The 72,089-nt window shown below is 32.4% G+C and overlaps 5 protein-coding genes and 1 pseudogene across 5 annotated transcripts in view; 3 read left to right on the top strand and 3 right to left on the bottom strand.

The window, feature by feature from the left end:
• Window positions 1–682, top strand: part of LOC133305677 (uncharacterized) — a 1,602-nt gene extending 920 nt beyond the window's left edge. Inside the window, exons 1-3 of the mRNA XM_061505914.1 lie at window positions 1–10; window positions 131–274; window positions 443–682. The exon at window positions 1–10 is cut by the window's left edge and continues 920 nt beyond it. Of these exons, the coding sequence (XP_061361898.1) occupies window positions 1–10; window positions 131–274; window positions 443–682 (394 nt within the window). The remainder of the gene's footprint in view (window positions 11–130; window positions 275–442) is intronic.
• Window positions 683–8,816: 8,134 nt separating this feature from the next.
• LOC133305676 (2-methylene-furan-3-one reductase-like) lies at window positions 8,817–12,688 on the bottom strand (annotated as a pseudogene).
• A 1,146-nt stretch (window positions 12,689–13,834) lies between these two features.
• Window positions 13,835–18,607, bottom strand: LOC133305675 (uncharacterized). The gene is made up of 8 exons (XM_061505912.1): window positions 18,539–18,607; window positions 16,088–16,624; window positions 15,761–15,986; window positions 15,232–15,655; window positions 14,866–14,924; window positions 14,555–14,769; window positions 14,201–14,451; window positions 13,835–14,159 (listed from the first exon to the last, which is right to left on the bottom strand). The coding sequence occupies exons 1-8, from the start codon at window positions 18,605–18,607 to the stop codon at window positions 13,835–13,837; spliced, it is 2,106 nt and encodes a 701-aa protein (XP_061361896.1).
• Window positions 18,608–20,397: 1,790 nt separating this feature from the next.
• LOC133305692 (FCS-Like Zinc finger 17-like) lies at window positions 20,398–21,217 on the top strand. Its single transcript, XM_061505931.1, has 2 exons — window positions 20,398–20,732; window positions 20,925–21,217. The coding sequence occupies exons 1-2, from the start codon at window positions 20,452–20,454 to the stop codon at window positions 21,103–21,105; spliced, it is 462 nt and encodes a 153-aa protein (XP_061361915.1). The 5' UTR covers window positions 20,398–20,451; the 3' UTR covers window positions 21,106–21,217.
• Window positions 21,218–32,461: 11,244 nt separating this feature from the next.
• LOC133305674 (subtilisin-like protease SBT1.5) lies at window positions 32,462–34,987 on the top strand. The gene has a single exon (XM_061505911.1). It carries the CDS (start codon window positions 32,462–32,464, stop codon window positions 34,808–34,810), a length of 2,349 nt encoding a protein of 782 aa, XP_061361895.1. The 3' UTR covers window positions 34,811–34,987.
• Window positions 34,988–55,367: 20,380 nt separating this feature from the next.
• LOC133305673 (uncharacterized) lies at window positions 55,368–60,340 on the bottom strand. Its single transcript, XM_061505910.1, has 7 exons — window positions 60,138–60,340; window positions 59,751–60,036; window positions 59,105–59,459; window positions 58,435–58,969; window positions 57,675–58,255; window positions 56,156–57,424; window positions 55,368–55,375 (listed from the first exon to the last, which is right to left on the bottom strand). Exons 1-7 carry the CDS (start codon window positions 60,338–60,340, stop codon window positions 55,368–55,370), a joined length of 3,237 nt encoding a protein of 1,078 aa, XP_061361894.1.
• Window positions 60,341–72,089: the final 11,749 nt, after the last annotated feature.

The raw sequence follows: 72,089 nt of genomic DNA, 5'->3' as shown, positions 1-72,089 counted from the left end.
TGAGTGCAAGGTAAATAACTTATGAATATACACTTAATTTTTAACTACACTTTTCAATGTGAATTGAATTCCAAAATATATTAATTTGTTGGCATTGTGTGAGTATAAAATATTTGTCAATTTGTTACAGGTTGAATATATGATTCCGAAAAATGGTGATAGCAACTCCCCTCATGTCCAAAAAGCAAACATTCCAATGGAAAAAGGCGGTTATCTCATCTACGGCACTGCTCACATGCATACGGGTGTTGTTGATGCAACTTTATATGGACAGGTGAAGTTCAATATTTGCCATCATTCTCGTGATGATAGATTTTTTTTAAATTTTTGTGCTTGATTTGTGTTAAAGTCATAAATTTTCTTAATAATCCATACAATTGTACGAAGACATATATTGAATTGTGTCTTCACTTCTAAAATTTATGTTTTTTGATTAATTTAGGATGGAAGGATTTTGTGTACTTCAACACCAAAATATGGAACGGGAAATGAAGCAGGAAACGAGGAAGGTTACGCTGTTGGAATGTCTGTTTGTTATCCACAACCAGGTACTGTCAAGATTAATGATGGTGAAACTTTGACCTTAGAATCAAGATACAAAAGTGATTTTACCATCGGAGCTATGGGGCAATTCTACATCTATTTGGCAGAACAACTACCACAAGATACATTTACATCATAATTCCTTTTATCTACATCTTGAATAATGCAGAGCTTTTTTTTTTTGCATATGCAATCTACTGATCAATCATATTATTCCAACCTTGAATTTTGTATTATAAAATAAACATTCTTTTTATGTAAGTGTTGTTATCGCGATCACGGCAAGTGCACCGGTTGTACAAGTAATAAAGTGTAATGAATAAGAGTATCCTTCCCATGAGGATTAAATTTCAATCACTAATTCACTATTTACGCTTAAGTTGGACAATCAATCAAGAGAGTAGAATCAAATTTAAATTAAAAAATAAAGGGAAAAGACAATGAGCAAGTAACTAGACAATCAAGAAAAACATTTGATTTCCCTCAATCTCTCCTTTATGTTATGGATTTAAACCCTTGATTGAACATCCTTTTTCATATTACCAATCGATTCTCCTAAGTTAATTATTAATCGATCCCTTGACATCCTAATTATTTACTCTCTTTAAAGAATCCTAATTCCCCGGTTGTTCTTCAAAGAAAATAAGCATTAAATCCAAGAATCATAAAGATTACATTTTTTTTATGTTTATCCCTTGAATCATAAGAGTTAACGATGAACTTACCACGCACGATTCATGTACCAACATCTCTATTGTCATACTCTCACCCTAGATCAATCTACAAGAATGCTCAGATTGATTCGTTCCCCAGTGTTCTTCAGGCCATGGACCATCACATGAATGCTCAGATTGATTTGTTCCCCAGGTTCTCAACCGTCACAGAAACTAAGATCAATCACCTTGCCAGAGATCCCTTCAAGTATGCAACCTGCACAAAGTATCAATCCACATATATTCAACAAAGCATATACATATAACATGCATTATACCATACTTCATACAATTACATACACCATATATAAACCAATGCCCCTTCGAAGCTTGGTGGAACAAACAGAGGATTAACTCCAAGGACCAAAAGCTTACCTTTTACAATAATGTCCTCTAATGCACAATCAATATGCAAGAGACCATAATCACAGACCTTCACAATATTTCAACATATTTCAAAGGCATAATGACAATTAGAACATATGATGGTCCACTACATTGATGTCAACATTGTTTTTTGCACGTCATGACACTTTCCAAAGCCATTCGTGTACTTATTCAATTTATGCTTTAAACTCATTTCGCAAAGGTCCATATTGATTTCTTAAGGTTCCATAACATTAACATACCACTTACTAGCACCATAGAGTCTATAAGTCATTTCCTTAAAATACAATCCGAAGGAACTGACTTTATTGGCGTAATCAACATTAAACTGTGCTTACCATTTGAAAGTGTAAAAATCATGTCATAAATTAGTAACTTAAACATAAACAGTACTGAAACCGACAAGCTTTACAAAAATATTTAAATTAGTTCATTATATATAAAAATGAAAGGTCATACATACATAATAGTTATACGAAATATTCGATAACCCTATTAAAATTATTTTGTATCCATATCCTTTGCCTGCCCTCTTGAAGAATCAAATAATAATAATATTAATAATTATACCACCATGAGATATATATGTGAGGAGTTGATGTATGTGTCGCACCCTATAGGACTAACAGTATGGGCTATAAAAAATATTATTTGCAGGAAGTTACCTAGCTAGTTTATTCATTGAATGACTATGTTGACTTTATACTAATTAGTTATCAAGGGAAAAATCCACGTAAACAATAACTTCTGATATTTATATTTTTTTTCAAAGCGAGTGTTTCCACTTCTATTTAATCAAGTTGTTTCTCATTTTCTCAATATTTGTATTTATTACAATGAAATTTTGAACATAAAAATACTTTACAACTATGCACTAGTTTCTTTTTTATTTATTTAAGAAACCTTAGTCTAGAAAATAAAATAAATATCCTGTATGTCTCCCCAAAAAAGTGCTTAGAGTTACAAAGGTCACGAAGATAAAATCAATCTTTAAAAACCTATTATTACTAGTAAAACTTCAACTTTATAAGAACTTTAAAAAAAAGAATAATATTTCTCAAAAATAGATTTAATTTCCTACATACATATAATGTGTGTAAGATTCATATATTCTTTTTCTTCTCCTCATATAGTCACTTACATTTCTTATGTGTACATAGAAGATAAAATTATCTTCTACAACCTGAGAAACATTAATTCCTTAAAAAAATCATAATAAAAAACAAAAATTCTGGTCGTGCACGCCTCATCTTGTTCAAGTGACGAATAAGCGGATTAGTGTCTTCGAGTACTACGTCACACACTTTTCTTCCCTTGTCTCTCTAAGTAATAAAATTATAACTTGTAACTAAGAAACACCTATGTTAACCAACACACAAAATATAAATTAATTGTGAGAACTTATTAATTTCTTCTTACAATTTCCTCTTACTCACCATTAGTTAACCACTAATCCATTAATAATACTTATAAAATAATTCTTTAATATTTAATCAAAATAAGAATTGAAAATTCCCAAAATGTATAATTCAAGATCAATCAATCAAAGATACGCCATTATTATTGAGTGTGAATTACAAAGTTATTTTTTAATTAGTATTCATTTTACCTTACACTATATATACAAGATTGCGAATTAGATAGCCAACGCGGTTTACTCAACAGAAACGGATGCTCAAAATCTAACAATGAAAAATTTAGTTTACCTAATAGCTTCTTGAACCTGTCCAACACTGAACACATACGGTGTTAGTGCGGAATTAATCCCGCACATACTATGCACATGAATCAGTGTTGTTAAACCCGAACCGGGCATCAATCCGGTCGGGGTACTGGATCACTGGGTCACTAGTCGGATCGGTGGCTCACTGGTCGGACCGGTTGACCCGGATATATATAAATATGAAGAAGGTTATATTTATAACCTTTTTTTTACAACATCTTACAACCATATATCATAACCGTTGATTTTCGCCAATCAACGGTTGTCATTTATTATGAATTAATAATTAATTAATGAGTTTAATTTGCGAAAATCATAACCGTTGATTGGCGGAAATCAAGGGTTATGATATATGGTTGTAAGAGGTTGTAAAAAAAGTTGTAACTATAACCTCTTCCTATAAATATATGTATATAAATATGAAGAATCAGCATCTGGGTGCAACTTGAGAAACTTTAACCCAAGCTATAAATATATGTATATAAATATATGTATATAAATATTTATAAATATATGTATATAAATATATGTAAAGATTTCAGAAAAAATCTCAAATCTTGAAAATTGAACACAATAGCTCTTCTTCCTGATCAGTGTATGCATATGTAAAGATTTTTTTGTTTAGATGGTGTAGCAACATATAACCCAAGCTAATACCATCAATATCAGCAGAAAGTAGATCAAGACAAATACCTACATGTCAAGGGACTAATCTGGTTTTATCATCAGAAAGTTCCTATAAAACTCAACAGAAAATTATCTGGACAACTAAAGAAACAAGGGTGTTGTAATGTTGGGTAATGAAGTGCCAACAAGAGCAAAATAATAAGTCTACTGTAGATGAGATAAGAATGCTGAAGCTATAAGCGGATATGTTAAAAAATATTATATTACGAATAATTTATCCGTTAGAAAGTTGGAGTAGCACCTATGAGGAGAGATGATGGAAACTTATCTAAGGTGGTCTGGTCAAGTGAGATGCAGAACATTAAAGGTTCCAGTGAGAAAAAATTAGATCAAATGGAAGATAGTCCAATAAGAAAGGGTAGGTGAACACGTAAAAAAACATGAGGAGAAGCTATTGAAAAAGAAGATAGTCCAAACATCAGCGGTGAAGAAGACAACCCTGGGTCCTGGAGCGACGCGACGGTGACGAAGAAGACCACCTAGAGCAACGCGGCGGCGACGAAAAAGATTAGGGATTTCGCACGGTTTAGCCGTTTAGGCTTTAGGGATTTGTAAACTTTAACGACTGATTTCGTAAACAATTTTATTTTTTTCACTTATTGTGTGATTTTTCATTTTTGTAAACTTTTTTTCTTTTACTCCGACCCGGATCGGTTCACAAAACCCGGAGGGTCAACGGGACCCGATAAAAATCCGACGGGTCGATGGGGGTTGATTACTTGTCCGGTCCAAAAGCTGACCCAAACCGATCACCCAACCGAATTAACGGAACTCGGGTCGACCCGGCCATATCGGGCTGAGTTTAACAACACTGACATGAATAGTCTAGTACACAGTAGGACGTCCCGAACTGAACAATGATAAAAATTGACCGTACACAATTTTTTTTTTGGTGAAAGACCGTACACATTTTTTATATATGATAAAAAGCTTTGACCAATGATAAAAAAAACCCAAGAAGATTAAAAGGGTTATTAAATTGACCATATCTTATCTAATAATTAAAAAAGATTTTATATTACAGTAAACAACAAAAATCTTTTGTTGACATGTTTATAATGATTTTATTGTGATTGGAGATAACTATAATGATAAGGAAAAATGTTTTTTTTTCCTTACAAAAAAAAATGCTTTGGAGGATGATGAATCCACTTGAAATCCAAAGACAAAAAAAAAAAAAAAAAAAAGGAAGGTTCGAGAATACGATGAGAAAAAGTTTCCAGACAAATATTGTCCGAAGATGTGAATATCCCTTTTATTACCACATGTTCAAACTACTAATTTTTTTCCTTTTTTTTCTGTTCGCAATTATATCTGTTTGATTCTTTTAGGGCGCTTTTGAAGTGCTTTTAAAAAAATTGACTTTTTATGATAGTTAAAAATTATTTTATATTTGGATTAATATATAAAAAAGTACTTTTAAATAAAAAATGGTTCAGAGGTTAAAGTTAGTAAACAATTTTTATATATATAGTTACTAAAAGTGATGTGTGACGTTAGCGGTGGTAGCAGTGAGATGGAAGTAGTTGGAGTGAGATTGGATAAAATTGAATTTTTAAAAAAATATTTGACCTTTAACTTATTCTTTGTAGACATGATTTTAAAAAAAAAAAGTGTTATTTTATTTTTTTTTAATTCTTTTTTTTAAGTAGTTATTCAAATGTACAAAGGGACATTTTTTATAAAAAAAAACAAAAAAAAAAACTCATCCAAACACATCTATATCTAGTAAAAAGAATACTTTTATGACATGATGAGCATGTATTTAATGCATTCTATTTCTATAGGTGCTTTCTAATTTAAATATTTTTTAAATAAATATGCATAATTCATGAAGTATAATTAAAATTTTAAAATATATATATATATATATATAATTCAACGCGTGCTCTAAAACAAGTAAAAATATAGTAGAAATTGACATAAATAGACAAACCCTCGGCCCAAAAAAAAGATTACAGGTTGATGATAATTGATTTTTTTTCATGGAAAAGTGATATTTATGATAATTGCTTTCTCTTTTATTTTTCTAGAAAAAGAGCAATTATCATAAATATTGAATATTCGTATCGACTAGGATTTGAATGTCGTCGATAACCATCGGTTCCTCCTTGATGGCATCAACAAACACCATCTGATATTTCTCCACCAACCATCTATAAAACGCTGGAAGTCCCATCTTCAAGCAATCGATATAGTTATACTGTCTTTCCATGGATTTGGACGGAGAGATCAAGATCCAGGGGAAAGGGAATTGAAAATGATAGGGTTAATTGACACAATGATAAAGGCAGAAGATGACGATAAATAAAAAAGCAAGAGAAAAAAAAGAGCTAAAGATATGAAGAGGGAGGGAGAGAGAGAGAAAAAAAAAAGAATAGGAATTCTTGGAGTGTTACTCTAAGATATACAATCGAGGGGAAAAAAAAGTGTGTGATTAGGGAAAATATACAAAGGAAACAAATGATTTTGCCACATTCAATTCAATTAATGTGTAATAGATTTGAGAATATTTCAAAATTTTGCAATGATATCTTTAAGTGAGGCTAAACGAATGTGCCTAAATGGTATTTCTCTTGTAGTGATAGAAGTAATTAAAGGAAAAATTTATCCACAATTCTAATCAATTATTGTGATTGTAACTACGCTTAATACTATATGTGATGATAACAATCCGGGTCGACATGAGATCTTACACATCAATATGACTTGTAACAGTAGGGCAATTAACAATACAGTATCATCATACCTCTACACCAGTGAAAGAAAACAGCAATTAACAAGATAGAAAGTAGCAATTTTACATACTCTGCCTTTCTTCACTGATCATAATGAGTGTAACCTACAGCCTTATCAACAAAAACTACATATATAATAACAAAAGAGTATCTTAAAACTTCAAGATACATACTCTTCTGGAAACGTTATCCAGCTTAAGTCCACCAAGTATTGGGCCCAATAATTAAAGGGGGAAAACCTAATTCCTTTAAATATTCTTCCGCCACCATATATAAGAAGGATTTTCACTCTCACTAAAAAAAATAAAACACACAATTAGGTAAATATTCTACTCTCTTTTTTTTTGTATTAGGTCAATATTCTACTTAATTTGGACACTATGATTACGGCATATATTGATTTGAGCGTAAAACTGTCTTACAGATGCACATCACCCTTTTTTCACCGAAGCACACGGAGGAGTAAGCTGCTGACACCACCAAGACTACATATATGCTCAAGTGCATCACATATTATGATCAGGTACACCAATATGTTCACGTACGGCCATGGACAGTGTGGGACCGAAGAGCTTTGCTATAGCTTCAAAGGTGAATAATTCCCCACGTTGCCAAAATCATTGAACTTGAACCAACATGCCCCTTTTCCGACCAAAGATTTTAAATGCCCTTTAACATAAAGGACTCTGTGTTACACGCCCCCATGAAATTATAATACATGAGTTGTTTTTTTCAAATAATATGTTTTACATTATAATACACGATTTTTTTTTCAAATCATATGTTTTACATTATATCATAAACTAATAAGTGCAATTAATTTGTACTAAAAAAAATAAGTGCAATTAATAACTATATGTATTATAAGTGTGTAATCCTCAATCCTCAATGCTGCAAAAGCACTTAAAAATTTCTCATTTTCCGGATTGCAGAGAGTTTCAACATGCTTTGCTCAGCTAAGGTGATTAGGGAGTGTTTGGTTGAGGAAAATTTTTTATGAATCGTAGGGAAATGTGATTAGTGGGGAAATGGTTGGGAAATGAGTTTGGTAGGAAAATGTAAAAAGAGTTGTTTGGTAGGGAAAAATTTTATCGGAAAAATTAGATAACTTTTGTAAAATCTATGTTTGGCTTTTGGTAAAATATAGATGGGGAAAAATGTGATATTACAAAAATATCCTTGTTTTTAAAAAATGTTGATAAGCCTTGCTGCCCTTTACCCATAAAAAAAAGTCTTTTCCTTATTACACAGTATACCCAAATGCATAGCTAACTAAGAAAACCACATCAGAAAAGGGTTTCTTTGGCCTGCTTTCTTGCTTCAAAATGCTAGATAAGGTGGTTTGCTAGCAAAGGAATTTAGGTACCTAAATTAGGAACCTCTCTCAACCAAACATGGACATCCAATTTCCCCACTTCACATTTGTCTATCAATCTCCTCAAAAACCTCCAACCAAATACACCCTAAGGTAGTGTTTGGTTGGGGAGAAATTTTTTAATACTAGGGAAATGTAAATACTAGGGATCTGTAGGAAAAGTGAGTTAGATGGGAAACTTTTAAAAAAGTTGTTTGGTTGGGCAAAATTTTACCAGGAAAATTGAATTAAATTTCTGAATGTGTGTTTGGTTGAAGATAAAATATTGATGGGAAAACATAATGAAATTACAAAACTATCCTTGTAAAAACACGGTTTTATTACAACCTTCGAACCACAATAAATAATGTGTCTCTGTCTTCCATTTTCGCTGTCGTCTTTGACTCTTCCATCGTTGTCTCCGACTGTCCCCCAAGTTCAGTTGAACCATATGCAAAGGTAGGGGTAGCGTCCGGTGTTCTGCATTGAAGGTAGAAGGGAAGTTTGAGAGGAACAAGTTAACAGATTTTGCGGGTGTTCTGCATTATACCAATTTCGTTCCAATTAGGGTTTGACTTCCCAGCAACGACCGTAAGCAAGTCTTTCTCACAAACCCTTCTCGCCAAATTGTTTGATAATCTTGTATGGAAGACTGGAAAACAAGGCTGATACTAGGAGAATAGAATTTTACCAATGGAATCATAAACTACATCGAATTTTTCTGGCAAGTCTTCAAAGTTCTCCTTTGTGTAGCCAATAGCGAAATCAGCTCCCAATCTTTTCAACAGCTCCAAATTTCTAATGCTTGAAGTTGCAGCAACTCTTGAAGCTCCAAAAACTTGCTTAGCTAGCTGTTAGTCATTGAAGGTATGCATAACATAACTTGTCAAGTGTACGAATTTTCTTTATAGCATTTTAAAGTTGTAGTACTTTCCCTCATGCTAGAAATTTGAAACCAGAAACTTAATTAGAGTACTCTAAAAAAATTGGAATTAGGAGTCATGTTACTCTTACATTCATAGACTTACAAAAACCACTACAAAAAAACAGGCATTTAGCGGCGGTTCATTTTTGGTATACGCGACGGTTACAACCGCCCCTAATTGCAAAAATGCATTTAGCGACGGTTGTAACCGTCGCGTATACCAAAATGAACCGCCGCAAAATGTCTGTTTTTTTGTAGTGAACTTACAATCTCTGCATCTCTGTCTTTGAACTGTAAATAAACCTTTTTAAATCGACAGCAGAGTTGTAAGTTTTGTAAGTGTGTGGTTTTAAGGGTAGACACACGGGATAAAAGGTTTGATAAGCCAAGTTTTCAAACAAACAAAAAACTTCCATCAAATACCAACTGAATAGAAGCTTGATTTTGCAGGGGCATGCCTATACAGTGTATAAGTACAATTAGAAGTCAAAATTTTCTAAATTGTCAGAAAGCACTACCGTTCACCAATAAATACACTCTTAAACTTCATATTTAATGAGCACTAATGAATGGTAGTAAAATCAGCAATACTAGTTGATGCCTTCACCAAGTAAGTGAATGGATTTAGTCACTGATTCTTTGTCTAAGAGGCAAAGACTCTTAACTTATAACTGTGCTGCAAATTGATGTGACATTTGATATGTATAAATTATTTTGTATATATAATGCTAAAGAGGAGAAACATGAAAACCTGCTATTGATGTATTTATTTTAAGTATGAAGGAACATATTTGGAGAATTAATACCTGAATCACTAGGCTTCCAACTCCACCAGAGCCATTTAGAACAAGAATAGATTTGCCAGAAGAAAGTCCAGTCCTCTCTAAACCCTCATAAGCAGTCTCAATTGGTAGAGGAAGAGAAGCAGCTTGAGCAAAGTCCAAATTCTTAGGGTTTTGGTGCCAACAATTTCTCCTCAACAGCCGTGTACTCAGCCAGAGACCCAAATTGCTTAGGCCCTTCTAGTGCTTTCTGATTTACATCCCCATATACTTCATCACCCACTTTGAAGTCCTTTACTTGACTACCAACCTTCACCACCACACCAGCAACATCATAGCCCGGAACAGTCTATGGACAAAACAAGAGAAATTTGATTTCATTACATAATTACTCCTACAAAATGAAGAAATCACTTGTAGCTTTTCCTTCCTTTTTAACCTAAATTCTCTTGCAAGACTACTAATTAGACATGGCCAATCAACCAGTGTGAGTATACTTAGCAATTAGTGATGAGTTTCATTCATAACAAGGAAGCATAGTGATGAGTTCCTTTCCTGACAGCATGTGTGATACATAGTCAAACTTGATGCTGGCCAAATAGTTGTAATACAGCAGTAGAGGTAATACTTGAAGTACCTTGTAAACAGAAATATGACATTTAAACAATTCAGGCAACTATTTACCACCAATGCCATTGTAAAAACTGATCATTTTTTGTGATATATATGTATAAATTTAATTTTCTTGTTTATGAGTGCCATGCGCGTATGTCATTAGCATTGGGATACTGTCTATATGACTTCTGTTTTGTAACTGAAGTATTAAAATATAAATAGTTGCTATTTAATTGTCTTTTTTTCTGTTTCAGTCACCCACACGTCAGTGCATAAGTGGTCGAGTCTTTTTGGATACCGTAGACACTTGTTGGAATGAAGTATGGGTGGAAGTGGGTTTGGAACAGCTGCAAGTGATAGCATGAGCTCGATGCATTCTTCTTCCTTATCCTCATCGAGGGTGAAGATGTGCGACTGTGGAGTGTCGGCTGCATTGCGTACGTCCTACACGCAGAGGAATCCAGGAAGACAGTTTTTTGGATGTCGTAACTTTCGAACCACGGAGGATTGCCATTTCTTTGAATGGTTCGAGGAACCGTGTTGCCAAAATTGTTTGAAGCACGAGAAGTTTGAAAAGTTATTAGCTGTTTCGCACATGATAACTATTATAACATTTGGTATTATCATGACAACATTTATAATATATAGTTGATTTGTGTAGTGGTCAGGCACATGTTTTGTGTATGCGTGCGTATATGTAACTTATTAGGTTTCTGTACTTGTAAACTTGTTTAGGCTTTGGTCTGTAAGCCTTTGATGTAAACCGGGCTGCGTTTTGTGAACTTAATGGATGTGTGTATTCAATGTGATTGTACTGTCTATTTTGTCACTTCAGTACAATGATCCCCAGCAACCAGACAGTTAAGCATTAGGGAAGGCAGTTATGACACAGCAACCAGGCAATTCCATGAAAGTTAGGATAGTTTGTTTAGGGTCCTACTACTGTGCCAGACTTGTTATTTTTATAGAAGCAAGTATTGAATACAATATCCACCGTATCAAATTCTTTATCCTATTATGAGCATGTTTAATTTTTCCCAAAAAATTAAACAATATTGCTAATTCATCCCCTATACAGGCTGATTATATATATGTCAAGACTACGATTTGAGGAATCAATTCATGATAAGAGAAGGCTATACTTCTTTTAATGATTTTGCTATGAGAAGTCTCTCTAAATAAAATTGAATGGGGTCCTTCAATTTTGGACCACCTTTCATGTGCTCTATGTGTTTCAGGGGATTTGACAGCTTTAGCCAGTCAATGGGAAGAATTGCTTCTGTCTTATGGATACAAAACAAAATCGACACTTATATTAAAACACAGCTCACATAGTACAACCATATAGCCATACAGAATCGACACTTTAGACTCCATAAAAAAACCACATCGCAATAGTTGCCATTGCTTTCATAGGTTACTACACATAGGAATCACTTTAGTTAGATTTTCTGCAGTTGCACTGTTACATAATTTGATGACTACACATTGCGTAGATCATATGCATAAGAGATAAAAGCAAGCCTTGGTGAAAACTAAAGGTGCAAGTGCAATAAAGATTAACCAAATCTATTCCATTCCATATAGAAGCCCTTGTTATGAGGACACAAATAAGTGTAAAGTGATGAGCTTGAGAATAAAACCAAAGCAAGCACAGAGTAGTTTGCTGGACAGGTAATTGATCCCTTGGCACAGTTGATGGAAACTGCTTACATAGGTCGATTCGGGTTGGACCTATGCCTGGTGTAATTGTCCTATAAATGCTAAATTCTGCTGCATATAAAAGCCATACTAAACCTGATGTTGTAGCAATAAATGGGAAGCCACTGCCAACAATATATGTTCTGCACCCACTGAAAGTGATCAGCCTATACTCGACATATTAAAGCCCTCTATAACCATCAAAATACCATCCAGACATGGTCCATGGAGGGTTCCAGTTTTCTGCTACATATCCAGCCTTCATCCTCACAAAATCAGCTATGCCTTCAATGAGTCATGAAAGAGCCTCACCCATTCCATCATTCTGCAACAAATGAACCATTTCATGATACAACACCCGAGTAATCTCCTTTTTGATATCTCGTTTGGACCTTTCAATGTAGACTGCACTAACATGAATGTTATTGTTGCTAGCAAATGCGACCCCATCAATGTTTTCAACTATCATGCTTACTTTTTGGACACTTTTGCTGTCAGCATTATTATTATTGTTGTTCATGCTTACTAACATTATTATTATTATGTTACTTAACTTGGCAAACACAAAAAATTGCTTATGAGACATTACATGCATTCCTACCCCATCACACTAGCTCTTATTAGCTTCTCGGACCACCTCTCTGGGGGTCCATTTAAGAGAAGAGCTAGATTTAGTTCAATGAACAGCATCTCACTTGGACTTACATTATTTGTAGAAATAAAAAAAGTGCTGTTTAATTTATCAGTCAAGACATAATAAGCCAACTGCTGTTTAATTCTTTGTCCATACATCAAGGAAAATTTCATTATAAAATATTAGTAACTGACAGAAAGCCAAACTGTTGAACATTTCCCTTTTACCATTCCAACTGGTATGTATGTGTTATAACAAGGAGTAAAAGACATTACAAGAATTATCAACAGACTAAGCCTTGTAACATTCCAAAGTGGGCTACTTGTATTCATAACCATCTTGATCAGGTTCTTGTCCCTCTTTGTTCACATCTATGCAAGTCCACTGCCAGTAACATTGCTGGATATTAGACCTTGTCTGGATTGTAGGATACAGAGCTTTGATGCCACACAGTGGCTGCCTTGACTGAAATTAACATCTTATACCTTGATCCAACCATGTAGTGCACTCCATCGACCCTTACCTGCAGTTTCAGACAACATGAACACTTAGATCCGTAAAATGTCAAAATAGCTACTATGAATTGTATTGTAATACCTGATAACCTTCTAAATGAATCAATTGGTCTTTATGTCAGCAACAAATACACGGAAGCCATACAGGAAAAAGTATCCAAAACACCATAATGAAACCAGTTTGCAGACAATGGCCAATATAATAACAGTTACGACACAGTACAGCCATACATATACAATCTAAATTTCCATTTCCATAATGTTTGCCAAATATGATGACCCTATAGTTGTTTCTTATCCTACATTAACATGCTGGTATTTACATAATCCAACAAACACCTACAGTCACACCAAAAAAGCTATTGACAGAAGCTACAGTCACACCAAAAGTTATTCACACTAGCACAGCCACACCCAAATATCCATTTCACCAAAGAAAGACAGCCACACCAAAAAACAGATTATGTAGACAGCCACACCAAAAAACATAGTATGTACAACAGTCACACCAAAAAAGCTATTGATCAAAGCTAGTCAACAACCCAGCCAATATGTGCTTTCGTTTTTCGTCACTGCATTGCATGAAGATATCCGTCAAATCTCTGTCCCTACCCAACTGCACACCTATGAGAACCATCTGAGGGCTAGTCAAGTAATCATATTTCTCGATCTCATCCATAATTGACATTCGCCTATTACTTCCGTCAGCTTGGTGTTGAAAGCAGGACACCAATTTGTCAATGCTGTCAGATGATTTGCTAAATATGTGAGTTAGATCTTTCATGACATCAACCATTTCAACAACGAAAGAATCTTCACTCCTTTGCCTTTTCTTACCCTTTCTGGCAGTAACAGTTGAAACCAGACTACCTGGGGCCACTACCTCTTCGCTGGGATGTCAGGCATAGGAGGATCTTCTAGAGGAGTGGGGATATAGTCACCAGTGAGGTCTAGGTAATCTTCGAAAGGGGTCCCACTGTCACCATACAAGGCAGGATCTCGTTCCATTTGGTGTATTACATCGTCTGCACCCACTGCATAAGATCCCGTCGCAACATCCTTGCCAAAGATAGTTCCCAAAACATCATAGTGCGGGAATGGCTTGTTGTAAAGACCCTTAGCATTGGGATGAGACTACACAAATTACACACAACAATGAAACAATAAATGTCAGTGTCAATGAATGGTGCATTAAGTTAGGTAATGAAATAATAAATAAGATTGGAGATTTCTTTACCTTCACCCAGTCATCAAATATTTGCTTCTCAACATCTATCATTTTCTTGGCATCGTTCCAACCGAAGCCACTCCCACCATTAGGACCGACCATTTCAGCGATGGCATTATATTGTTTCTTCATCAGTTTCACCCTAGAAGTGATGTGAGGGCTAGCTCGCAAAGAACATCCTGGTATCTTGCGATGCATCATCTTCTCTACAACACTGGAATAACCTGTTTTAAAGTCGTTGTCTCATTTCCAACATATGGTTAATTCATTAAGACACTCTACGAGGACTTTATCCTCTTCTGCAGTCCATGTATGATTACTGCGTTTAGTTGACTGCTGGCTGTCTTCAGCCATGGTGCCAGGTGCTGTATTGGAATATCTGTTATACAGGAAAAAACATACAAAGAAGATTCATGAATATAGTGGGAATAAATATAGCAAAAAACTCTATAAGATGGAAGACATTTGCATTTACGGTCACCGAAATATAGCAAAAGAGCATTTTCCATGTTGTAAATACGAAATATTAAAATAAGCGGTCTATTACATAACATGGCAGGAAATAATCACATGTTCCTGTCATTCGGATTTTATGTCCACAAATGACACTTAGTATACATACAACTATCTTTTTCAAACTCAGCACTAAAATACGAAATCAAACGTGATTCCTCCATGTATTGAACATATGATTCGCCATTTGATCCCTCGAACCAGTCCATGCATTAGAAGACTCTATGTGAGTGATGAAGTCATTTCCTCCAACATCAGCATCAATTTGCATTTGATCCACTTCTTCATCGTCTAGAGGATCCACAACCATTTCTTTTCGTATATGATTATGAAGCAAGCAACATGCGATAATTATTCGGCATTGAACATTAACCGGATAGAAAGACTTTGATCGCACAATAGCCCAACGACCCTTCAGCATTCCAAAGCATCTTTCTATGACATTCCTTGCGGAAGAGTGCTTCATATTAAAGAATTCTTGTGGGGTTCTTGGGTGTGCCCCATGTCTCCATTCACTTAGATGATATCTCTGACCTCTATACGGAGTGAGGAAACCTTCACCATTCATGTAACCAGCATCGCACAAGTAATAGTACCCTGAAACATTCAAATAACATCCAACAGTTAGTCAAAATAGCAAAGGAAAAATTTATAGTTCGCTTACAATACACTCCATGCACATAAATTATGTAAGCATATTACCTTTAGGGACCCTTAAACCGTTCGGACGAGAGATGGCATCTCTGAGTACCCTTGAGTCTGCAGCTGAACCCTCCCATCCAGGCAAAACATAAATAAACTGACCATCTTGGGAACAAACCCCCAACACATTGGTTGCTATCTCACCCTTCCTAGTCCGGTATCTAGGCTTGTCGGCTTGCAAGGGATAGACCTTGATGTGTGTCCCATCTAGTGCTCCCAAACAAAGCTAATAATTAACCAACTAAAAAATTATTAACCACAATTCCAAATACATGGACATCAGCTTACGTAGGTTTAAATGTAACAGTACATAAAGAAATTTCTGACCTTGAACCACTTCCACTTCTCATCAGTCGAGTTCTCTGGAACTGGTTCTGGTCGTTTAAATAAAAGTGTATGACATCGTATGACAGATAGCAACACCTTGGAGAACTGTCTACTAATGGTCTCACCAGATCGCATGAACTGTCTTTTAATTATCCTATTCTTCACATCGTGTGCTAAAATGTGTAGAAAAATTGAGACCATCTCTTCAACACCCATATGTCTAGTCGGCTCCAGCCCCCCAACAGTTTTCACCAACCAACACAGTTTATGGAAACACCTTCTGTCCATCCTTGTATTCTCAATACAAGCCCTGTCACTTACATGGACTATTCTATGGAAGTTGACTTCCCTAACCCTAGCCCTACTAAAGATGTTACCTGATACTCTCCTCCTTCTATTTCTCCTCATATCGTTACGGTGTAATCCCACAATAGCACAAATACTGAATAACAACAAAATCAATTGTTGCATACACTCCAGATGAGCAATCAGTACAACAACGACACTAACTTCCATTCCATTGTTCATTGCCACAATCTAAGACACAAAATAACAAAATTATTCACATAATTTTTTATCATAACAAATATCATGTACCATCAACTATGGACATAGCAGGGGGCTGTATTTGAGATCAACCAGAACATACTAGTGTGGAGCATAACACAACACTAAAAGGCAGCATATCAAAACCATTAAAAATTTAAAACAAAAAAATATTTAGTGCAGTTTTGAAAAACCATAGGAGAAAACAATCAAGTAACAGGTAATAAAACATAGTGAGAGCAAGTCCCATCATAGCAGCACTATTAAGAAGAGGGAAGAAATTTACAGGCTGAGGCTGCTGCCAAATTTATCACTCAGTTGCAGATGCAGTGCATATACATAAAAACTTATAAATGGTTTTGTTTTTTTTTCAATATCTGTGAAAGGCTGCATCTTGATTGGGAGAGGTGGTGATGGACGATTGACTTCAATCTACCTTAAGGATCTGCAACCTTATCCTCTCTCAAACTAATATTATTGTAACAAAGTCAAGCTCATTCGGCTATATGAGAGAAAAAGAAAAGTTGTGCTGCTTTAGGCTTTAGGTAAGCTCTTGTTACCTCTGTGAAACTTGAAAGTGTGAGCCTAGACAACCTTTATTAATGCCTCAACATCCTTGGAGAGGGTGCTTGCTACTTATGCTTACAAAGTAACTTATTAGGGGCTGTTTGGGTAGAGTAGTGTATTTTTTTGGATTCCTGGGAAATTGAGATATGGAGCGAGTTTTTGCTGACCAATAACAATGTTTACAACTGTCACTGACCTTATCTTTATCTTCTACCTTATTCTTCAATGCTTCCTGGGTTATGGGATCATTAATGCGCAGATGCAACAGAAACTGTGCCCTCCAATTCAAGGGTCCTTCCACCATTCAACAAGTGATTAAATTAAACTGATGAAACTTTCGTTTCTTGGTTAAGTTACTTTAAGTAGGTTTCATTTATAATTAAATTACTGCTTATTCAAATTAGATGCATTATAGTTTTACAATTCAACCTGTTCAACTAACTAGTAACTAGTTTGAATCACATCTTCGAAAATTGAAACAATGCTACAAACTCATATTTGAGGGTATGAATATGATATCATTAATGGATAACATAGAATATTTGTTATTTTCTCAGTTCATGCATGGAGCTTTTTTATTTTGCGGTATCCTCCAGTTATTGCTTATGAATTGGCCAAACCCATGGTGTCCTGCTTCAGTTAAATAGTGGGATTCAATTTAATTTATTTTTATTAGGACATTGATAGAGAACTAAAACTGAATTAAATTAGCATGAACACTCTGGTTTCTAAAGATAAAATTTACCACTGCATACAACTATGTTACCACTGCATTCAACTATGTTACCATTTAATTACAAGTTGTTTAAAATATAAAATTTCTATCTAACTAAATACCCGTGGTGTGAACAAAAGCTGACACCCATAACTGCTACTGAAACTGACCCTCATCATTTTGTTGAATCCGTATAAGACAACATCCTTGCACAGTCAAAAATCTGATACAGAGCACATCATTCCATCTCCATTCTTACTTTCATAATCACAAGCACAACCAGAACAAAGACAAAGGTGTGTGGACACTTCCATTTTGTGTTTGCAACAATGAACGACAACTTAAAAACAGAGGATGAGTCCAACAAATAAGCTTACCGGAACAGTGTTACCAAGACAGTCACAAAAGAACAGCACCCTTATTTCAACGTTCTCTGTACCTCACCAAATAAGGCGGTTTGGAAACGACCAACTTCTACGACGGGTTCGGGACACGTCTTCGACCAGCTACGCAAATAGAAGGTGCTACCACATGGAAGGGAAATTATTTTGATAAACAACGCTAACACTATACACAAAAACGAAACAAAAGATTATTCCAAAACTCAGTTTATTTACCATTACCTGACATCCGATCATAGCCATCTTCGTTTCATCAGTCATGCTTGGGTTTCGGTGGTAGACGGACGACATCTTCACTTCGATTGTGGCTGTCGCGACAACTGATGAATGTTACACCCCTCAAGCTCGCATCTCAACTTTGTCAGAATGATATATGGTGCCGGGTAGTCCACGCATATCACAAGCTCACGTGTGGATAAGAAGCAGGGGTAAACTTGTCATGCATTTCATCACCTTTTTCATTTATCCGGTTTTGAAGAGCAATTCCACATGTTGAAACGGGTTTCTCAACAGTGCCCTTCTCCAATTTTTGGTTGTCTTCCTCGTTTGCTAGCCAACACTCTTAGATGGGAAAATCAACTGAAAACCTTCAACCAAACGTGGTTATGACAGATACCCAGATGCAGTTAGCCATCAAAATTTTCACTTCCCCCCAACCAAACACTATCTAAGAGATTTTCATCCTCTCTACTTAATGGGTGACACTTGGATCCCATCTCTCGAGCATCTATCTATTCACCCAAGCACAATTGCCTATGCTATTTTTCTCGTGACATGTTGTGGTTAGAGAACAAGGAATATCTCTGCAACTTTGTTCGGACTCCAAAGGCAAATGTGCCGCGAACCCAACACCAAAAATGGAATCTTGGCCTATATTTTATGTCATGTCTTATTCAGAAATGGATACTCTTCTAGTAAAGTAAGAGTACTTAATAATATGCGTCTCCCCCTTATAAAATTTGGCGTGTCCCTTTATAAATGTAAAGAATCATATAGTACTGATGACAAATTTACTTTGTTTTCGATAACAATTATAATTATATACTACGAATAAAATTTGCGATGTGGAGCGGTGACACATTACAGTATATTTCCGACACCACTTTTATAACATATTTTTTTGTTCACTATGAGTTATCATGTTGCTTAATATATAAACAACTACATCAATCTAAAATTTTAAAGTATTGGATAAGAATCTTTTTAATAATTTATATTATTCTCTAACATACCCCTCTAGTAAGAGTCTTTTGTTCTTGAAATGTAGATATTTCATAGGTCCAATTTTTATTTTTGTTTTACTTTATACTTATTTAATTCCACAAGTAGAGACAGAGAGAATCGAACTCGTAATCTTGTGATCACTAAAGCTTTGATATAATGTGAAGAACCACTTCAATCCAAAACTTTAAGATATTAGATTAAGTCATTTTTTAATGGTTTGTATTATTTTCTAACACTGCACAACAAGATTAGAGTTCGATTCTCACATTCTCTACTTGTGAAATTAAATAAGTATAAAGTAAAGCAAAAACAAAAATAAAAATTGAGCCTATGAAATATCTATGTTTCAAACACAAAAGACTGTTACTTGAGACAATATATTAAAGAATAATATACATTATTAAAAAAACTCTTACCTAATATCTTAAAATTTTAAGTTAAAGTGATTCTTTATATTTAGCATCATGATAACTCATAGTGGTTCTCTGTACCACAAGTTCCATGTGTACATATTGAAAATCATAAAAATAAATCTCTGTCCGCGTTACTTCACCGTGTGGCCCAAATGAGCAATAATATAAGCTGCTGAAAGGGGACATCAAGCATTATTTCACTACTTTATTATTATTATTTTCACTCTTGTTTCCTTTTAATTTTGACCATTGGAAAAAAAAGCATGCAAATGCCTATCAAAGGTTTCATCAATCTCGGATAAAAATATATATATTTTGTATTGTGGCACGTGTTATGAAGTGCATAAGGGGTTAAACAGAGTAAAACATGAGTGATGTCTTCATCATGGGGTATGCTTCCTTTAAATATACATCACAGCTTTCTTTCACAGAACTCACCAAATTCTTTTCTTTCTACTCTATTCAATCACCCTCTGTATTTCCCTCTCAAAGCTTACGATGTTTCCAAAGTTCATGAGTCCCTTCAAGGTGGAATCACAAGAAGGGAAGCAGCTGAACAAAAGAAGAAGAAAACATATAAGCTCAATTCAGAGTACCCATATGAATGTTGGTCTAAGGGTTCTCACCCAAATTACAAATTCTAAGACCAAATCAAATGTTCTTGTGAAATCTGCAGTTAGAAATACAAACCAAACCATCCCTATAGACTTTTGCTTCCTTAAAGCTTGCAACCTATGCAATAAGCAGCTAAGGCCAGACAAAGATATCTACATGTACAGGTATTGCTAAACTCTTCTTCTACTTGGAGATAGTTACTTACAAATGGAGGATTATTTTCTGTTAAAACTTGACATATCTTGGATAATTCACTGTTTAAGCTACCTAATTAATCCCCTAAGAAAAATGAGATAATTATAAATAACTGGGTATGTTTTATTTCCTAACAAAACTTGGATATGGTTGTTATGCAGGGGAGATCAAGGTTTCTGCAGTATAGAGTGCCGCAACAGACAAATAGTTTTGGATGAGATGAGAGAATTAGAGAGCTCTACAAAACAAATTGTGGCATCTTATAGGCAATGTTGTAATAAGGCACGTTACAGAGACTTGAATCTAAAGTCTAAACCTTTTTCATGTAATCAAAGGCACTGACAATAATTTTGTAAAGAGGGTCTCTCTGAATCCCTTCACTTTGCTCAAAATAGCTTAGCTTGATAAGTATGGATCCCAACTAAAAGATGGAAGATACAAGTATTGTTTATGAAAAATCTTATATAGTCAAGAATTTTTCTGATGTGACATATTTATTGTCTCTAGATAAAAGGGTGTTCCTACCATTTTAATTTATCAAACAATTATCCTTGAATTTTATCAAAATTTGGACGATTTAATTATGTTAATTCATTATTTATGGCGGAGACTGGACTATAATTTTCTTGCATATACATGCAATATAATAGATAAGGTCATATGGAAGATTTTTCACACTATGTTTAATTTCCTTGCGCTTCAAATTCAGTAATAAGTATCATATCTCTTTTCTGCCCATTGTGTCTGATTAAATAAATGAGACTCAGGAATCTAAGGACACTGCTGCATTTAATTAACTTTGGATGGGTTGAAGATATTTTGCCATCAATATTTGGAAGGTTCTTGCGTCCAATTCTACTAAATTGCTTTATTTTAAAAAAAAAAAAAAATTGCTGGTCCACTTTGTCTCACGTATAACTTTTAGTTACATATCAATTTGAATAAAATAAATAGATTTTTTTCGAACAAATGGAAATACTCTTTTCCTACCTGTGTTATGCTTACAGCTAGAGTCTTCAAACAATTACTCATCCCCCACCCCCTCTTTAATTGGAAAAGAAAAACAAATGAAGACCAGTCCCTAGCAGTACGTGATCTTCTTCCACCTCAATCACTACCACACGAAAATGGTGTGCCACTGTCTGCCACACATAGACATGTCTAACACTGAACACGTACGGTGTTAGTGCGGAATTAATTCCGCACATACTATGCACAAGAATAGTCTGGTACACAGTGCATGCAGGACTAGTTCCATACTAAATGATGATAAAGATTGACCATTCACATTTTTTATATTGGACAAAAAGCTTTGACCAATGATAAAAAAACCCAAGAAGATTAAAAGGGTTATTAAATTGAATATATCTTATCTAATAATTAAAATATATATATATTACAATCAACAACAACAAAATTCTTTTGTTGACATGTTTATAATGATTTTATTGTGATTGGAGATAACTAGGATGATAAAGGAAAATGCTTCGAAGGATGATGAATCCATTGATATCCAAAAGACAAAGAAAAGTGGAAGGTTCGAGAATACAATGAGAAAAAGTTTTCGGACAAATATTGTCCGAAAATATGGTATGAATATCCCTTTTATTACCACATGCTCATTCTTCCTTCTTCTTTTTCTATTCGCAATTATATCTTTTTGATTCTTTTAAGGCGCATTTGAAGTGCTTTTAAAAAAAATTGACTTTTTATAAAAGTTAAAAATTATTTTATATTTGAATGAATATATAAAAATTATTTTATATTTGAATGAATATATAAAAATTATTTTTAAATAAAAAATGATTTAGATGTTAAAATTAATAAGCAATTTATATATATATAATTACTAAAAAGGATGTGTGATGTTAGTAGAGAAAGTGAGATGGAAGTAGTTCGAGTGAGATTGGATAAAATTGAAATTTTAAAAAAATATTTGATTTTTAACTTATTTTTTTTTAGAAAATAATCATGATTTCTAAAAAAATTGGAGTGGGATTGGACAATATTGTTTGCGTTTCGAGAAGGTCACGTAGCGGTTGCTTTTTTCTTTCACTTTCTTGATCTCTGACATAAGCAATACCACTAGTCTCTATCTCGTCTCCTTCAGAACCCTTTGAAACTCGAGTTCTTATATTACTGTTGGGATGGAATCCCTCAATAAGAGCGAAAGCAAAGTTCAAGTTGACACATCGAGCTTGGAGGTCGGCCTAAAGTCACTAGGTTAGCCAACACGTAGAGAAATGAAAAATGTAGAAATGAGAGAGAAAGAGAGAGAAATACAACAGATTTTTAAAGTGGAAAACCCTCCTAAGGCAGAGGAGTAAAAAACCATGGGACACTAGTCCAGAAAATCTTCTACTATGTAATAGTCGGATTACAAGGAGATCAAACTTCCTCAATTACACTAGAGGTACATTTAAGAATCACAAACAATGGTGGTTACAACTTATTCTCCAAAGAGGTCTCACTTACAAACTTCTCTTCAGAAGTTTTTCTCTCAAAAACTAGGCTAACATATTACAAATGTCTTCATGTGTTTATATAAGGTGAGGGTAGCCTTACACCTTATTCTAGAATCTTTCAGTGATAAGATGTGCAACAATCATTAAGGTGGTTGGTCAGACATTGAGCTATGAACCTATAAATGAGGTGAGTGTTCAACCACCAACATTAAAGGGAAGAACACACCTCAATATAAACTTCAATTAAAATTGTGTCAGACGTATAATACAAGTTTTACTTGGGTATGTCAAAACAATATTGTTTTGGTCCCCTTTTGTGTGGGTGTTTATTGATTCACGTTTTCTAACTTGTCCTATTGATACGAAATGAAACGGTGTATTTTTCACTCTTGTATATCTCTCCGTTTTGTGTTTTCACTCACCTTTCTTTTTTCTCTCTGGCGAAAAAGCTGAACCCTCATTTTTGTTTTCTATCCAAACTTAACCTTTAGCTCTTAATCATTCTGCGCTTTGTTCGAATTAAGGCTTGAATTTGAACCACAATTTTAGGGGTTGAAAATTTGGGTTGTAGATTTTGTGATCTTAGCACTTGTTTGAGAATCTGGTATATGCTATTAAGGATAAGAATAAAGATGGTTGTTATTTGTCATAAGACTCATAACTGATTTTGTTAATATCTTACCACCCTTGTATCTTATTTTCACCTAATTAATCAAAAAATAAAAATAAAATTCATAATTGATTTTGTAAACATGTTTTTATTAAAGTCATCACAACAAATTAACATTACAACTCTATTTAAACCACCATTTATCCCATCCACTTTATTATACTATATATATATATATATTATCCAAATGTATTGTTTTGAATATTAGGTTTATTGTTAATTTTGTATTTTTTATATTATTCGTCAGTTCATCGATTAATCTAACTCGAGTCAGATAAGATTACATGGACAACAAAGTTTTCTCTATCAAGTTTTAACATAACTACGTTCCTACATATTCAAATTTGTATACCACTAATTAAGCTGAAGTAAGTCTTTATCAATTAATCCACTTATTTGGTGGAGTCTTCTTTATACTTAACTATATCATAGAATTTCAATAACTAAAATATATAGAATGATCCTATAAAATAAAAAGCCAATAATACGTGAAAAGAGAACCCAAGAGGTGAGATCAATGTTTCCTGTCCAATGTCTACATTCTCAATCGTATAAAGTATAAACAATATTAGTCAGCTTTAAAATAAATAAAAAAATTCCAGCTGAGTGGCAGAGTGGGATAAAGAGTTCAAGATATTAAGAATTTGTTTGGATGAGTTTTTTTCTTCTAAAATTTGCTTTTTTCATAAAGAAAAAAATTCTTTCTAACTACAAAGTTTGTTTGGATATCTGTTATAAAATAAAAGTCATAAAAAATTAAAAAATTATTTTTTTTAAGTTAAAAATTTTAAATTTAAAGAAATATCAAATATCAAATATTTTTAATTGATGAAGCCGTTTAGATGAATTAAATTGTTCCATGACACTCCCATGCAAAAATGTTGACTCCTCTACAGATCTCCAAGCGGCCCATACCCATATGCCTGTCAATCCAAAGGGCAATCTATTGGATTTGTTGTTGAACAGTGATACTCTTACCTTTGAAGCTTAATTAATAATGAGAGCATCTTTTAATTTTGGTGTCAAATTTTAAATTTGACACTTCATCTGAGAGTCATTAGAGAAAAAAAAAATCAACGATTTTGATTTATAAGCATGTAATATCATTGATCTTTTTTAATTTAAAGACTCTCAGATAAAATGCCAAACTTTAAATTTGATATCGATATCAAGCGATCCCACCTCTAATTAATACGTGGATAGAATAGGTGGAAAGTGCAAATTACATTTAAACCAAAACGTCAACAAACAAAAGAGAATAAGCTAAATATAAATTCTTAATTTGTGTCTTTAAATATAAATAAATAATTTAGTTCACCAAAAAAAAAAATTTAAAAGCTTTAAATAAAAATAAATAGTCAATATCTTTAAATTTAAAAACTAAAAATAATATTTTTTAACTTAAAATTAATAATAAATATTATTATTTTCTTTAAATTTTTCTTAGATATACACATTAATATAAGAGGAAGGTTATACTTATGATCTATTTTTGTTTACAATCATATCTTAACTATTAATTTTCGTCAATCAACGGTTATTATTTTCACAAACCAAACTCATTAATTAATTATTAATTTACAATAAATAATAATCATTGATTGACGAAAATTAACAATTAAGATATGATTGTAAAATATTATAAACGAAAATATATTGTACGTATAACTTTCTTAATAATATAATTTATAAAATGATATATTTGTAACCTTTAAAAAGTACATTAGCAAATCAAACGAAGACATCCAAGTCCTCAATAACCCAACAACCCAAGTAAATTTTTCGTCACATAATAACTTTGTTGTATCCCGGAAGTCGCGGGAAATTAAATGTTTACTTTTTCTGTAGTTACTGTAGATAAGTTATTTGCAGTAAACTCAATACGACGTTGTTTTGGACATAAATCATGGTATTTTTGTAATTTTAATTTATTTCAGGGTTATAATAGTCTTTATATTTATAAATTTTTAAGATTTTAATAGCAAAACGACATCATTTTAAGAATAAATGCAAATAACTTATCTGCATTAACTGCAGAAATATTTTTCCCTTAATTAATTTCTTCAAAAAATTGAAGTAAAAATATTAGAGTTAATCAAAGAGTTGTATAGTAACTATCAAACTATACCAAAAGAGATTAGTTTAAGCAGTACATATTTTATTCTGCTTAAGTAAAATATTGAGTATAAATCTTTATGAATGCAAAAAATCTTTTTTGAAAAAACTAACCCCACAATAATATAAATAATTCTGCCTCTAACGGGATTACGGATTACCTCTCACAAAAAATACATATAGTTTATAAATAAAAAATAACTATGATACTATATGTAAATATACTATCTACCTTTCAAACTGCTACAATCTATACAGTTGTGATTAATTAATGCGGATGGTACTCTTTTATCATATTTGAATCCTAAAAGAAATTAAGTAGTCATGTTATTTGATCGCAATTATTCATTTAAAAATCATATAATTTTCTTTCTTATGTCATTAAAAGCGAATGATTATAATCAAATAACATGACCACAGGATTACTTTTTCACATGAGATAATCTAAATTCTCTTTTATCTAATCAATGTCGGGGATTAGTTTTAGGGAAAATGTTGTCCTTTCACAAATTGTGTATTTTTAGAAACTTATAATTATGTATTTTTTGGAGTATATAATTATAATATTAAAGTTACATTATTTTCATTTTTAACGTCAGCTAACAAATTCTGAAGAAAGAAAAAATACAACTTTAATATTATAACTACAGAACAATATTTATGTAGTTACTGCAGATAAGTTATCTGCATTTACTCCCAAAACGACGTCGTTTTGGATTGAAAAATTAAATAATTATAATTATAAAGACTATAATAACCCTGAAATAAATTAAAATTACAAAAATACCATGATTTTCGTCCCAAAATAACGTCGTATTAGACTTATTGCAGATAACATATTTGCAGTAACTGCTGAAAAAACTAACCGTTATAACTATAGTTATAAGTGTCTAGAGTCTAGACACATGTCCTTTAAAAGGACAGTCCTTTTTCTCTTACTTTTATTTAAAAAGCTTGCATATTAATTTTTAAAATCGGCCTATGAAATAAAAAGCACGATATAATTATGATTAAATTCAATATTGGATCCCTATAACTTTCAATTATCTGAATTTCGGTCTCTCTGTGTATTTTTTAAATTTTTAGTCTTCATAATTTCTTTCCGTTGCGATTTTTATCATGAAATTTTGTTCTGAGTGACAAAATTTGATGGCATTATAATCTAAGTAGTCACAATTAATAAAGAATTATAGGGACTTACATTTAAAAATAATAATATAGGGACTAAAATTTAAATTACTAAAAATTGTAGGAACAAAGTTTTTAACTTGCCATTAATATTTTAGTTACTAAGTTAAACATGTATGGCCTGTACTTATGCGGGGCATTGTTTTCCCTGGGAGAAACATAAATGTGAATCAAGATACAGGTATGGCGCACGCACCAAACTAATGTATTATGGCATTACAATTTGAATGGCATAGAAGGTTGGTTTAAACATAAATATTTGTCTAACTCATTGAAGAAACAACTGATCTTTTTTGCCATGATGACTTTTAGAACGTGGGGCTGATTAGCTGAAGTAAATAAAAGATTAGAAGGCAATAATTGAAGGAAGGTAGCAAGAAACAAGATAAAGAATGGGAGAATGAGAAAGTTCTTGATAAAAAAATTGGGGGCAGCAATTATCTTTTATTAATTCATCTTAATTGCTTACCGAATAAAATATTAACCATTTTGTTTTTTGTTTAACATTTTATTTTAAGAAAAAAATATTTCTCATATCACTGGAAATAATGTTATTTTCAGCAATTTCAAAATTACGTAATTTTAGGATTGAGAGAATTAATAAAGGATATTATAAGAATTTTGATTATTTTTTTCTATGAATTTTACTAAAATACAATTCACTAATTCTCTCAACCCTCAAAATGACGTAATTTTGATATTACTAGAGATAACTTCATATGTTGTGACATGAGAAATGAAAAATCTTTATTTTAATCTTTTTTATTGATAATACAAAAATCATCATTAAAAATTTATTTAAAATAACCACAACCTTTTTAGATGAACGTGAACAAAGCTTTAATTAACTACCGATTCTCTGACCCTACAAAAAGCTTTTTTATTTATTCTAAATATTTAAAAATAGTGGAATACAAGTCTTATATGATATGAGACTTGTTATCTCATGTCATAAATATAAAATAAGTGTAGCCCACTTTTTTTAAAAAAATAAATAAATAAATAAATATTAGCACAATTTTTTATGTATAATTAGAAAATGTATGTTATCATAACATGAGAAAAATTATATATACCCTTTAAAAATATCTATGGTTTAAACTTTAAAGTATGTAATTACATAGGAATTAATAAAGCTATTAAATAACTTGTATTATAAAAAGAAATATATTTGATTAATTAGCGATATGAGTAAGGTAATGTCCCAAACAAGGATTTTTCTCTTAAGATTCGAAGGTTCTATTTATTTTTAAAACTCAACTTAGCAAAATGGTCCAAACTTCACCCCTCTGAACCATACTGATCATAATTACAAGATTCCTAATAATTGCATCTGCATTCCTATTGCAAACCCCACATGTTTTCTATAATTTAGTAATTTAAGTACCAGCCATGGTATCTTATCATTTTTTTCCCCCTCTCTTTTTTGGTGATTCCTTTTACCTCCTTTTCTTACTTTCTTCCTAGGACATCGTTATGGGGCCTCAAGTTCAACATCAACGCACTTTAAATTTAAAATATTTCTCTTCCTATCTTGTAATCTATTTTGGCTAATTCCCCCCCCCCCCCCCCCCCCCCCCCCCATTCCATGCTAATAGATGGGTCACTTTTCCCTACATGGTAATATATTTTGGCTTTTTTCCCCCGTTGATTAACCTTTATACTGGAAATAGAGTGATATAAAATCCAAATTATCCTTTCACTGTACAGGCAAAGAAAGTATAACTTGGATTACCAAATGGTGGTAGCTCAGTTGGCGCATGGGAGCTGAGCAGGTGGGGGTGAGGGCATGTGTTCGAATCTCCCCAGTACCACCTTTGGGAGGGGTTTAAAGCCTTCATCCTGGACCCGCCCCGAATCGAACTAATCGCGAAGCGATAAACCGATAGAATATTTCCAACAAAAAAAAAAAGTATAACTTGGATTTTCGAGTGTCCAAGTGTTTCAAATTCACGGGGCCGGGGAAATTTTAGGTCCCCACCAAGGCAACTTGTAATAGTTAAGATCATCAAGATTTGAGTCTAAAGAAAAACAACAGCTTGGCAAGAGGGGTCACCATCAACACGATTCAAGGAAGATGATGATGATTATGCTATAGTGTTTATTTCTAGAAAAAAATAGCTTTATGCACTTCTCTCCGAAGCATAACAGTATAACACCTCCTATACTTAAGATATGCGATAAAATTAAAGTATAAGTGTATAAAAATAAAATAAAACTTGTTATAAAAAATTTTTAAAATTATGTAAATGTAATACAATATGCGTGTTAGAGTGTTTGATTTAATGGCCAAAAGGCCCCGCCATCTAAGTTTCACTTTCACTTGCAAAATGTCAATGATGACACTCGCTGAGCAGTGAGCAACAACTGTTGTTCGAGCAGGCCCCACCATGCATGCGAAGCTGAACCTTTTCTTTGGGTTCCACCTAATTGGCTTCAATCACTACTTAGACTATTCCTCCATGTATTGCATCCATGAGAACTTAGTAGTTATTTTCAACTCAAAACTCTGTTGTTTCTGTGGAGATAAAATTAAACTTTGATGGCCACAATATCTTAGAAAACGTTGGACATGTTATGAACCCAAATGAAATAAATTCTTACAAGGAGGAATTTCACAAGTGGATGAGTAATATAACAAAGTTTTTGTATTATTAACTGTTTAATGATTAATATATATACATAGAAAAAATATTTTTTTCTACTAAATACTAAAACGATATTGTTTTAAGATTGTAAAAGATAATTTTATTTTTTATGATAAGAGAAACGTTAATTCCATACATATATATATATATATGGGTTTGATGTTTGTCATTTTAAATGACATAAGTTATGTCATTTTAGGAGAGAGATAGACACAGAAAAATGGAAATCATGGAAGAGAGAAAGTGAGTGTTTTTTATAATTTAAAATTTAAATAAAAAAAATTGTGTCTATCTCTCTGTTAAAATGACATAACTTTATGTCATTTAAAATGACAAACACTTTTCTCTTTATTTATATATATATATATATATATATATGCAAGCCTAAAAATTTGGGGTATTTCTTGTCTAATTCATGTAAATATTTTTTTATAACACTCTTTATGTTATGCATTTTTACGTGCAATAAAACTGAACAAAAAATAGAGAGACGTGGTTTTTTTTTTGCGAACAAAATTTCGTAACTTAATTTAATGAATAATAAAAATTCGATTTTTTGTGTTATTTATTGTGTTATTGTTTGTTTAGTATTTATGTTATTTTTTAAACTATTTATATTTTATTTTCTAATAAATCAAACATACAAAGTGGCAACGATTAGTATATTACTAATCTTTCTTGTCTATTGTGAATCATCTGTACGAGATTATATGAATGGATCGAAAGGTAACCAGATTCAAACACGCTTATATACTAATTGAAAACCAGTACAACTACATAACTCAAATATCTAGGTTACACAATTTCTCGAACTATAAATGATTTTTATTTAAAAAAAAAAAAAACTACTTCAATAATAATCTAATAGGTATAATCTTGCTCATCATTTTTCATTTTATCTTTGACTATAGCTTGAAAAAGAATGCGGGCATACGTGGATTTTCTTCTTTCTTTTGGGTGAAAGAGGATTTTCGGTTTCAATTTCATTTGGGTGAAATGGAACACTTGAGTGTATATAAATAGGTTGTTTGGATTCAGTGGAAAGTCAAGCATTTGACAGAGAGGATGGGTCTTGGTTGCCCTCAGCATGGGTGGGTGACGTAATTCATGTACCCAATTCTGGGCCACACTTGATTGGAGCATTAATTGAAGAAGCCAAGCAATGCAAGTTCAGGGTTGGCCTGTCATAAAAACTTGGTGCAAATAATTAAATATTTTGGACCAACCTAGTGCTGTAAAGTTTTCGTTATGGACACTGAACTAATGAAGTTATTTGTTTACGGGAAATTATACTCTTATGTCACGTAAGACTCTTCTTTTATTTTACACTTACATAAAAAGACGTGTCATTTTTTTCTTTTTTTAAAAAAAAATTAGTGAACCCCACTTAATTTATCTCACAACATGAGATAACTTCTCTCGTACAACATAAGAGAAGTAAAACCCTTTGTTTATGGGAGTTTACATTTTGTCATTTAACATCACACAATAAATTTTTTTACAGACACAATATTTTGTGGAGTTCACATTTTTAGAAGAAAAAAAAAATTATGACACGCAAAACGAATCTCTATAAAATTACACAATAACTCTTGTAAAACCGTTGTTTTATTTGTTAGAGACTCGTTACATTATTTGAACTTGTTTCTTTCAAGTCAAGTGGGGACAATACTAATCTTTTTTGCGACAAGCTTCATTTGATTTTGAATAAAAGAAAAAACCTTTTTTAAGTTTTTGAATTTCTCATATAAAATTGGAGGATATTATACTTATTATATTTTTTTTCTTACCATTTCTTATTTTTAAAATCAAATCAACAACTCTCATTTATTTTACAACCATCAATTTAATTTTAGGGGAAAATGTATATCATTTTAATGAATGTAAAATTGTATCATTTTAAGTGAGAGAAAGAGATAGATAAAGGAGGAGAAAGAGTGAACAAAATAATATAAAAGTGTGAGTTCTACGTCTTTGTGAGAGTAAAATAATATAAGTTGTATCATTTAAAAAAATAAATATTTTTTCCTTAATTTTAATATAGAATAACAAAGTTGATAATAAAAATAATAATAATAATAATAAGTATAACTTATCTCATAAAATTGTAAAACATGTCATTGGTAAACGTATCTGAATAGCTGGACAACATATATACGTTGTCTACTGTGTGTCCATGCAGATAAAACATAAAACATGGTCACACTCTTACACTGTAACACTAGTTTATGAAGATACCTACAGAAAAAAAAATTCCCAATTAGAATTAGGAAAAGATTCACATTTTCAAATCCAAGAACACTACACGACAACCAACCCATCCCAACACAACTCTACTACAGCTACTGTCATACCTCACTAGTCAGTAGTCACTACTCTGAACACTTTGCAATTTGCATCCTACAACCACAGGCACCATTTTTGTACTACAACCCTTAACTATTCCTCCTCTTCTTTCTACCACTCTCATAATAATAATAATAATTAATCACCTTCCCTTCCTTCACTCACAGTACAGTCACACAACCATGCACTCACGTCTACATCCACAACACCACTTCCTTTAACTCCTTTAAATTTTGTTCACAACACAACGAGTCCTTCAAATTTCAATGGCTCCTTCTTCCTCTTTCTCTCTCGCCCTTGTACTCCTCTTCTTCATTGCCACATTCTCACCACTACCTTCTTCTTCTTCTTCTTCAGAACCAGATAAGAAAACCTTCATAATCCAAGTCCAACATGAAGCAAAGCCTTCAATTTTCCCAACCCACAAGCACTGGTATGAGTCCTCACTCTCCACCATTTCCACAAACCCTATTATTCATGTATACGACACCGTTTTCCATGGTTTCTCTGCAAAGCTCTCACCTTTAGAGGCTCAGAAGCTCCAATCACTCTCACATATCATGACCCTTATACCAGAACAAGTTCGCCAACTCCACACCACGCGTTCCCCTCAGTTTCTCGGTCTCAAAACCGCTGACAGAACCGGGTTGCTCCACGAGACTGATTTCGGGTCGGATCTTGTTATCGGAGTTATCGACACTGGGATCTGGCCGGAGAGGCAGAGCTTCAACGACCGCGATCTTGGTCCCATTCCCGCCAAATGGAAAGGCAGGTGCGTCGCCGGAAAAGACTTTCCGGCGAGCTCCTGCAACCGGAAACTCATCGGAGCACGGTATTTCTCGGGCGGGTACGAGTCCACCAACGGGAAGATGAACGAGACGACGGAGTACCGTTCGCCGCGGGACTCCGACGGCCACGGCACTCACACGGCGTCCATCGCTGCCGGCAGGTACGTGTCGCCGGCGTCCACGTTGGGCTACGCCAAGGGGGTTGCCGCCGGCATGGCTCCCAAGGCTAGGCTCGCCGTGTACAAGGTCTGCTGGAACGGCGGCTGCTACGACTCCGACATACTCGCGGCGTTCGACGCCGCCGTGGCCGACGGCGTCGACGTGGCCTCACTTAGCGTCGGAGGTGTGGTGGTGCCGTACTACCTTGACGTCATTGCTATCGGTGCTTTTGGGGCATCCAACGCCGGCGTTTTTGTCTCAGCCTCCGCCGGAAACGGCGGTCCCGGCGGCCTCACCGTCACCAACGTGGCACCTTGGGTGACAACGGTTGGTGCTGGAACCATAGACAGAGATTTCCCTGCTTATGTGAAGCTTGGAAATGGCAAGGTTATAAATGGGGTTAGTGTTTATGGTGGGCCGGGTCTAACTCCGGGTCGGATGTACCCGATTGTGTATGCGGGTACTGAACAAGGTGGGGGTGATGGTTATTCTTCTTCACTTTGCTTGGATGGTTCGTTGGATCCTAAGTATGTGAAGGGCAAGATTGTTGTTTGTGACAGAGGCATTAATTCAAGAGCTGATAAAGGTGAAGTTGTGAAAAAATCTGGAGGAATTGGCATGATTTTGGCTAATGGGGTGTTTGATGGTGAAGGGTTGGTAGCTGATTGTCATGTACTTCCTGCCACCGCCGTCGGTGCCACCGGCGGCGATGAAATTAGGAAGTACGTTGCGGTGGCCGCTAAGTCACGGTCACCGCCAACAGCTAGGATTGTGTTCAAGGGAACTAGGCTTGGTGTTAGGCCAGCACCTGTGGTGGCATCTTTTTCAGCTAGAGGGCCTAATCCTGAATCACCTGAGATTTTGAAGCCTGATGTTATAGCACCAGGGTTGAACATTCTTGCAGCTTGGCCTGATAGAGTTGGACCTTCTGGGGTTCCTTCTGATTTGCGTAGGACTGAGTTTAACATACTTTCAGGTACTTCAATGGCTTGCCCTCATGTTTCTGGTTTGGCTGCTTTGTTGAAAGCAGCACACCCTGATTGGAGTCCTGCTGCTATTAGGTCAGCATTGATGACTACTGCTTATACTGTGGATAATAGGGGTGATACTATGTTGGATGAGTCCACTGGGAATGTTTCCTCAGTCTTTGATTATGGAGCTGGCCATGTTCATCCTGAGAAGGCCATGGACCCTGGCTTGATTTATGATATTTCTAGTTTTGATTATGTGGATTTCTTGTGCAATTCAAATTATACCACTAGGAATATCCAAGTGATCACAAGGAAGGGTGCAGATTGTAGTGGGGCAAAGAAGGCTGGACATACTGGGAATTTGAATTACCCATCTTTGTCTGCAGTGTTTCAACAATATGGTAAGCATAAAATGTCTACACACTTCATTAGAACTGTGACCAATGTTGGGGACCCAAATTCAGTGTACAAAGTCACCATTAGACCACCAGCAAAAATGGTTGTCTCAGTGCAGCCAGAGACCCTATCTTTCAGGAGGTTGGGTCAGAAGTTGAACTTTCTTGTTAGGGTGCAAACTAGGGCAGTTAAGCTTTCCCCTGGAAGTTCTAGTGTGAAGACTGGTTCCATAGTTTGGTCTGATGGCAAGCACACTGTCACAAGTCCCTTGGTTGTGACAATGCAGCAGCCCCTGGATTAGTGTCTGGGGTTTTGGGTGTGTAGAAATTTTGGCCTTTTATCCATCTTGGAACTCTTTTAGCTCTATATGTATAATAGATAATGTGTTCCTGAATGCTTTCCATTTCTGTGAACTGGTGGAAGGTTGATTGTAAGAAATAGTATGAAGGTACTGCCAAAAAGGGGAAAAAATTATAAAAAAAAAGAAGAAAAAGAAGAAAGATATGAAAGCAAGTATTTCTTGTTGTAAAATTAAGAAATGTCTGCAGAAAATGTTTGTGTTTAGAAAAGGACAAGGAAATTGGAAAGTTCCCCTTCCTTTTTCAGTAATTTGGTTGAATCCTTAAATACTTTTTTATATTTTGTTTAGTCAAATATTTGGTAAACCCATGTGCATAAAGATGGTAATGTTTTATGCTGAATGAAACTTTGCTGGTTGAAAAACCAAATATTTGGATGCGATGATGAATTGATGATGACAAACACGACAAAATCCATAAAATATTTGGTGCAATTTTATTGTCTTCTTGTCTCTAGTATTTATCAGATGGACTGAAACCATGCATAAAGGAATAGGATGCAAGTAATAGAGGATATCCTAAATTATTAAAATAAGAATCTAGAAGATATATTTAAGATAGAGGAGACACTAGTCTTAATAAATATAAAGTATTACTAAATCATTTCTAGCACAAATCTTAAATATAATTAAACCAAAAATATCAATATTTCAGAAGTTAGCGTATTATACGTCATTGTAAATAAAAAATAAAAGGCTATAACTTAATGAATTCTTATAATGTTTCATCTGTATGGTACAAATTCAAAAAATATGAATAACAAGTATAGAATTCAGATTAATTAGCAATATCCAAAGAGTGTCTTACACGGATTATCTATATTTAATACAATAGCTATTTCAATCCATCTATGATTTTTGCATTGCAATATCTAGTACATGCAGGTAGTTTACTTTGACATAAGACACAGACCAAAAAATTGCTGACGTCAAGTTCCTACTTCCTAGTATAAACTTTTAGCTCCCGAAGTCCTTGTAAGAATACCAATAAATGAAAAATTATATGTACAGATTTGGTCATGTAAGACGCACTGATAATTGATAAAGGTTAATTCAAAAAGCTAACTTAGACGTTCAAACAAAGCGTCTTAGCTGGAAAAAGGGTCAGTTGAAAAGAAACTGGTGCCAACCGTGGCACAAGATTATGAAAATTCTTTTTTAAGCTGCTTGTCGTGTATGCATCATTAGCTTCCCTTTGGCCTCTTCTTTTTTCTTCTTAAAAACTGTAAACACACTCCCTTTGTCTTCTGTTTTTTTTTCTCTAAAAAAATAAATAAAAAAATCTGAGCATGCAAAAAAATAAAAAATTAAAGTAAAAAGTACTCTATATATTTGTTTCTATATATTAAATTAGAATTCATTCTCAGTGGTTAAATCTCTTAATATATTCTCTCTTATAAAATGATACATGTCATTCTTGACTTCTCATGTTTTAAAATTAAATTATTTTGAATAATTTATGCACTTTTTTTATGATGTGAAATATTTTTTAACTATATTTTTTTAAATCTACTTAAATTGATTATGTACATCTCCTTTTATAACTTTAAACATTTCTTCTCTTAAATATTTATGGATATTTGTGCAATAAACATCTATAAGTCCTATATAATGCTTTAGAATGGGATAAATAATAAACCCTCCCTTGATTTTTTTAATGTATAAAAAAAGAGGAAAAAATTATTTGAGTTAAAAGAATAATACAAACCCAAACAAAGAAACTAGTTGGCAGTAGGCATCCAATGCTTTCTGTTCTGCAGACCTTACACCCATTAACAGGATTGCATGGCCCTCCATAGCCCGTTAGGATTTGCCTCACTGATCCAAGAGAAGAAGAAAATGAATGCTACTTTAGAATTTTATGAGCACATCGTCATTGTGTATAGCAATCAACATTAACCTTATTATTTACTGACTTAAGAAAATGATTAAAAAAGAACATTTTTAAAAAGAAGAAATTGAGAAACTGAAAAACGAAAATTCTGATGCTATTGGACAACAAAACTGGCCTAAGACAATTTCCTGGCCCGACAACGATTACTAGTTCTTTGTCAAAGTAGTTTGGTTTGAAGCCCATAAATATGACATTCTCCCCAAAAAGAGTTGTTTAACTTTGATACTTTTACAAGCCCAAATATTAAATTTGTTTGTAATGTAAAAAAATAGAATATGATCGAGTAAAATAGTTCATCGATCAGATAAAAATTATCCTATTCTATATACAAAAAAATAGACAATAACAAGATCCATTTATGCAGGCAATATTAAAAAAATTAATAGGATGTAATAACAGAGAAAAATAAATCGAGGAATAAAATCCAGATAAATTGTGCGTCTAAAAGTTAAGAAAGACAACATATTTCCTCCGTTATAAAAAGTAAAGAAAAAGATGGAGGCCAATTCTAAGGTTAGTGACCAACGGTGGTCTTTATCTATCACTTAGTATTATAAGTCATAAATAGTTTTATGCTTTTTTCCATCTCCACCCCATAACTATTAAGAAATTGATTTTAGTATTTCCAAAAAAAAGAAAAAAAAAAGAAATTGATTTTAGTCACTCATAAAATTTTTACCAAAACCTCACCAAGGCATCTTCATCCCCCATCTACCAAAATCCCAACGCCTCTGATTGTGTCCACTGTGTTAATGTATTTTAAAGCAAAATCAATACTTATATTTAAGAAGCATCATGGACCTTAACTTCCAAGGTGCATAGAAAACGTTACCTCTATTTGGTTCTGCTATCCAAAACACAAGCGTATTAATTAACGTCGAACCATTACATGTTTGTGGTGGTCACGAAATACTATAACCATGCCATGACTACTAAATTTTCATGAAATCTATCCTTATGTCTCATCTCATTTTGCTTGACCTTATCATTTTGAAAAGATCTGAAATATTTTGCTAGGAAGCCTTTCTAATCATGAAATTGATTAAATTTTAAATATATATATATATATATATATATATATATATATATTGGCGGCTGGATCATATTACACATGTAATATACACCACATATATGTCAATATTTGTCAATAGAAATGTAGATTACATTGTTTGACAAAAATTGCATGGTACAAGCCTGCAATGTAAAGGTGGTGGAGGTTATGGGCGTGCAGGCTTGTGCTTCAAAGGGTATATGATTATGAGATCAAAGACAAGATGAATATTAAGTTATCTTAAAATTAGATAGCGAAACCCCGTCTAGGAGATCTGTAAAGAATTTTGGGATACACCACCCAAAAAGCTAGCTCAAAGAGTAGGAGTGTCCAAGGCCTTATAAAGGTCACATTAGTTGCCCACATAATCAATGTGGGACTATATTGTAAAACTATTTGTGTCTCATGTGTAATATGTGTCAATTGGTTTAATTAATAATAAAAGAGGCTTTATGGTAATTGACGTTTCGCATTAATGGTAATTGACGTTTTGACATTTTGCATTATGGTAACGTTTTGCATTAATGGTAATTGACGTTTTGACGTTTCGCATTAATGGGAAGTTACAGGGAGTTATTTGAAACTCTGTAACTGGTGACATGGTTCAATTATATAAAGAGAAAAATAGTGAGTCTCTGATTATGATTATTTCTCAGAATTCTCTCCTTCATGGTCTGCCCATAAAAGTTGTATCAGATCCCTATCATAGACGATACAAGAAAATCAGAGGGTAAAAACTCTGAGAAACGATCTTCCATCATCAAAGTTCTTCCGCACTAATGGAGAAAGGTACACTCTTATGTGAAAATCATGATCTCTTATTACAAAAAAAAAAAGAAAAAAAAAAGAAAATCATGATCTCTAAAGATTCTGTATCATGTTCTTGAATGTAGAATATTGAACATGAATTATTGAATTGCTGATGAATAACTTACATGTGATATCAAATCATATGTTTAAGAGTTTGTGATTTTTCGTAAACAATTATGTATGATCTCTTAATTCATGAAAAATGGGGGGGGGGGGGGGTTTTTTCTGAAAATTTTGATCACCATGATTGTTGATTCTTCTGAATCTCATTATTGAAAATTCTTATGGGAAAGGAATGGGAGCAAAATCCATGTTGTGTTGTTAAATAATGATCAAATACTACACCTTATGAAAACATGATGATAGATTACTGTGTTGCTTTTCCTGATAATGGTGTTCATCCTTTACGGTTTCTGCAAATTTTACGGTTTCTGTACGATTTCATTTTCTGGAATGTGGCGCAAACCCGCGCCAACTCACTGGAAAATGTATGGGAACACTGGCGCAGACCCGCGCCACTTTGCGGGTTGTGAAATTGGACCACCGCACGGGAATGGCGCTAACCTGCGCCATTTCTCTAGTCTTTGTACTGGGAAAGTGTGCCATTGTCATATGTTTATTCCATTTTATGAATTATTGGGAAACCATGAAAGGACATTAATACATATGAAAGTTGGACAAAGTTTTGAAATTAATTATGATAAAGATTTGTTAGTCACCAAAGTGGCCAAATCTTGAAGAGTTGTTCTAATTTCAAACATTATGATTCTATTTCAATTACCATGATTGTGATTCTATGAATAGTATGATATAATTTTCTGGTTATGGTATATTGAAGTTCACTATTATAGAACAGTTGGGGATCAACCCAAAGGTTGATTATTTGTTTTATAAAATGAACATGGATGTTGGTATTGTTGGTATATTTCCTCACATTTGGACATCCAAAGATGACAAATAATTATGATAGGGTTATGCATCATTGCCAAATTATGTGAAATTTATATAGCATCATTATAGTTAATGTTGTATGTTAATGGATCCCCAAAGGCGAACATTGATATGCATTGAAGTTAGTATAGTTGAATTTGTGAAGTATGTTAGTATGTGACATGTATGACTCAAAGCATTAATGTTTAAATATTATTCCTTGCAATACCTGTTGCCACACATTCCATGTTCTCAACTGTTGCAGTTTTTAATGGGCTGAACTTCTCTGAATGGAAAGAGCAAATCAATTTTTACCTTGGGATAATGGATATGGATTTGGCTCTAAGAGAAAAGGAACCTAGTGTTATTACTCCTGAAAGCACTGAGGATGAAAGGAACCATTTTAAGAATTGAGAAAGATCCAACAGATTAAGTTTGATGTACATGAAAATGAGCATAGCAAGCAACATTAAGTCAGCTCTTCCACAAACCGAAAGTGCCATCGAAATTATGAAACTTGTGGAAGAGCGTTCCCAAACCGCTGGTAAGTCTCTTGCTGGGACACTTATGAGTACACTGACCACCATGAAGTTTGATGGTTCGCGTACTATGCATGAGCATGTTATTGAAATGACAAGCATTGTGGCAAAATTAAAATCATTGGAAATGGCTGTGGATGATAACTTCTTGGTGCAGTTCGTATTGAACTCATTATCGTCTGAGTATGGTCCTTTCCAAATGAACTATAATACCATGAAAGACAAATGGAATGTGCATGAATTGCACAATATGTTAGTTCAGGAGGAAACCAGAATTAAGAATCAGAGAGCTCATTCTGTCAATTATTTAAAGCATAAAGAAGCTGAAAAGTATAAAGATAAGAAGCATGAGAAGAAAGGAGGAAGAGGAGGACCCCTTAACGTGAATGAGACCTCTTCTTCTAAAATCCACAAGGCCAAATGAAAAGTTTGTCTTTATGGGCAATAGAGTGAAAGTTCCGGTGGAAGCTGTTGGGACGTATCGTTTAATTCTCGACACTGAATATCATTTGTACTTATATGAAACTTTGTATGTCCCTAGTATATCTAGGAATTTAGTTTTAATTTCCAAACTTGATGTTGCTGGATACTCTTTTAAATTTAGTAGTGGTAGTTTCAGTTTATACAAGCACAATCATTTGATTGGTAATGGTACTTTATGTGTGTTGATAATCTTTATGCTGAAACACTTATGACTCTGCATCATAATGTTGGTACTAAATGTATCTTAATTAATGAATGTTCCGTTTACTTGTGGCACAAACATTTGGGACATATTTCCAAAGAAAGGATGCAAAGATTGGTGAAGAATGAAATCCTTCCGGATTTAGATTTTACTGATTTGAATGTTTGTGTGGATTGTATTAAAGGAAAACAAACAAAACACACACAAAAAAAGAGCCACAAGAAGCACTCAGCTTCTTGAAATTATACACACTGATGTATATAGTCTGTTTGATGTTAATGCCTTCAATAATGAAAAATATTTTATCACTTTCATTGATGATTATTCACGTTATGGTTATGTCTATTTGCTGCATGATAAGTCTCAAGCTGCAAATGCTTTGGAGATTTATATTAATGAAGTTGAAAGGCAATTAGACAGAAAGGTAAAGATTGTCAGGTCTGATAGGGATGATGAATCTTATGGAAGGTATGATGAAAGTGGACAACATACGGGCCCATTTGCTAAATTTCTGAAAAAAACGTGGTATTTGTGCTCAATAAACAATGCTTACTTATAGAAGGTCTAACAACCTTGAAGTGATTGGATACACATATTTGGATTTTGCAGGATGCGTAGACACAAGAAAGTCTACATATGATTACCTGTATCTTTTAGCTGAAGGAGCTATGTCATGGAAAAGTGTGAAGTAGACTGTAATAGCTGCATCCACTATGGAAGCTGAATTTGTGGCATGCTTTGAAGCCACGATTCAGGCTAAATGGCTACGAAATTTTATTCCAGGGCTTGGATTGGTCGACAATATTGAAAAGCTGCTGAAAATTTATTGTAATAATTCTGCAGCAGACTTCTTTTCTAAAAACGACAAGTATTCCAAAGGTGCTAAACATATGGAATTAAAGTACTTTGCCGCTAAAGAAGAGGTTTAGAAACATAGAGTGTCTATAGAGCATATTAGCACCGATCTTATGTTAGTTGATCCCTTGACGAAGGGACTACCGCCCAAGACATTTACTGGTCATGTATGTAAAATGAGCATTATGTCAGCTAGTGAATGATGAAAATTATAGTTATGCATTAAGTGTTGACACTCTGAGCTCATTGATGAATATATGTTTTTGTTATTGTCTTATTTTCAATTTATGTATGCATGCAAGTATATGTGATGATATTGAAAATATTTATGGTCTGTTATGAAGACATTATTGTTGGACATAAATGTACACTTCCTATTAAAGTATCATGTTAGGAAGAAGAGTCAATATAGTAGTACATGGAATGGACTATGCCAACTTGATAGCATACAACCGCCATGACTCATATTGATTTTATTTCTAATAATGAATTATGATGACGTCAATGTATGGAACCTTTAGCCTAGTAAATGCGCATTATAGTGAATGTTAATTAAATCATGAAGGGACATGAGCCAAGTGGGAGAATGTAAAATTATTTGTGTCTCATGTGTAATATGTGTCAATTGGTTTAATTAATAATAAAAGAGGCTTTATGGTAATTGACGTTTCGCATTAATGGTAATTGACGTTTTGACATTTTGCATTACGGTAACGTTTTACATTAATGGTAATTGACGTTCGCATTAATGGTAATTGACGTTTTGACGTTTCGCATTAATGGGAAGTTACAGGGAGTTATTTGAAACTCCGTAACTGGTGACATGGTTCAGTTATATAAAGAGAAAAATGGTGAGTCTCTGATTATGATTATCTCTTAGAATTCTCTTCTTCATGGTCTGCCCATAAAAGTTGTATCAGATCCCTATCATAGACGATACAAGAAAATCAGAGGGTAAAGACTCTGAGAAACGATCTTCCATCATCAAAGTTCTTCCGCACTAATGGAGAAAGGTACACTCTTATGTGAAAATCGTGATCTCTAAAGATTCTGTATCATGTTCTTGAATGTAGAATATTGAACATGAATTATTGAATTGTTGATGAATAACTTACATATATATCTCAACACGCCCCCTCACGCAAGAGTCCTTTGGGCTAGAAGCGTGGAATTGCACAGGCCCAATTTTTGGTTTACCTTTTTGTGCTTTTTATTTTAATTCCACATTAAAGTGGGGGACGGTGAGGCTCTGATACCATGTAAAGAACCTTGGGATACACCACCCCAAAAGCTAGCTCAAATGGTAAAAGTGCCCAAGGTCTTATAAATGCCACATTAATTGTCCACACAATCAATGTGAGACTATATATCTCAACAAGATCACCAGAATTATATGGCAAATTCTGGGTACCATCAGTTTCATCACCAACTTGTAAACTTGTACATCATCTCTATACGTGGAATGAGAAACTAACCCTATAATCCGATGCTGAAACCTGTACCAGTAATATTTAAGAGACAGATTCATGGGGATCTTCATTGTACCTTCTTAAGGGAGGGACCTATCTGTCCTCAAATTGGGATTTTTGAATCAAAGTTACTACACAGATAAGGACAAAGCATTTATCTTGATAAGCATAAAATCCCCCGTCGTTAGAAAAGTTAGATATGTCGCATTTTTACATACGCAAATATCAATGACTTTCAAACTAGTGCTACATATATAAGTATTGCACATCAACCATGAGTGCCAATGGAATAATCAATGAGTTTAAAAGAGCACCAATTAATTAGATTAATTGAACTTATACTACTATGTAGCACGATAAATGAGTTAAAAGAATATCAACTTGATCAACAACTTGTCCTAGTGGCGTAAAAGTGAATTAAAATATACACTAGAAAATAATATCAAGGATTGGTTGATAACTGATCCGGTTTACTAGTGAGTCGATTGTGTAAATCTATGGGCGTCCTATATTATGCTTTTCGAAGGTGAATATAACTTTTTAAAAAAAAACTTATTTTTAGTTTCTGTTTAGGTGTAATATTACTTGCTTTCTTCCTTTTAATATTGATTTCATAAGTTTTTAATTAGAAAAAGAATCTTTTTAAACTTTTTTATTTCATAATATAATTAAACATCATTTCTTTTAAGCAACTAGTTAGGTGCATATCTTATTTGCGCATAGGCCCATTAGCCACGGGTCCAATTTACTAAATGATAAATTCTAGATCCTTAATTAAGGGAATCTTAATAATCGCTATATATAATAAGGGTCTTCATCCTCGTTCATCAAGCTACGGATAACAAACTTATCTTACACATTATATCTATTGCTCTTACTAACAATCTTATTTTACACATTACGTCTATTAATCTTATTATCTTGAGTGTCAAAGTTCCTTGCAAATGCACATTCCCCCCTTGTTCCATTAGAACACACGAATGAGCATCTTATCACCGTCACCATCTGATCTACTCCACGAAAGTTTAAGTATAGACGCACATCATATCTAGATATACACATCTAAACATTAGGAATATCATAAAGTATTACAAAATCAATGCATAAGAAGTAACGAACTTTTCTCATCATATTGCATTGTCTAAAAAATTAAAGGGAAAAGCATTTCTCCAATAACTAGAGATAAAATTATTTCCACTAAACCCAAAATAACATCATTTTGAGGTTGAAAAATTAAAATGATAAATACTATTATAATTCTAAAAGAAATTAGAATTACAAAAATATATTTTTCTCAAGTCTAAAATAATCTTGTTTTGCACTCACTAAAAATAAGTTATTTTCATTGACCGGAAATATACTAAACCCAAAATTAAAATACCAACTCATTTGACACTCTATTTTTGTTTTCAAGGAAGGAATGGTGAATAGAATTTTTATGGAATCGTAGTTGGTAGTGGGCTAAACTAGATTTGTCTTGCCGAGTTTAATCCCTTTCTTAAAAGCACACCAATAGGTTCCCATCTCTGGCACTCCCTAAGCATGATTAACAACAAAAGCTAATTTATTATCAAAATCGAACTACTTGCCATTGTTTGGTTAACTTATCTCACATGCAACTTGAATCTTTGGAAACTTGTGAATAACTCTAAGCATAATTTTCAGTGTTGTACACAAATCAGTTTAACAGTACATGAATAAATAAAGGGAAATGATCTGTTTACAAATTTTTTTTATAAATTTTTGTAAATTATACTATGTATTCCGGGAGAACATAGTATAGTTTGTAAGAATTTGTAAACAAAAAATTTGTAAATATAACTTATGTTATCCTTTTCTAAATTTCTTTCAATCGTATCTTACTCTTATGACACAATACTCATTGCTAATTAAATAGCCAGTGGTGTAAGCATGGGCCATAGTTTGTTGGATTTTCAAGCTCCAACCCATCCAATAATGGACCACCCATTTCCTTTATCCCTGCCTTTGTACGGGAGACAGCTGCTAAGTGGACCCCAATGGGTCTGGTGGGACGCCAGAAGACTATGATCTTGGATCAGAAGATCCCAGCCGTTGAAATAACAGTCATAGGTCAGCAACATTTGACAAAGTCAACGCTAGAACGTTTTATTAGTGTGTATCCGGTGTATCTGGGGAGTAACGAGTAAGAAGCACTTGTTTCATTTCATCCATTTGCCCACTTGATCATCATCAATGATGTTATGATGATGATGTCTCAGTGTCTATTTAACCCACCAAATATAAAATGTGATAAATAATTTATATTATTTGACAAAAAAAGTAGCGTGTACCCCCACGTGGCGTTTGTCTTCTTTTCTCATTCAAATAAGCCGATAAGGTCAAACTGTTGTTTACTTACTTGTTTGAATTAACATTAGCCAAAAGGAAATAGTGATGCGTGTAAGAAGCATGGGAGCCACACGGTGGTTCGCATTTACTTATTTACTTTTTAAAAATAAATGCTATTTAAATAGGATCCTTCTTGGAAGACCTTATATAATGTTATTTAATTAGCATCCAGAAGACTTTATATCCTCTCCTTAAAAAAAAAAAAAAATTTGTTACGGCAAACACGAAAACAAAAATATGCCGAACTTCTTTCAAGAAAAGTAGGAAAACAATATTGGGTCAACTTCTTATGTCGGAGTAGAATAAATTTTTCCTCCAGTTAATTAATATTATGTATTATCTATAATACATAGTTATAATGTTAATATTAATTTTTTTTCTCTACCATGTTAGCAGACAATTTTTGAAGAGACAAAAAAAAAAATTAAAGTTACAATCAAATATTATTCGTAATACATAATATTAATTTGTTACAGGAGAAAAAAAAACTTCTACTATAACATGCTAGCTATATTTTCAACAATTTAATAGAATGAGAACTAGATCAGCGTGCATATTGTGGACGGGTGAAAATTTTCAACATCATTTACTGATATAAATTTTTTTATTCAAGTCGATCTGTTTCTAATTTTATGGTAAAATAGGCTCTCATGTGATGAGAAATTGAAGTTCTCCTAGAACCATTCACATAGTGGGTCCTAGCATCTCCTAGAACTGTTTGTGTTAATAAAATTTGATACGAAAAAATTTGCATCATATTATATTAAATCACAAACAGAGTATTTACTCATGTTAATCTTCTTTCGTATTATTCATATCATGTCAACACGATTTTGGTGAAAGCAGGATTCAATACACAATTATTCATATTGTGTTAATACACATAAAAGTGACATACTTTTTGAGGTTGGATAAATTATTTGTATAGTGTAGTATCCACCTGCAAATAAATAAGTCGTGTTTGTTTAGAAGATTATGTCACAAATTTTTTATTCATATCTAACCCTCAATATGAACTGACACCAATTGTCATTCCTAATTGTGAATGGGTAAAATATATCCTCTTAACCTTTTGCTTTTCTTCTCCTATCTTTTTTTCAAAAATTTAATTAATTTTTTTAAATTGTTTTAATTATTGGATTTTTATTATTATTATATATTACTTCTTTTTTTTTTGTCTTTTGTATGAGTTATTTTCAGCTAACTTAACTAATTCAGGATAAATGTGATATGAAACAACTTTTAGTTCTCCCTCTTGCAGTGTTTATTGTATATATACTGCTGCAATTCGTGTAGTAATTGGCGAATTATGGGATTCAAATAAGTGACTAAAAATTATTTCTGATATAGGCATTGAGTTATTAGAAGTGGAATTAGCTCTGGGACTGCTTTGACCTTAGTTTTGAATCGGCATGAAATAATGCTTTTCAGTTTTCACAATTATAGTACTTTGGTGGATCTATGCTATTTTGTTCTTCAAGATTCAGAAAATCCTTGTGGCAACTCATCATCGATAACCTTCAAGTATTTCAATCCGGAGACACTGTTTTTTGAACTCTACTAACCATTGTTCTTAAAACCGGGATTAGATGTAGTTTAGTTTCAAGATTAAACTTTTGATTGAATATTTAGACTATTCACGTTTGACAATTCAAGCACAATAATTTCATTGAACCAAAGAAAGAAAACAATATTTTTACTTCTACGAATTAGTTTTTTGTCCCTCCTTTGAAGATCAAAAGCATAATATAAAATTAACGAAGGACGAGTATATTCTTACCAGTTTTACAACTTGCAGTCTTTAAAATACTAAAAAGAATGGTCACATGATCAATGAATTTGAACTACTTCTACCAGCAGCCATAAATTAATGAACAATTACCAAGTATTGGACACTCCATCACCAAGTTGGAAGTTACTTTAGACAAGAGAGTTCATATTTGGGATATCAGATGTGGATTTGTCCCCAAACTTATATTGTGAGACATCTGTATAAGGGTAAAGGATTTTGCTAAATAATGCTTTTAGCGTTGGATTGGAGCTCTCCACCTTGGATCGGTCCATGTGAGACCCTTCATTATTAAAAGACTAAACACCATTTTTAGTCCCTGGCAATATCTACGAAGTCCTTTTCAGTCACTGGCAATAAAAAATGACCAAATTGGTCCCTAAAAGTACAAGAAAAGTGTCACTCTACATATTTGGAAGTTGACATAAGGACTAACATGGCCCTTTTTTTGTAATTTCAGGGACCAATTTGGTCCTTTTTTATTGTCAGGGACTAAAAAGGACTTCGTAGATATTGACAAGGACTAAAAAGGGTGTTTACTCTTATTAAAAGGCTAATGGAAATAAAGTTTACTTTTGTAGCCAATGAATGCTTCAACGTTCAAGTATTTTGAAGCATAGACCATTGGTAAATTCTTAATGTTTTTAAAGTACCTTAACTACATCTTTAATAGATGGGAAATATTTTTCTCATTTCGTTGGAGATAGCTACCTCATGCTATACACCTATCGAATTTTGTGCCAGCTTTTTTCATTTCTTTTTCCTTTATTTTAAAGTGTAGACCCCACATATTTATCTCTCACACATGAGAGAACTATCTCAAGCAACATGAGATTAATAACTCCCTTAATAGATATACATTTAATGAAACAACTTTATTGTGGCTTCTTAGCTATTCTTCTTCTTTTTGCGGCAGCTTGCAATAAATTGGCTCCGACTGCATTTTCTTAACCTTCTTAACACATAATGTGGTTAATTTGACTTCACTTAATAAATTTAATATAATTTTTTTATATACCAACCTTAATTATCTTGCATTTGTTATTTTAATTATTGTTTATAATCCTAATTAATATTTAGAAGGATAGGGATTAAAAAGAGAGAAAATTTAAGATGAACGACTAGATAATGTTAGGTAGGTCAGAAGGAGCTCATGACAAGAAAATCATTATTATTGGGTTAAGTTATGTCATCCACAAACAAGATGATATAACATCATATCTCAACCAAAAATTTAAAGCATTAGCTAAATTAATAGGTCATCTCACTTATATAATCTTCATTTATCTTATTATCAAATAACATAAGATTTTTATTACACTTAAATATCTTTACAATTTTTTTCTTAGGTAGTGTTTGGTTTGGAAGAAATTTTTTTTTACTAGGGAAATGTAATTAATAGGAAAATGGTTGGAAAATGAGTTTGATAGGAAAATGTAAAAAAAGTTGTTTGGTTGACCCAAATATTACCGGGAAAATTTATTTAAATATGCAAAATCTATGTTCGGGAGAAACTTTGCACCTGTTTTTTCACTTCCCCAGTCATCTCAAAATACCACATCTCAAGTGGTATTCTGTAACAGTGAATTTCATCCAAAAATCAACACAAAAGTTATTTTCTCATTTATCCTATTTGTCTGGTATTTCTTGAAAAAACCTGAACCAAACGTGATATTTTCCAATATCCACCTACACTTTCCTGTCAATTCTAAAATAAACCTTCAACGAAACATTATCTCATGTATTATACCCCCCACATTAATATATTCTCTCTCAATGGAAACATCTCTAAATATACTAAAACCAAATACTCAATCTACCCCTATTCAAATATTTGACTATCTGAATCTAACGGCAATACCATGTAACCTAACCTGAAGCGGTATTCGCAATGTTTCGAGACGGACTTGAAACGGAATAGATTGAAAAATAATTCCCACCCAAAGACAAACCCATATTTTTTTAATTTAATTTTTACAAAATGGACGGAGATAGGTAGAAAAGCCGATTATGGAATGACAAGCATTTTGAAGAAGCATGAAGCTCCGGCAACTGAATTGGAAATTGAATTCAGGGTGTGTTTGATATAGCTTTTCATTTTAGTTTGATGGAGAAATATGGATGCGTATTGAAAAAGATTATATTTGGTTTAAGTTTTGAAAAAAAAAAAGACTTGCTAAATAGGAAGTTTAGGCAATTAGATTTGTGTTGTTATTTTTCTCAAACTAACTATTCACGAATATCACTTTGGATGTGATATTTTAGGATATGTGGGGAAGTGATATTTAAATAAACCAAGTTATTGATATTGGACTCTCATTTTTAGATAGTGATTTGTTTAAAAATTATTGATAATGGAGTGTTTTAGTCAATTCAACCAATTTTTCTATTACTATTTTATCTTCAACCAAACATAAACTTTACAAATTTACATAAATTTTTTCGTTAATATTTCGGTGAACCAAATATTTTTTTTTAAACTTTTCCATGAAACTCACTTTCTTACTATTTTTCCATTAATTATGTTTTCCTAGTAAAAAATAATATCTCCTTACCAAACTTTCAGGAACAAACAAATTTATATCAAATTAATATTGTAAAATAATTTTTATCTTTATTTCCAAAAACTAATATTGTAAAAGAAATGTAACTATTATAATAAGTAAATAACAAAATTTTGCTTAGCGAAAAAAAAATAACAAAACCCTTATTGTAAGAATACGATATAATTTTAGGGATTTATTAATCTCCTACAGTATGAGGTGGCTTACCTCATGTTATAGAAACAAATTATGTGAATCTCACTATTTTCTAAAAAATCAAAAAAAAAATGGCACTCTTTTCATATCTCACTTGCATAAGAAAATTCTCTTCATCAAGATAAGATAATTTAAACTCATAATTTCATTAATTACTTTTTTTTGAATAAAAAAAGTAAACGGTGCAATGTAATTCATTATAATAATATAAATAAAACCCTTTGCGCATGAAAATAAATCAAATCAAATTAAAAAAGTTGCCTTAGGCAGTGCAGGTACAGGCTACCCATGCATAGGAATGTCAAGCGCATCTATCGGGGCTATAGCTACTTAGCTAGCACATCCCAGGTGGTGGTGTACTGGTGTTCCCGAGTTGATAGGACCACGACGTATTCGTCGTCTCGCCCCACATAATTGCATAAATAATTAAAAGTTCATACACAAAATCATTAATATATTTTTTCTTGCATATGATATTGTTACATTATATATATATATATATATATATATATATATATATATATATATGATAAACTAATCTCATATTACATAAGAGAATATGTTTAGAGGTGGTAATATAAGTTGAACCCGACGGATCAACCCGTCAATCCGCCAAAATGGGGCGGGTTGGGTTACACCTTTTTATCCACCAACCCGCCTCAACTCGCCCTGTTTAGTAGTGGGTCAAAATGGATTGGAGGCGGGTCAGAGCAGGTTGGCCCGCGGGTCAATTTTTTTTTTTTTTACTATTAGATAGTATTTTATTTGTCGTTAAGTTTTTGTGATATACATTTTTTTTTATTTTAGTACTCCCCTAGAAAAATAAAGGACAAAGATTATCCACATATAGAGACAAAAATAAGTTCCTAAAAAGTATCTAACTAAATATTAAATTATACTTAGGCTTGAGATTGAAAAAAAATTTAAGGGAAATGTGAAATAAAAATAAGTAATATTATAAAATTAATAAAATATAATTTTTTATTATTTTTTAATTGTTTATTGTTTTTTAGGCGGGTTGACCTGCCAACCCCCTCAAAACGGGTTGGTTGATGTTTTCAACCCACCATCAAACGGCGGGTTGAAGGTGGATCGGGGCGAGTTGGCCCGTTTTGCCACCTTTAAGTATGTCTTATGTTATAAGATAAATTTGATGTGCATCCCACTAAAAAAAAAAATGCGATCCATCTTTTTTTTGTTACCCACATAAGAGAAGTTAACTCCTTTAACATGAAATTAATTTATCTCTCTCTCTATATATATATATATATGAGACAGGATCAACTTACACTAGTGTAAGAATAATAACTCTTACACTCAATCTTAACCGTTGATTTCCATCTATCAAACGACTGTAATTAATTACATTATTCTCATCAATTAATTATTAATTATAACCGTTAGATATGCGAAAATCAACGATTAAGATTGAGTGTAAGAGTAATAACTCTTACACCAGTGTAAAAAAATCCTGCCATTATATATACATATATATATATATATATATATATATATATATATATATATATATATATATATATATGGGGCAAGATATTCTTACACCGGTGTAAGAGTTAGAAGTCTTACACTCAATCTTGACCATTGATCCACTTGTATCCAATGGCTCACATTACTAAAAAATTTGAGCCCTTAGATATAAGTGAGATCGGTGGACAAGATTAAGAGTGTAACTTACACTGGTGTAAAATGATCCTGACCCATATATATATATATATATATATATATATATATATATATATATATATATATATATATATATATATATAAGGGCAGGTTCCTTTTACATCAGTGTAAGAGTAATAAATCTTACACCATATCTCATTCGTTGATGACGGAAATTATCGGTTGGTATTTGTATACGGGCCTGTTTAGAGCACCTGATAAATAAGATAGGATAGGACAACTTATCATATCCTACTTTTATCTTTTTTTTTTGTGGGTCAATAAATATGATTAGCTTATCCTATTGTCTCATTTTATCCTATCCAATACATGATTTCTTATCCTATGGGGGGAGCTGGGTTAGGATTCAACAGGATAGAATACCAATATTGGATGCCCAATATATCCCCACGCTACCCAACAGGATCTGAATCATACTTGAGATAATTTTTTCTCTCAAACTGGTTGGGATCGACGTTTAAACGCATACAAACGTTTCCACCATTGAAGCGATTCAGGTGAAAAAAACCCAGATTTATGGCGACTTAGATTTGGGAGAAAAAAAAAATGAAGAGGAAGAGTCTTCAAGCGGTGGTCGACGGAACCGAATCCTCAACAACCCCTTGTGAGTAAATTTGGCCAATGAAACTTAAAAAAGAAACTTTAGAAAGGAACTTAAGAAAGGAACAGAACTGAAGGAAGAAGAAAGGGAAATACTTGCTTGAAGAGAGAATAAAAGTCTTAAGAGTGAAAAAGTTAATTAAAAATATTTTGTTTAAAATTATAATTGTTGTTATCAAAAAAAAAATTATAATTGTTAGAACTGTACAAATAAATTTAAAAAATTTAAAAATTAGTTTTTGATAAATTATATGACATTATCTTAAAAAGGGTATTTTATTTTATTTGTATCATATCCTGATGATATCTGGTTCGCCTCAAACACATGATAAGATAACATAATCTTATCAGATTGCTAATCAGGTGCTTATGAAACACAAGACATGATATGAGGCTGATATCATATCCTACCCTTATTCAACTCTCTTATCTTATTCGTTTTTATCCTATCATGTCTATCAAACGAGCCCATAGTGTAATTAATGATAAATTAATATTAATTAATTTGAATGACTTCCTATTATAATCATCGGATGCATGGAAATCAACGGTTAAGATGTTATGTAAGACTTATTAGTCTTACATCAGTGTAAAATGATGATCATGATCCATATATATATGTTACTAAAATGAAAGTTATAAATTGTTTTTAAATTTTTAATAGTACTTATTCTATTATTTAAAACTTCAGATATTAGATATTCGAATTTTCATCTAACCGCTCAATTAAGGGTGTAAATAGGCTAGGTTAAGTTTTGGCTTAAATAGATCAGGTCTGTGTTAAAAAATTTAAGCTTGATCTGGCCTGTTAGTCTGCGTAGGCCCAAATTACAAGTCTTGCTTGACCTAAATTTGAAAAATAAAAACCTTGGTCTATGCATATTAACTTGTTTAAACATTTAAAATAATCAATAATAAAAAAATAACTAAAATAATATTATTTTATTATTCAAAATTATTGAAATAATTTTATTTAAAATAAATAATATGATATAGATCGGGATGTAGACTTAGAGGCCCGACAAGTATAAAAAAACCCTATGGCCTGCTTTTTAAATAAGTTTTTTAAAAAAATTAGACCTATTCTATTTAACTATTTATAATAAGCTAAATATAGCCTAATATAAGTTCAGTCATAGGTCTTTATAGACCGGCCTAGACTATTTATACCCTTACACCCAATTCACTTCATTACCTCAATATTTGTTTCTTTTATATATATATATATATATATATATATATATATATATATATATATATATATATAGAGAGAGAGAGAGAGAGAGAAATAATTATCTCATTTTACATGAGATAATTATCTCATGCACTAGATACAAATTGAATGTGGGACCCACTTTATTCTCTCTCCTCTCTCTTTCGTATGTGTGTATAAGAGATTTTTTTCTTTCATATTAAATGAGAAAAATGATATGCGTCTGACATATGGAGATTTCTAAGTAAAAGAAGCAAGGAATTCATCATAAAAGTGTGAAAATAAGCTTATAAATGCAAGAAATATTGATTATTCCTTCTCAATCATTCTCTCACTCAATTTATGCATTTTGATAGCAGGAAACACCAAAAAGAAGTGAAAGAGAGAAGTTAAAATTGCATAGTCTCGCGCAAAAAATGGCGCGATCCGCGCGGATTTGGCGCTGATCGCGCAGGCGTCATGAATGCAGTCCTTGATTTGTGGAGTCGCGAATTTGGCACTGATCGCGCCGGCGTCATGAATGCATTCCTTGATTTGTGGAGTTTGATTAAAAGTGAAATTTAATCAAGTTAATGAGAGGATTATGACCTGGTTGATTGGTGGAATTATGAGAAAAATGGAAATTTAATCAGAATTAATTCAAGGATTATGACCTGATTGAGTAGCTGGCTATATAAAGGAAGCAGAAACTCTAAAACAACATCATCTTTAGTTGGAGAGAATTCTTGGAGACTCATGTTGGAGATCCTTCATCTTCATCTTCTTTTTCTTTATTGCTTTTATGAATTCTTTTTATTTTAAATTGTCAGACATGAATATGTCTGGCTAGTTTTTTATATTGTGGTAAGGGTCACAACCCTTGATGTGAACCCCTTGTATTTTGGTTAAGTTTATGATTAATTATTCAATTGAATTTATTTTACTCTGTTCTTCATCCCATAATTCATTTAGAATTCGCGACTCTATTAGGATTGCGAGGGTTAGGGTTCACAATAGGGATATTGGGATTCTAATTCCTGACAAAGGATAAGATAACTGTTCATGTATGCACTAGGGATAGGCTACATGAACTGCAAATGTGGAAAATTCACTGGGCTTAAGGATTAACTTGAAAAGCTAAGGGATTAGGATTCTAATAGGGTTAATAAGGTTAAGATCACTAAGGGATTAGGGCTTAACTCATTAATTATAGATGGTGAATTATTTGGTTAATTGGGTAATTAAATATAAATATTAATCAATATTACAAGGTGGGGATCGGAAATGTGTTGGCGTCCTTTACTGCAATAGTTTTTCTTTTAATATTTTTCTCAAATCTCAATCTTTCATTTTTTAATTTCTTCAAATTTCTCTCTGAATTATTCACGAAATATTGAATAGTTCACAATTGTTACAAATACCATTATTTTCAAACCAACCCTTGTTCATCCAATAAGAAAGGAATAGTTAAATTTAAATCTGGTGCCTCAATCCTCGTGGGACGATATCTTACTCACTTTTATTACTTGGTACGATCGGTGCACTTGTCGATTTTACGCAACAAAAAACAATTCTCATATATATATATATATATATATATATATGCGTCTCTATATTATTAGTAACTAGTGAATTACCCGTGCGATGCCCGCGGGAAAAAGAACGAAATTGTTCCGTCGTTGGTTAATCATCGCACCGGTAAATCAACACTTTCATCTTGTTATCAAGCTCTGAACGGTACTATGGTGGAGGTATAAACATGAAGGAACAACAAATAAAAAAACAAACCTATTACTTGAGAATTATGTGAAATAAAAAAGAATTATCTTGTTATTTTGTGCTATTTTTGAACTTCAAAAGGCTACAGCATTCACACAAAACTTATAAATATCAACCATAAACAAATATGCAACTCATGGGCATTGATTGTTATGTAAAACAAATATAGTTATGTACTTAATAATTCATTCTTTAAATATAACCACCAATGAACCTTCTCCTTTGTATTATTACTAGTGAATTACTCGTGCCGATGCACGTGAAAAAAAATTGGTTTGTTTGGCGTGGTGGGTCGGCCCTCCGGGCCGAACTCATTTTGTCAGTATTTCAAAGGTCCCAAACAATCATTTTTTTAAATAACAAAACAATCATTCATTGTTACATTACAAATAGGAAAGAAAATAGGATAATAAAGGTCATATCTTTGAAGATAGATAAGGAAAAGAGACGCGAATAAACAGCCATTTTGACCTGTACCATACAACGAAGTTATATCTTTGAAGAAAGAACCCACTATTCGTAACGCAGCCATTTTCATCAAGTATCAATATCTTCAATCCATGTTTACTCTTTACTCTAGACAGTGCCACATATAATTGCCCATGAGTGAAGACAGGCTTAGGGAGATAAATTGCAACATGTGAAAGTGATTATCCTTGACTCTTGTTGATAGTCATGACAAACGATACAATCAGGGGGAATTGTCTTCTTTGGAAATTTATAGGAAATGTATGACTCGATGGGCTCATCGTCATTCTAGGGATTAACACAGTTTCCCCTATATTGCTTCCTGTAAGTACAATTGCCTCAACAACATGATTCCCTAATTTTGTAATAAGCAATCTCGTGTCATTGCATAAACCTCTCGATTGATCAATATTTCTTAATAGCATTACTGGAACTTTAACTTTCAAGATTAATTTATTATCAGGAATCCCTGAGCATGATAATGTATTTAAGATCTTAGGGGTGATTTCATCATCCTCAACAGAGGAAGTCCCACCTTGCTTAAGAATTTTATCCGAACTCAAAAAAGTCCTTTCTTCACCAGGAATCATAGACATTAGGTGCTCGTTTAGCATAGCAACATCGGACAATTTAGGAGTTAGAATAGCACGTTCTTTAAAGAAGGTCTGATCCAAAATATTATCCAAGAGATTCGGATAAAAAGAATTAACCATATCCGACAGCGGATCTTCCGATTCTCTAATCAACAATTCATCTGGAATTGTTATAATAGATTCTCCGTCAACATCATCACCAAGATTACCATCCCCAACTTTAAGTAGCCACTTAGAAAATTCTTTTATTTCCTCTAAATTGTGAGCGCTACTTCCAGAATTAAGACGCATGTTCTTGGTCAAAGTTAATAAATGACAATGGGACCATAGATGAGAAGAATTGATGGTTGCATGAACTATATCTTGTCTGCTGCCATGAGGAATGACAGGTAATATTTGTCGAAAGTCACCTCCTAGAACAACAACTTTTCCACTAAATGGCATATCAACACAGCTTGTATCAGAAATTCTAAGAACATCTCTCAGTGTCCTATCCAGAGCCTCAAAGCAAAATCTATGTACCATTGGAGCTTCATCCCAAATGATTAACTTTGTTTTTGACAGCAACTCAGCTATAGTATATTTCGGCCTTATATTACACGTTGAATCTTCATTGATTTGAATAGGAATACGAAATCTAGAATGCGTTGTTTGTCCTCCAGGAAGCAGAAGGGAAGCAATTCCGCTAGAAGCAACATTAAGTACGATTCCAGCTTTTGATCTAATAGATGCTGAAAGAGTATTCCAAATAAATGTTTTTCCTGTACCACCGAACCCGTATAGGAAAAATAACCCTCCATTACCTGCCGTAACTGCTGAAACAATCTTATCATAAATAGCTTTCTGCTCATCAGTGAGGGAATTAATTAGTCTTTTATGCTCCTCTTCCAAAGCAAATCTGTCATACATTAATTCATCCAACACTAATCGATTTTGCATATCAAGCAAAGTTTCACTATTGATGCGTGGCATTGACGGATAATCAGAGAGACATTTTCCATTGCTCTGCAGTACCTTATCAATTTCTTCAAGAGTTATGTTTTTTATAGACTCTTCTGTAAGAATTGCATCTGACAAAGCATAAAATTCAAAGGAAAAAAAATTAAAAACTTAACAAAGATAAAGTAATCAAAGAAAGAAAAGAGAGCGAAATAAGTACTAAAGCATCATTTGCTGAATGCGGGCAAAAAAAAAAAAAAATAAGCACTAAAGTAACATTTGCTGAATACGGGCAAAAAAAGCTAATAAGTACTAAGGCAGCATATGCTGATTTCGGTTAAACAAAAAAAAAATTGTATGAAATATTATTATAACACGTACCTTGATGTCCTATTCTTTTCCTATGCCGATAAACAACGTCGTCGGATAAAAATTTCCAACACTCTTCCCAAACTTTTTCAGGTCTGTTCATTGAGTTGGCAAATAACAACAGATCAAACAGACATCTAAGATAAGCAGCAGATCCCCAGGTACTTGCCTCCTTAATTGCATCAATGTACTCATTGTCATCATCCAGAAGTCCTAAAGAATAGCACGCATCCTTAAATGTAGGAAAAACCACGCCATTGATCGTTCTAAGATCTTCATAACTCGTGCAACCTCTTTGAAAATTAAGCAAGGTGCGAAGATATGAATCTTCTCCATTATTGGCAGAAAAACGATTTATCCTTCCAATGGAAAATCTTTTTTTTCTCGGATTCCATTCATGCGTTTTTTCTTTGAAAACAAATTCAGTCGGGTACTCTCCATAAGTTAGATGCCTACCTTTTGGACATTTTTTATTTGCATCCATCCAAGACTCAAAAATTGACAGTCTAGACTCCGCCCTTGTCTTTACATCATACAACGAATCATTATCACCGAAAATAATGTTCTTTTCATTAGGCAAGTGAAATGGCAATCTCTGAACAGGGGGATATCTCGAATGAATGTCAAATCCAAATATTCTCCAAGCTGCTTCACATGCGGAGACATACTATCATAAATAAATAAATCGGTGAACATTTAAGTTAATAATTTCTCAAAAAAATTGTACCAATTTTGTAGGAAAGCAAAACACAATGGAGATTATTTTTAGTACCTGCAGTCATAAAACATTTTTATTTCATCGTCCGAATGATTTATGGCAGCTGTCACTCTGTCATTCCCTTTGTGGATGTTATTAAAAAGATATTTAATGGCACTTCTCTGGCAAGTATATTCAACGTTGATATGAGCCTGGTACTTTAAAAGAAGGTGTGCATTATAGGGCACAACATAACGATTATCAAGTTCAACACCATTTTTGTTCACAACTCTCCCATCATTTCTTCTCTTATAATGAGGAAATCCATCATCGTCAATCAAAGTACGGGAGCAGAAGTTATTTGGAAATTTTTTTGAACACCGTCCGTCCTTCATGCAAGGAGATTTGTAATTTTCAGGACCACATGGACCATGTATCATGTAACTCGTGACAGCCATAAACAGCGTAGGATTCATTTCCTTGTCAGGTATCTCCGCTGAAATCAATTTATCAATATCAAGAGCACTTTCAGCTTTGCTTGAAGGGTTCAAGAATAGAAGAATATGAGCATGAGGTAGTCCGCGCTTTTGGAATTCGATTGTACAAACATCTGTTACATTCAAAGAATATAACATAAGTAATAATAAGAATACAACAACGTTATAGAAAGATTCAATGCATGAAGTAAATTTTTTTGTATAAAATCCAGTTAACAAAAAGAGTATCAAGTTTATAATATACTTACATGCAATGACTCTGCCAAGAATATTTTCCTTTTTTAAATCATGTAGCAACTGGTCCAATTTGAACTTGAAGACTCTGCATAGAATATCAGGCCGATCTTCAGGGTTCAGCTGTCTGGCCCTAACAAATCGTGTAATTTCTGGCCACTTAGGATTGCACGTAATTGTTATAAAAAGATGAGGATATCCAGCCCAACGGCAAATTGCGAAAGCATCTTTACAATTTTCAGCCATATATCTAGGTCCGCCTGTGAATGAAGAAGGTATAATGATACGTTTTCCAGTGCTCAGTGCTGCATCTTCACCGCTATCTAATGAATGTTTTATATTTTTGTACAACTCAGCTCTCAGATGACTCTAGTTATATCGAATGAAATTAAGCCGTTCAAACTCAATCATAGTGTATGCATCAACCAGAAGTTGTTGGAAAAGTTTCCTTGATCGATGTAGAATTTCTGATTCTCCAGATCGCATCTGAAGTCTAAAAGAAAAAAATTCCTTCATGCTGATCATGGCTCTTGCATTTTTCCTACCACTGGATACAGTACGCTGGACATCATCACGATAACCGTCTTCATCGTATGGAAATAACAATGGATACTGCTAGCCAAGATATAATGGATGCTTCACATCGATGCGCTGCAATACTCTATCTTGTGTTTCAATAATGATATCCCTATCGCCCATAGCACTGTCTATATCTCCAACAATCAAAGCTGCCACTTCGGATGCTGTCGGAAGATTATAAACTCTTCCATCACTACCACACCTTCGAATAAGTCTCAACTTTACACCATTAAAGTCATCTTCCTTATAACGGTCTCTAGCGTACCTGAAAGACTGAGCTATACTGTTGTGCCTGTTGTGCTTATCGAACATCTCCTTCAATAATCGGATAATTTCATGATCAAGCATATCTTCAGTACTGGTGGAACTGCAAATTTAATAAATAAAAAAATTGTCATTCATATTACTCAACATAAAAAGATACTCCACATATGAAACATGAGAATTGGGTCAAAAAAATATATATACCTTAGACAACCAAGTCTGTTGTTCACTTCATGCTCAGTGTCGTAAATATAAAGTTGAGCAAATTTTGGAGACTGACTATCAGCAGGCAGAAGACTGCCAATTAAATGATGAACTCTCCCCCCAACTCTAAAACAGTAAAGGCCAGAACCTTGATTTACTGATCCATCCACTTTTGCTTCAAAGGAGGTGAAGGAAAAAATCATATTGTACGCTCTAATATTTCGCAAAAAATGGCGGCTCGTCATATGGGAATTAGCATGCAATTGAAGCAATGTATCCGGAGCAGTTTTTAACAAAGGAAGTTGAACTTTTCCATTGACACATCACAATCCAAATTGCGGCATACTTGGGTTACGATCCCTCTTAGTTCTTTCTGCATACCACATTTGTGCTCCACAATGCTCGCAACAAAAGTAGGATCCCCTGCGTCCCAATAATCTAAACATATACAAATATTTTTAGATTGAAATAAGCTTGGTTGTCAGACATGAAGTTTTTTATTTGTAACAGCAATTATTTTAACAACAAAGGTTAAAAAAAACGATTAGATTACATGATCAACATCAATTATTTTAAAAACAAAGATGACGACAAAGAGTGATTTAGTAGTTATAAATCAATGAATAAGCAATCTTGACCATTGATTTAAAGTAACAAATCCTGTCAATTGAAAATATAATTCTTTTTTGTATTTATTATATTCATCGATTTACCATTAAAGGAAACTTTTTTAAATGTTGTAGTGTGAACACATTGGTGAAATTGAACCACAGTGCGACACGTCAACAAGGTTTCCACAGAATGGAATTCCTTTATAATATAAGATTCAATATGATCATGTCTTATTGTTTCAACCGTACACAAAATTTGCTACAAAATGAAATCAATTAATATACATGAAAAAAAAATATTAAATATTATGCTGATTAAATCAATTAATATCAAAAGACCATTCATTTGCTTAATTACATAAGTATAAATAATTGTTCACAATATATATATATATATATATATATATATATATATATATAAACATATATTTAATGCATCATATTTAATCTGAATATTTTACACAAAGTTTTTATATTTTATCTCAGAGATGGATATTCATTTATAACAATCAGAATTATAAAATAATAATAAATAATTATTTTTTGCAAGAATTTGTGTCCTTAGTATTTTAAATTTTACAAATTTGTATTTACAAAAATTGAAATCAGATTTAGAAATTTAATTACAAAAGAGGAAGTATGAAATTTTAATTTGTTACAAAAATAAGTTGGTGGGTCAGCCCTCTAGGCCGAGCTAAGTTTACCATCTCTAACTATCAGCATATAATATGTTTTTATATTTGTCCAAAAAAAAAAGTTCTTATAGCCGCATTTAGGTTTTTATATTTTATCTCCAATATGGACTTTTATTTATTACAATCACGTTTAAAAACTAATAATAAATAGTTATTTTTTTGCAAGAATTTGAGTCGTTAGTATTTGGAATTTTACAAATTTGTATTTACAAAATTAAAATCAGATTTATTAATTTAATTATAAAAAAAGGATAAAATTTTAATTTAATTATAAAAATATATTGGTGGGCCGGCCCTCCGGGCCGAGCCCAGTTTGCCACCTCTAACTATTAGCATGTAATATATTTTTATATTTATCCACACAAAAAAAGCTCTTATAACTGCGTCTAGGTTTTTATATTTTATCGCAGAAATGAACTTTCATTTATTACAATCAGATTTACAAAATAATAATAAATAATTGTTTTTTTGCAAGGATTTGTGTCGTTAGTATTTGAAATTTTAAAAATTTGTAATTACAAAAATTGAAAAATTTAATTACAAAAGAAGAATAGTGGAATTTTAATTTAATTATAAAAATAAGTTTAGTGGTCAGTCCATCGGGCTGAACCCAGTTTGCCATCTCAAACAATCAACATGTAATAGATTTTTAAATTTATTCACAAAAAAATATTCTTATAGTTGCGTTTAGCTTTTTATATTTTATCTTAGAGATGAAGTTTCATTTATTATAACAGATTTAAAATAATAATAAACAATTATTTCTTACAACGATTTGTGACGTTAGCACTTAAAATTTTCAATGCATTATAAAATACACCATTGTTTAAAGAACCAAGTAACATCATTAAGTCTTTCCAAAACAATGTGGTATAAGTTGTTAAGAATTATAATTTTATATTTTCTGACAATGATTTGTTTTTTTTCCTTGTCACAATGAGGAAGATAATTTATAGTGAGTCAAATTTAAAGTTTAAATTAGTTAGTTTTTGTTTGAGTCAAATTTAGAATTTAAATTTTAAAAATATAAACCAAGCGTTCAAAAAAACAGTAAATATTTTGTTTTTAAATTAGACGCTCGAAATTCTTTTTATCCTTTTTAAACAGATATTAAAATTTAAAGTTTAAATTTGAAATGGTTTGAGTCAAATTTATATGAAATGTTTTTTTTTTTTTTTGAGAAATAAGTTTGTTGAAAATGTAGAGAAGGAAAAGGGTGTGTAATAAGTTTGACTCACTATAAATTGTAAATATTAGGTCTTTCCAAAACAATGTGGTACAAGTTTTTAAGAATGATATGGCTATATTTTCTGACAAATAATTGTTTTTTTTCCTTGGCAAAATGAGGAAGTTAATTTATAGTGAGTCAAATTTAAAGTTTAAATTAGTTAGTTTTTGTTTGAGTCAAATTTAGAATTTGAATTTTAAAAATACAAACCAAGCGTTCAAAAAACAGTAAATTTTTGTTTTTAAATTAGATGCTCGAAATCCTTTTTATCCTTTTTAAATAGATATTAAAATTTAAAGTTAGAATTAGTTAGTTTTTGTTTGAGTTAAATTTAGAATTTAAATTTTAAAAATACAAACTAAGCGTTCAAAAAATAGTAAATATTTCATTTTTAAATTAGACGCTCGAAATCCTTTTTATCCTTTTGAAACAGATATTAAAATTTAAAGTTTAAATTAGTTAGTTTTTTGTTTTAGTCAAATTTAGAATTTAAATTTTAAAAATACAAACCAAGCGTTCAAAAAATAGTAGATTTTTTGTTTTTAAATTAGACACTCGAAATCATTTTTATCCTTTTTAAACAGATATTAAAATTTAAAGTATAAATTAGTTAGTTTTTGTTCAAGTCAAATTTAAAATTTAAATAAATTTTAAAAATACAAACCAAGCATTTAAAAAAGAGTAAATATTTTGTTTTTAAATTAGAAGCTCGAAATCCTTTTTATCCTTTTTAAACAGATATTAAAATTTAAAGTTTAAATTTGTTAGTTTTTGTTTGACTCAAATTTAGAATTTAAATTTTAAAAATCCAAACCAAGCGTTCAAAAAACAGTTAATTTTTTGGGTTTAAATTAAACGCTCAAAATCCTTCTTATCCTTTTGAAACAGATATTAAAATTTAAAGTTTGAATTAGTTACTTTTTGTTTGAGTCAAATTTAGAATTTAAATTTTAAAAATACAAACGAAGTGTTCAAAAAACAGTAAATATTTTGTTTTAAATTAGACGCTCAAAATTCTTTTTATCCTTTTTAAACAGATATTAAAATTTAAAGTTTAATTTTGAAATGATTTGAGTCAAATTTATATAAAATGTTTTTTTTGAGAAATAAGTTTGTTGAAAATGTAGAGAAGGAAAATGGTGTGAAATAAGTTTGACTCACTATAAATTGTTAATATTAGGTCTTTCCAAAACAATGTGTATAAGTTTTTAAGAGTTATATGACTATATTTTCTGACAATGATTTGTTTTTTTTCCTTACCTTAATGAAGAAGATAATTTATAGTGAGTCAAATTTAAAGTTTAAATTAGTTAGTTTTTTTTAGTCAAATTTAGAATTTAATTTTTAAAAATCAAACCAAGCGTTCAAAAAACAGTAATTTTTTTTTTTAAATTAGACGCTCGAAATCCTTTTTATCCTTTTTAAACATATATTAAAATTTAAAGTTTAAATTTGAAATGGTTTGAATCAAATTTATATGAAATGTTTTTGTGGAGAAATAAGTTTGTTGAAAATGTAGATAAGGAAAAGGGTGTGAAATAAGTTTGACTCACTATAAATTATTAATATTAGGTCTTTCCAAAACAATGTGGTATAAGTTGTTAAGAATTATATGGCTGTATTTTCTGACAATGATTTGTTTTTTTTCTTTGCCAAAATGAGGAAGATAATTTATAGTGAGTAAAATTCATCGTTTAAATTAGTTAGTTTTTGTTTGATGTCATTGTTTAAGAAATTCTTTTATCCTTTTGTATTATGTTTTCGAATTGAAGAGTCATCAATTTTTAAAGGATGATGGTTTCAAGGCTAATTTTTAAACGAGGAAGAGTCTTCAAGCGGTGGTCGACGGAGACCGAATCCTCAACAACCCCTTGTGATTAAATTTGGCCAATGAAACTTAAAAAAGAAACTTAAGAAAGGAATAGAACTGAAGGAAGAAGAAAGGGAAATACTCGCTTGAAGAGAGAATAAAAGTCTTAAGAGTGAAAAAGTTAATTAAAAATATTTTGTTTAAAATTATAATTGTTAGGACTGTACAAATAAATTTAAAAAATTTAAAAATTAGTTTTTGATAAATTATATGACATTATCTTAAAAAGGGTATTTTAGTTTATTTGTATCATATCCTGATGATATCTGGTTTGCCTCAAACACATGATAAGATAACATAATCTTATCAGATTGCTAATCAGGTGCTTATGAAACACAAGACATGATATGAGGCTGATATCATACCCTACCCTTATCCAACTCTCTTATCTTATTCGTTTTTATCCTATCATGTCTATCAAACGAGCTCATAGTGTAATTAATGATAAATTAATATTAATTAATTTGAATGACTTCCTATTATAATCATTGGATGCATGGAAATCAACAGTTAAGATGTTATGTAAGACTTATTAGTCTTACATCAGTGTAAAATGATGATCATGATCCATATATATATGTTACTAAAATGAAAGTTATAAATTGTTTTTAAATTTTTAATAGTACTTATTCTATTATTTAAAACTTCAGATATTAGATATTCGAATTTTCATCTAACCGCTCAATTAAGGGTGTAAATAGGCTAGGTTAAGTTTTGGCTTAAATAGACCAGGTCTGTGTTAAAAAATTTAAGCTTGATCTGGCCTGTTAGTCTGCGTAGGCCCAAATTACAAGTCTTGCTTGACCTAAATTTGAAAAATAAAAACCTTGGTCTATGCATATTAACTTGTTTAAACATATAAAATATTCAATAAATTAAAAAATAACTAAAATAATATTATTTTATTATTCAAAATTATTGAAATGATAATTTTATTTAAAATAAATAATATGATATACATCGGGATGTAGGCTTAGAGGCCCGACAAGTATAAAAAAACCCTACGGCCTGCTTTTTAAATAAGTTTTTTTAAAAAATTTAGACCTATTCTATTTGACTATTTATAATAAGCTAAATATAGCCTAATATAAGTTAGGTCATAGGTCTTTATAGACCGGCCTAGACTATTTATTCCCTTACTCCCAATTCACTTCATTACCTCAATATTTGTTTCTTATATATATATAGAGAGAGAGAAATAATTATCTCATTTTACATAAGATAATTATCTCATGCACTAGATACAAATTGGATGTGAGACCCACTTTATTCTCTCTCCTCTCTTTTTCGTACGTGTGTGTTAGAGATTTTTTTTCTTTCATATTAAATGAGAAAAACAATCCCCACATATATATATATATATATATATATATATATATATATATATATGCGTCTCTATATTATTAGTAATGGCAAGTATTTAGATAACTCTCTACACACATAATAACAAATATCATTAAAATAATCCGCTAAGGTTGTTTTAAAAAAAGAAAAATCATTTGGACTGCCACGTCACACAATGAAGTCACTCAACAAATGCATGCGATAAAACCACGCGCCTTTTCAGTATGGAAGATGAATAAGCTGTTTACCGAAAAAATATATATAGAGAAGATGAACAAGCTACCTCGTAAATTGCACCAGCTTAATTTTTACCGAGTCTCTAATTTTTTTTATTGTTTTTTTTGTAAACAACAAAGAAAGTCTCTAATTATTTTTTAGTAAATACATTTTTCAGTCGTCAGCAAATTTTATGAGATCGCTTTAGTCCCTAACAAATAAAAAGATTATTTATGGTCCCTAAGAAATTTAAAATGGACCCATTTAGTTGAAATTGTTGTTCCTCATAATTTCAAAAAAGATCCATTGACGTTAAAATCGTTGTCCCTCATAAATTCAAAAAAGATCCATATTAATTCCTCAAAATGATTAAAATGGATCCACTTTGAATTTTTTAGGGACCATAAATAACTTTTCTATTTCTTAGGGACCATATTTACTCTTTTTTTTCTGTACCAAAAAAAATGGAGTAAGTAATATCAATCTTCTATAGGTTACAAAAGACTTATTGTACAAAAATATAAAGTTATAAACTAATTAAGAGAATGAGGTTAGCCTCCTCTCCATAACAATCTATATGTTCAAAAGAACCAAATCAATCCATAATCAAATTGTTCCAGATTTTAAAAATTGGTTATTTTTAAAAATCGATTTCATAAGAAGCTACATTTTATTTTATAAACAGTTATTTACTAAACCATAAAAATAATTGGTTATCCATAACCAAACTACTTTACAAGTAAAGAACAAATAAGCATTATCTTTTATCATGCCTGTTATATTAGTCAATTAACTCAAACTTCCAAACAATAAACTAGCAGAAAAAGTTAAGCAGCTCAAGTAGAAAATATTTATTTAAAATAAAATTACACATAAATCAAAAGGTCGCATTCTAGAAAAGCACTTCTTATGTAACGTAACAACTTTTTTCCCCATTAAAAAAAAATAACCACATGCAGACCTCCGGGTAAACTCACAACTTGACAAGGCAAAGGCTTTGAAATGGCAAATATGAAGTTAAAAATTCATAAAAGAAAAGGGCAATGAAATTAATCAATTGACTTAACGTATCTGAGATGTTTAAGATGATGAATCAGCATCGTTAAAAGGACAACTCACAACGGATTTACTTATTTGTTCTTTAATTATTGAGCAGTTTGGTTATGGATAACCAATTATTTTTATGATTTGGTAAATAACCAGTTTATAAAATTAAACCGATTTTTAAAAATAATCAGTTTTTAAAATGTGGAGCAGGTTATGGATTGGTTTAGTTCTTTTGGACATTTTGAACACCCCTACCTATACCTTCCTCTATCAGTTCAAATAAAACTCTAAGTAACATAAATCTTGAGAGAACGAAGAGCAATTTTTTTATAATTTTAAATTAGTTCAACTGTTCTTCTATCAATCACTCTCAAAACAACATGAAATAATTTCTACAAGAATCATTTCGTACTCAGAGTTCCAAAACAATGAATATTCCGATAAGAAATAGTTGGTCAACTACCTATAATCGGGAGAAACAAACGACTACTTGTAAAAATAGCACAATTAATCAAAAATTAATTTTAAATTTGTTAAAAAACCAGTTTTGAAATTGATAACTGGTTTATGGTTCATAACCGATTTTGAATTAATATCGGCTTAAAATCAATTTTAAATCAAAATCGGTTATAAATCATAAACCGATTTTGGAAACGGTTTTAAAAGAAAAAAATCAGTTCGGTTTAAAAATCAAATCATTTAACACCGGTTCGGTTCGGTTTTTGTTAAAATCAGTTATGAACCGCTCCACCCTGGTCAATTCCACCACAATGCTGGATCATATCAAGTTCAAGTATGTTAATTTCCGCTTGAGTGTTTTCCCTTGACGCTTCATCTTCTGATTGTAAGAATGTTCAAGTCTCGATTTTTACATTAGGAGAAAACTTTCAATATTTTTATAGTCCAGCTTAGTTATTAAAATTACAATTATAGAAATGTATATAACATTAAAAATAAAAAAATAGGTGAAAGAAATCTAAATAAATCAATGATATATTTTTAATTTTAATAAATATAGTATTACAAAAATACTAAAAATTAATTCATGAACTGGTCTTATATGGTGGGCACCATCTTCACCCAATAGGTCCATTGCTTTATAAACAACATTAACAGCGCATTTATCCCAAATTAATTGAGATCAATAATAGATAAACCTAAATAAAAAATACGAAAAGATGATGAAAAAGATAAAAACAAAATTTAAGTATAAGTAGGTATCCAAAAAAAAAATTGAGTATAAGTATATATAATAATAGGGATAGGATCCTTTGACATCGGTGTAAAATTTTAAAATTTGACACCAAATTCTAATCGTTGATTTCTGCCAATCAACGATTATCATTTATTGGGAATCAAACTTATTAATTAATATTAATTTTCAATAAATAATAATCGTTGATTGGCCGAAATCAACGGATAGAATTTGATGTCAAATTTCAAATTTTGATACTGATGTCAAAGGATACTTCCCTTATATAATATTATCCACAAAGGCAGTAAACTTTAAAAGGCAAAGCATATTAAAAATAAAATAGAAAATAAAGATATATAGAATGACAAAAAAAATAAGAAAGTAATATATAAAAAAAAAGGAATATAGGAAAAAAAAAGGAAAGGAAAAACGAAAAAAAAGGGAAAAAAAAGAAGAAGATGAAAAGGAAAATGACTAAAAAACGATCATATGGAACATAGGAATTAAAATGGATCTAACCTTCTACCATGCTTATAGCTTTTCTCCATTCGGTCATAAGACACATCATTTGCCAATCTATATCCCACTATATGAAGTATGGTTTTACTATTTTTCTCCAAGTAAATTTCGATTTATCTCTACCTTCCTTTGTGTCAAGCTTTTGGTAACAAACTTTTGTTCTTACGATAGTATCCAAGAGCATTCTCATTACGTGTCAAAACTACCTAAACAGTAAACATGTGTGTTCTCATCTTTTTACCACTGGTGTTACTCCTACCTTTCGTGGAATATTTTAATTTCTTATATTATCCACCCTCATTTAACAATACATCCACCTTAACATCCTTATTTTTGTTACTCTGATTTTATGTTTACGTTGCCTATATGCTGACCAACATTCAGCTCTGTATAATATTACATATTTATTGCTATTCTATGAAATTTTCTTTTTAGTTTAAGAGGAATTTTGTAGAAACACCCACGCCCCTCACCTTTTAAACAAAGGGTTCTTTATTTTTGCTGTTGTTGCAGATGAGAAAAGTTATAGCAAATATATTTATACTAGGATACGAAGATCCTGAAATAAAAAAAAATTGCAAGATAAGAAACCATTTCCACCACGTATTGTTGCACATTTTCTGTGTTGTAGCAATAACAGAGCTATTAAAGCCTTAAGCAAATACTCTTTTTTTGCCATGGTACTCATGATGATAAAATTATCGTATCTGGTATAATCTCAAAACAAAAATTTATCATAATAAAAAAATAAATTTATAAAATTTTATTTCCTTGAACAAAAACGATGCCGATATAGAGTTTATAAATTTATCTCTAAAGAAATCTTGAAGTCTTAAACCCATATATGCGATAATTAATATAAGTGATTAATATTTTTCTGTAATGATAGATAAAGTTATCTTCAACAATATTAAAATAACATCATTTGGGTATTTGAAGTAAAAAATACAGTGTATTTTAATATATTTGTGAAAAAGAAAATTTTTAATATACTTAATTTTTTTTAAAAACCTCAAAATAACGTGATTTTAGATTATAAATATTTTTCACTTAATATAATTAAACAATCTTTTAAACAATTATAATGGGTATAAACTAGGAGACGCCGCGCAGACGGCAGACCTAAGTTTTGTTTGTTTGTTCGGGTGAAAATAATTTTGCGTTTTTTTTTATTACTATTATTATTTGGATTTTTTTTTTAGAAATTTGTTTCAGTTACCACTTGCCTCTGTTCCGATTCTCCATCGACGTGGAAGATCCCAACACCGTGTAAGGGAAACTGTCTTCGCAGGTTGCCCTGTCTTTTTCGTTTTGTTTACAAAATTGCATTTTAGCCTTTGTCAGTCTCATTAGTTTAGACGAAACTTGAATTTAATGCAAGAATGTTGGCAAAAAAATTTATTTATTCTTTTTTAATAAAAAATTTAAGCATTTGTAATAATTTTTGAAATAATTACGAATATACTGCACAATGTAACGCCCAAATAAGGTGTCATATGAAATGCCCCAATTAGGCGTTACACTCTTAAGTGTGACGCCTAACTGGGGCGTCACATCTGACGCCCAGTTTGGGCGTTACACGTGCGGCCTACCCTAGATATTCCCCTACCACTCTATTCACTCTTCACACCTATTCTCTCACTCTTCATATCTCTTCTCTACTATAAATTCTGACATCATACATACATAATTTTTATCTTTAATTTAGTATTTTCATTTTATTTCTTATTCTATTTAAGAATGAGTTCACATCCTAATTCTATTCGTGTTGTGTTATATTACAATAGTAGAAAGGTAGAAGGTCGACGAGGTGTCATGTTTGAAGGTGAAAAAAGGCCGACACGTATCCAACGCAACGCAACCATTGGCGAACTGCATCAGAGAATTCGGCATAAGTTAAGTCTTCAAGGCAACCAATGTATCACTCATATCACGACAAAGTTATGGCAATGTGATAAATACATTAGTTTGCAAGTGGTCGACGATGAAGACGTGAAGATGATAATGGAAGAATTTTTCAACCAGTCAAGGAGATATTTTCTGGAGTTGTATGTCGACATCGCCATATCGGAGAATGTTCCATTACCGGTGAGGTCAGTTGATTTAAATTCTTCCCGTCTTCCATCAATGTCTGTCGCTCATGCGTCTCCAGTTGGTAACATTTCTGAGGGAGATGAAAATGATCTGATTTGGGAAATGCATGACAAAGACGACGGCGATGATGATGAAAATATCGCAATGGAAGAACGTCTTCTAGCAGAGGATGCTAGTGCTTCAGAAAGAGATGAAGGTGGTGAGATGGGTTCTCAAATCCTAGTATACCATGAACCAGTGGTCGCGCAAATGCCGCAATTTCACGACGTTGCATCTTCCCCATTAGGAATTCATCATGAAGGTAATTGATATAATTTGTATATACCTGATTTAGGAAGTTTGTATTAACAAGTTTTAATTATCAGATGCAGGTGACGATGCTATTTTTCCTTTTTGGGAAAGAATTTCGCATTATTCATACATTGATTGGAGTTATCGGAGCGAACAAGAATCATGCACTGCTGGTACGGTTTCAGGATCAAGTTCAATACAAGGTCCGTGACAACTGGGTGACAAGTTATTTATGAACCAATAATTTGCAACAAAAAAAGATGTCCAAATGGCACTTAAGCACAACCTCATTAGGGAGCATCAAGAAGCAGTTGTAACTGAGAGCACGCATGCAAAGTTATCCATGAAATGTTGTGCGTATGATAAAGGTTGCCCGTGGCGCGTTAGGGCGATCAAACCAGTGTTTGGTGAAAATTGGAAGATTACTAGATGGGGTGGAGATCACAATTGCTTGAATGACCACATTTCCCAGGGTCATAGACAGCTCGATGCGGACATTATTGCGGATCTCGTTCTAGGTACGTATTTATTTACAAAGAGATGTCAATGTTTACATACTGAACCGTGTAATTAAATTCGTTCAATGTAATGTAGTCTGTAATCTCTTCAATGCAGGGATGATAAGGGAAGAACCATTTGTCTTAAGTCCTTGTGAATACGGCTGTGAGGACGGCTGTGAGTATGACTGATCGACCCCAGCCATAGCCATGGGACTGGCCTGGAAAACTGGCTCTTGTGAATCCATGTATGGGTGTTGAGACTCGGGCTGGCTAGGATCACCTGCATCCTGGGATCCGTGATGATACATCGGCTGTGATTCGTAAGTAGTCCCAATGACTGGA

The sequence above is a fragment of the Gastrolobium bilobum genome, unplaced genomic scaffold (assembly GCF_033153095.1).
Source record: "Gastrolobium bilobum isolate Gb01-03AN ecotype WA unplaced genomic scaffold, APGP_CSIRO_Gbil_v1 utg7702, whole genome shotgun sequence".
NCBI classification, from domain to species: domain Eukaryota; kingdom Viridiplantae; phylum Streptophyta; class Magnoliopsida; order Fabales; family Fabaceae; genus Gastrolobium; species Gastrolobium bilobum.
The sequence above is the reverse complement of the archived record's forward strand: the minus strand, read 5'-3'. Positions and strand labels throughout refer to the sequence as shown.

Excerpts from the sequence above, each read along its gene's own strand:
- LOC133305673 (XM_061505910.1), bottom strand. The coding sequence starts at position 60,340 with ATGATTTTTTCCTTCACCTCCTTTGAAGCAAAAGTGGATGGATCAGTA. Across the intron at positions 59,460-59,750 it reads TTATTGAAACACAAGATAGA|AGTCATCTGAGAGCTGAGTT; the intron begins GTATTGCAGCGC and ends CGATATAACTAG. Across the intron at positions 58,970-59,104 it reads TCTTGGCAGAGTCATTGCAT|ATGTTTGTACAATCGAATTC; the intron begins GTAAGTATATTA and ends TGAATGTAACAG.
- LOC133305674 (XM_061505911.1), top strand. The coding sequence starts at position 32,462 with ATGGCTCCTTCTTCCTCTTTCTCTCTCGCCCTTGTACTCCTCTTCTTC.
- LOC133305692 (XM_061505931.1), top strand. The coding sequence starts at position 20,452 with ATGTTTCCAAAGTTCATGAGTCCCTTCAAGGTGGAATCACAAGAAGGG. Across the intron at positions 20,733-20,924 it reads AAAGATATCTACATGTACAG|GGGAGATCAAGGTTTCTGCA; the intron begins GTATTGCTAAAC and ends GTTGTTATGCAG.
- LOC133305675 (XM_061505912.1), bottom strand. The coding sequence starts at position 18,607 with ATGTCGTCCGTCTACCACCGAAACCCAAGCATGACTGATGAAACGAAG. Across the intron at positions 14,770-14,865 it reads CCAGCAGTCAACTAAACGCA|GTTATTCCAGTGTTGTAGAG; the intron begins GTAATCATACAT and ends ACTTTAAAACAG. Across the intron at positions 14,160-14,200 it reads CCTGACATCCCAGCGAAGAG|AAAGGGTAAGAAAAGGCAAA; the intron begins GTAGTGGCCCCA and ends TGTTACTGCCAG.